This window comes from Balaenoptera musculus, chromosome X (genome assembly GCF_009873245.2).
Source record: "Balaenoptera musculus isolate JJ_BM4_2016_0621 chromosome X, mBalMus1.pri.v3, whole genome shotgun sequence".
Lineage (NCBI taxonomy): Eukaryota > Metazoa > Chordata > Mammalia > Artiodactyla > Balaenopteridae > Balaenoptera > Balaenoptera musculus.
The window spans coordinates 60,808,629-60,862,852 of record NC_045806.1 but is presented as its reverse complement, the minus strand read 5'-3'; the positions used below and the strand labels follow the sequence as shown (position 1 = coordinate 60,862,852).

The 54,224-nt window shown below is 37.6% G+C and overlaps 1 protein-coding gene across 2 annotated transcripts; it reads left to right on the top strand.

Moving 5' to 3' along the window:
- Positions 1-16,184: 16,184 nt before the first annotated feature.
- Positions 16,185-47,804, top strand: RLIM (ring finger protein, LIM domain interacting). 2 transcript variants are annotated; one of them, XM_036839795.1, is made up of 4 exons: positions 16,185-16,406; positions 38,332-38,524; positions 39,440-39,523; positions 40,829-47,804. In XM_036839795.1, the coding sequence occupies exons 2-4, from the start codon at positions 38,356-38,358 to the stop codon at positions 42,445-42,447; spliced, it is 1,872 nt and encodes a 623-aa protein (XP_036695690.1). In that variant the 5' UTR covers positions 16,185-16,406; positions 38,332-38,355; the 3' UTR covers positions 42,448-47,804. The 2 variants fall into 2 exon arrangements, with proteins under 2 accessions (XP_036695690.1, XP_036695691.1); XM_036839796.1 differs by lacking the exon at positions 16,185-16,406 and adding an exon at positions 18,080-18,302.
- Positions 47,805-54,224: the final 6,420 nt, after the last annotated feature.

Sequence of the window (54,224 nt, the reverse complement as noted above, 5' to 3'; positions counted from 1 at the left end):
ATATTAACAAACTGAAAGAGAAAAACCATATGATAATCTCAATAGATGCAGAGAAAGCTTTCGACAAAATTCAACACCCATTTATGATAAAAAAAAAAAAAACTCTCCAGAAAGTGCACATAGAGGGAACCTACCTCAACATAATAAAGGCCATATATGACAAACTCACAGCCAACGTCATTCTCAATGGTGAAAAACTGAGACCATTTCCTCTAACATCAGGAGCAAGACAAGGTTGCCCAATCTCACCACTATTATTCAACATAGTTTTGGAAGTTTTAGCCATGGCAATTAGAAGAAAAAGAAATAAAAGGAATCCAAATCGGAAAAGAAGAAGTAAAACTGTCACTGTTTGCAGATGACATGATAGTATACATAGAGAATCCTAAAGATGCTACTAGAAAACTACTAGACCTAATCAGTGAATTATGTAAAGTAGCTGGACACAAAATTAATGCACAGAAATCTCTTGCGTTCCTATACACTAACGACAAAAAATCTGAAAGAGAAGTTAAGGAAACACTCCCATTTACCACTGCAACAAAAAGAATAAAATACCTAGGAATAAACCTTCCAAAGGAGACAAAAGACCTGTATGCAGAAAACTATAAGACACTGATGAAAGAAATTAAAGATGATACAAATAGATGGAGAGATATACCATGTTCTTGGATTGGAAGAATCAACATTGTGAAAATGAATATACTACCCAAAGCAATCTACAGATTCAGTGCAATCCTTATCAAACTACCAATGGCATTTTTCACAGAACTGGAACAAAAAATTTTACAATTTGTAGGGAAACACAAAAGACTCCGAATAGCCAATGCAATCTTGAGAAAGAAAAAGAGTGGAGGAATCAAGCTCCCTGACTCCAGACTACACTGCAAAGCTACAGTAATCAAGACAGTATGGTACTGGCACAAAAACAGAAATATAGATCAATGGAACAGGATAGAAAGCCCAGAGGTAAACCCACGCACATATGGTCACCTTATCTTTGACAAAGGAGGCAAGAATATACAATGGAGAAAAGACAGCCTCTTCAATAAGTGGTGCTGGGAAAACTGGACAGCTACATGTAAAAGAATGAAATTAGAACACTCCCTAACACCATATACAAAAATAAGCTCAAAATGGATTAAAGACCTAAGTGGAAAGCCAGACACTATCAAACTCTTAGAGGAAAACATATGCAGGACACTCTATGACATAAATCACAGCAAGATCCTTTTTGACCCACTTCCTAGAGAAATGGAAATAAAAACCAAAATAAACAAATGGGACCTAATGAAACTTAAAAGCTTTTGCACAGCAAAGGAAACCATAAACAAGACAAAAAGACAACCCTCAGAATGGGAGAAAATATTTGCAAATGAAGCAACTGACAAAGGATTAATCTCCAAAATATACAAACAGCACATGCAGCTCAATATCAAAAAAACAGACAAACCCAATCCAAAAATGGGCAGAAGACCTAAACAGACATTTCTCCAAAGAAAATATACAGATTGCCAGCAAACACATGAAAGGATGCTCAACATCACTAATCATTAGAGAAATGCAAATCAAAACCACAATGAGATATCACCTCACACCAGTCAGAATGGCCATCATCAAAAAGCAATAAATGCTGGAGATGGTGTGAAGAAAAGGAAATCCTCCTGCACTGTTGGTGGGAATGTAAATTGATACAGCCGCTATGGAGAACAGTATGGAGGTTCCTTAAAAAACTAAAAATAGACTACCATATGGCCCAGCAATCCCACTTCTGGGCATACACCCTGAGAAAACCATAATTCAAAAATAGACATGTACCACAATGTTCATTGCAGCACTATTTACAATAGCCAGGACATGGAAGCAACCTAAGTGTCCATTGACAGATGAATAGATAAAGAAGATGTGGCACATATATACAATGAAATATTACTCAGTCATAAAAAGAAATGGAGTTCTTTGTAGTGAGGTGGATGGACCTATAGTCTGTCATACAGAGTGAAGTAAGTCAGAAAGAGAAAAACAATCACCATATGCTAACACATATATATGGAATCTAAGAAAAAAAAAAGGTTCTGATGAACCTAGGGGCAGGACAGGAATAAAGATGCAGACATAGTAAATGGACTTGAGGACACGGGGAGGGGGAATGGTAAGCTGGAACGAAGTGAGAGAGTGGCATGGACATATATATCCTACCAAATGTAAAATAGATAGCTAGTGGGAAGCAGCTGCATAGTAGAAGGAGATCAGCTCAGTGCTTTGTGGCCACCTAGAGGGGTGGGATGCGGGGGTGGGAGGGAGGCGCAAGAGGGAGGGGATATGGGGATATATGTATACTTATAACTCTGATTCACTTTTTTATACAGCAGAAACTGACACAACATTGTAAAGCAATTGTACTCCAATAAAGATGTTTAAAAAAATCAGCAACTTCACTAGAAAAATAGGCAAATGATATTTATAGGCAATTTACATAACAGCAAACCCAGAAGACTAATAAAGCATATGTAGAGATGCTGAAACTCATTCTTAATCAGAGAAATGTAAATTTAAAAAACAATGAAATATCTCTTCGTACCTATTAAATGATAAGAATTAGAAAGCAGGGTCAGGCCAAGTGCTGGTGGAGACTGGGGATGTAGGAACTCTCATGCAGTTAGGTTGTAGATTTGTAGTATCACTCTGAAGATCTAACATGAAGCAGTTAAATTTAATGCATGTCCTATGCCCCAGCAATCTTTTTCCTGAGCTGGTATCCCAAATTCTTACATGGGTTCAGGCAGGGCTATGTTCACTGCAGCATGGTTTGTGGTAGTGGGAAATTGAAGATGCTTGGAGAGTGAATGCAGCAGAAAAAAGCAGTGTGTTAGATGTGCACATAGCAACACGGATGGAGCTTTTAAATAGTGCTAAGGAAGTAGTAAGATATACAACATAATGCCATTAGCATCTATTGAAAAAAATATGCATATACACGTTTTGCAAGAATACCTATAAATGAAAAGATACCCACTAAACACTTTAGAATAGTTGTATATGGAGAGTGGGGAAGTGAAACGGGAGTCTCATATGAGGATGAAAAGGAATATATAAACAAGGAGCAGGCATTGGCCAGACTAATGACAATGTGGAAATAAAATACCAGAATATAAAATCATTCAGCCAGGAGGCAATAAAAGTAGCCAGTGTGCAGATTTCTACAAAGAGCTACAAAGGCCAGATTTCTGACTCTTCTAAAATCTGTAGGATAAGTAACAAAAAGGCAAATCGAGTGGCTCAGCCTAGAAGCTGAACTGCTAAAGAAAAATATCTAGAACTCATTCTCAGATGTCACTTTTAGACAACCTCTCTTTCCAAGGGTCCACTCCCTACAGTTGATCACACATTTTAAGATGGACTATATTTTGAAAGCTCACTTCTATGCGATTTAACACTAGCAGGCACTTTAAAAGTACCATTTCTCTAGATTCATTTATTTATTCATCTAACAAATATTTATTTAGCGCCTAGTATGCAAGGGTGAGACTGAGGATGTAGTCACTAGATTAGAAGCTGGGAGTATATACAATAAGGGTACAGACTTTGCCAGTGGTATAGAAGTTTCACAGGACAAGGGTTTGAGTGGGGCCATAAGCTCCTGGACTAGGAATGTATTGCTTAGAAACCTATAATTCTCACTGACTCCTGTGCCAGTTCCCATGTTTTCTTCATCACAAGGGTAATCCCTGCATCTCCCCACAAAATGCAAATTATAGGATTTTTAGCAGATATCATTCCCAGTGTAGGATCTGATGTGGTTGAGGGGCCTCAAAGTGGGTTAGAGTTTTAATTATTCACAAATGAACACTTCCAGGCTAATTTGAAAAAGGAGTACACCTGGGTCACATGAGACCTCACTAGTGCTCTCTGCTATTAAATCTTTACTGAGTGTAGGGATCCTGCTGCCAGGATTTGGGTGTGGGAGACTTATAGGGCTTGCTGATGAGCAGAAGGAATATTAAGCCAAGGCCTGCTGCATAGCACTTTGGATTTTCATAGTGACATTTATACCTTGACAGCCCAATAAATATGTAAGAAGACAGTGGCATTAGTGTGTCCCCCAGAATTTATACTGCCTCATTATCTTAACCCATTATAAATTCACAGTTGGTCAATCTGCCCATATTTCTAAACTCCCACCTCTACAGTCACCACTTCCCTGTGTAAAAACATACTACAGGAGATTTCAGAATCAATAATTCTCTATCAGAGGCTTTGAGGAAGCAAAAGTACTACCCAGTTACCTGCTGTGTCTCTGAGGGATGATTAGGCTCCAACCCATGTCCTCAGCTCAGCTGCAGCTATAATTAAGGATAAGCCATAATCTGCCTTTAAAATGTCCTCCACGTTCCATGCCTTCCTTGCACAGCCATAACTATTTTAAAAAATCAAATCATCAAGGGCTCAAATCTGGTCTTTATCCTGTCCTTCTATTTCTGAGATCAAATGTATAAATCCTTGAGCTCTGCTATCTGATTCTGAAGAGCTTGTTAGAAACCTTTTAAAATAATTTAGTGGTTTTAGGGGTTTTAACACTTATTCTCTCTTGGGCACCTGCTGATATCCTGAAGTACAAACTTTGTACTCTCATCTCAGTTTTGATGTGGAGTATGGAGTTCTGAAGATGAGAAATGAAATGTGACTAAAGATGTGTAAACCTGTCCTGCTTACCAGCCTCCCAAAAGCACAAAGCCCTTATCACTTCAGCTGATTTAACACTGGCTTATAACAAGGAGCCCAGAGTGGGTACAGATAGCCCATTTACCAGTTGCCCTGGTATGTGGATTTTTATTTAAATATTACCAATAAAATGCCCAGAGAAGCTAATTAGTAGAGTCATAGAAGATTGGGACTAGACCCAATATCATCCAAACAGAGATAGCACAAGAAAATAATTGCTTGGGCTAAAGTTGACAAGCTTGACTGGTATGCCCCCCAAATCTTTAATGGTCATTTGTACTCTTAGCCTTGGCAAGTACTTCCCTTTCCCAATATATGGCAAAAAGCCTGTAGAACTATAGCACTATTAAAAAAAGCCCTGTCACTTTTTTCTCATTACTGATGAGAAAGAAGTTGGCATATCTAAATATGCATGCCCACATAGGTACATAGGCTTATATGTATGCACATGCACGAATGCAGTTAGTCAACATTTATTGAATGCAGAACTCTATGTGGCAGGAAGTACCAGGGGAAATTTTTTAAAAATGCCTAATCTCTGCCCACATGATAGTTATAGTCTAATGGACAATTGAGATGCGCAGGAAGATGAGCAAAAATTGATTACTCTAGAGATAAAAACCACTTTCTCTTCCATAACATTTGCTTTTTTTTCCTTCTGAGTACAAAAGTAATACATGTTTCTTGCAAAAACTTTGGGAAATAATCACCTATAATGCCAGTACCCAGAAATATATGTATATATTTTAATACATATCCTTCCAGACTTGTTTTTCCTATGCTTATAAAATGTCTTTAAAGGCTACAAACGGTATGATTCGAACTATATTACATTCTAGAAAAGGAAAAACTGTGGAGATAATAACAGGATCGGTGGTTTCCAGAGGTTGAGGGAGAAGGATGGAGGGATGAATAGAGCACAGAGGAGTCAAAGAACAGAGAACTTTAGGGAGTGAAAACGCCTTGTATGATACTATAACAATGGATACATGTCATTATACATTTGTCCAAAACCACAGACTGTACAACATGAAGAGTGAACCCTAATGTAAACTATGGACTTTGGGTGATAATGATGTGTCAATGTCGGTTCATCAATTGTAATAACAAGGGTACCACTCTGGTGAGTGATGTTGATAGTGGGAAAGGCTAGCCATGTGTGCAGGCAGGGGGTAAAGGGGAAAGCTCTATATCTTCCTCTAATTTTGCTGTGAAACTAAAACTTCTCCAAAAAGCAAACTCTTTTTTAAAAAGTTGTTTTACAGAAACAGAATCACGGACATAGAGAACAGACTGGTGGTTGCCAAGGGGGAGAGGGTTGGGGGAGGGATGGAGGGGGAGTTTGGTGTTAGCAGATATAGGCTTTTATATATGGAATGGATAAGCAGCAAGGTCTTACTGTATGGCACAGAGAACTATGTTCAATATCCTATGATAAACCATAATGGAAAATATTTTTTTTAAAAGGAATGTATAGATATGTATAATTGAATCACTTTGCTGTACAGCAGTAATTAACACATTGTAAATCAACTATACTTCAATAAAAATATTGTTTTAAATGGCTTTAAAACAAAATTAGAATCATACTATGCATACAAAGTTATGAACTGTTTTTTCTTACCTGACAATATGCCACAAAGTTTTCCACATCAATAATATCTCATCATAAAGTATGCAATAATTTATTAACAAATATCATAATTCACAACAATGTGAATATACTTAACACTACTAAACTGTACACTTAAAAATGGTTAAGATGGTTAAAAATAACTTTCAAAACAAACCAAAAACTCCCTAATTATTGAAGAGAGGGTATTTTAATTTTTTGCTATTATAAATAATTCCATAATGAGGAATCTTTGAGTGTTATTTTTGTGCATGTGCATATCTCTGATACTTTCTATAGGTAAAATTCCTAGAATTGGGACTGCTAAGCTCCCAATTATGAGCAAGGGTATGAGCAAAAATAGAAATATCTTTACTGTTTTTCCTTATTTTAAAAATAATTTGTGCTTGTAAATTTTTTCAGAAAATGTCAAAAAAATGTAAAAGAAAATACAAAACGTACTTTTAACCCCACTATCCAGAGATTAAACACTATTAATATTTTGGTAACTATCCAGACTTTTTTTCTTATATACAAATATGTATATATTATTATACATATCTTAAAAGGAGCATACTGTATTTGGTAACCTGGAGTTTCATATCATAAATGTTTTTCCATACCAATAAATATAGGCAGGCATAATCATATTTCATTTCTTAAATACATTTCACTGAACAAGTGTACCGTAAGTTTTGTAAGCAATACCATATTTCTGAATATTTTGTTTCTAGTTTTGCATTATTAACAACATTTTCTGAGCACTTATGTGATTATTTCCTCAGGATAAATTTCTAAATGCAGAATTGCTAAGTAAAATATTTATAAGGTTTTTGGGATATAATGTCAAATTTTACTTCAGAAAGGATGGACCAATGTATACTTTCACTAATTACAGGAGTTTCATTTTTTTAGGAGTTTCATTTTTTATCTATAAAATGGTTTCATCCATACAGATGTTATTTTTGTACTTTTTTGTTCAAAGTTAATTAATTGTCTCAACGTCACTGATTAAAAAGTAATCTACCATTCAGTTGATTTGGAATTCCATCTTTATCAGATATTTACTTGGAATATTTGCATATCATTCAGGTTTTCTATTGCCCCCCTCCCAAAACTGGTATCTGGCACTACTTCTTTTAAATTCTCTTAAAATAATAATAATAATAATAATAATAATAATAAACGTCATTTGCTCCCAATTAAATTCTTCTTTAGGTACTCAAGTCTGCAGAATTAACCTTGTCTGTAGTAACTGCCTACAGTGTGGTTTAAAATGCCATCAAGCACTCCCACTTGAAAATATCTTCCCCACCAATCTGTTATGGCTCCCCCAAGAGACGTCTCTTTTGGTTATACCAAAGTTCCCAAACAGGTTGCACATTCAAATTACTTGGGGAGGTTTGTTTGTTTGTTTGTTTGTTTTTAAGTACAGATATCAGTCCTACTGGAATCAGACTCGCCAGGGCAGGCTCTGGCACCAGTGATTTCGAGGTTTGGCAATCATTGGATTCTAGCAAAAAGATAACAGTTATCTCAAGAAGGCAAGAGTTAAAACCCATATATATTATCTGGAGAGAATCTCTCCCAATCCTCCTCCTAAGCTGGAAATTGGTTTATTCAATTTGAGCTAATTATCACTTTGGAATAGGCCACCAAGGAGGCTTGAGCCCTAAGAGGAAAAGTACAGAACTGGCTTAATTTGGAAGGGAAGGAAGGAACATAATGCAGTAATAATATCTGGACAGCATTGGGTTCCAGGCTGGGAATACCAATCCATAAACAAAGTTTCTCTTCCTTATGTTTGTCAGCATGTTAAGTGTAATCAGCATGATCTTAGGTGATATTCAGGTGAACAGTCTCTATTTTACTAATTATGTATTGATTTTCCTCCATTTATGACAAGTGATACTGGTTTCCCATTTATAATAGTGATACAAAATATCCTTTTAAATAAACATATTTACGTTTTAAAAGGTGAGTCAATTTAAAGGAAAAAAAATCACTGATAGCAAGAGGATATAACAAACTTTTGAATATAATTAGAAATAACTGAAGTTGGCTAAACACTGACAATGAGATTCCTGGGGTAGATGCTTGGAAGTCTAGTTTGGGGAAGAATGCCAAAGGGACAACTAAAATGAGCTTTGTCTATCTGGCAGCTTTGCTCAGGGTTAGAGCTAATACCAACTACATTGGTGTCTCTTAGGTTCCTCACCTCATCTTGTGCTGTCTTTTACTACATTTATTCAACTGGCAGCATGAATCAGTCAAACTGTACAATTTCAACTTTACCCTAATGGAAAGTGACCTGTCCAGCTACACTGCTGCCTAAGTCTGATATTCCATTTAAGACTTTAGGCTTCTTGCTCAATCAAGTTCTGGACCAAAGAAGCAGGTGACCACTGCCCAGGCTTTCCGGAAGTCAGAGACTGCACCATTTCTGTAGGTATTTCCAAGGGCTTTTGTCCTGCCAAAACAAAACCAAAAACAAAAACAAAACAAGAAAACAAGGAATTAACCTAAGCCAAAGAAATAAGTCACTTTAGCTGATTTGCATAATGGGGGTGGGGGGGAGGGGAGAGAGAACTTTTATTTGAAAAGACCATGCCCATTCAAGATCTTTAGTATTGTAAGATATATAGAAATTTTGAGGAACAAAATTTCCAGCAAAGCCAGGTTTTCTATCTTTTCAATCATCTTTAAGAAAACATTTCTTAATGTATTATTCACTTGAGCCCTTGGTTTAGGAGCTTGGAGATCTGGATTGTTAGAAGCAGCATACAATTATAGTACAGGTCTCTCCATTATTTACTACTTGTGTGATCTCATGCAAAGTTTGGTTTTGCTGCTTTAAGCTTCATTTTCCTCGACTATAAAATGTTCATAACATCTCTCAAGGTTTTTTTGGTAAAAGTTAAATGAGATAATGTGCATTATGTTCTTGGCACATACTAGGGACACAATGGAGGGTAACTATTAGTATCGTTTTCTTTTAAATTTTATTTATTTATTTATTTTTAGCTGCGTTGGGTCTTCATTGCTGCGCGACAGCTTTTCTCTAGTTGCAGCGAGCGGGGGCTACTCTTCGTTGCAGTGCATGGGCTTCTCATTGCGGTGGCTTCTCTTGTTGCAGAGCACAGGCCCTAGGCGCATGGGCTTCAGTAGTTGTGGCACGTGGGCTCAGTAGTTGTGGCACGTGGGCTCAGTAGTTGTGGCTCACAGGCTCTAGAACACAGGCTCAGTAGTTGTGGCGCATGGGCTTAGTTGCTCCGCGGCGTGTGGGATCTTCCCGGACCAGGGCTCGAACCCCTGTCCCCTGAATTGGCAGGAGGATTCTTAACCACTGCGCCACCAGGGAAGCCCTATTAGTATCATTTTAACTAAAGTCCATCATCCAAACATTTCTCTGCAGATAACCCGCATCTGAATCTTGTAGAGAGTTTATTTAAAACGAATATTCCTGAGTTCTACCCTAAGATGTCTGAATCAGATTCTTAGGATGAAGCCTAGGAATCTATATTTTAAGTAAATGCCCCTCCCATCTCTCCTTCTGGGTTTGAGATATAAAGGCTTTGTGAGGAAAAAAGTCTGCACTTGGTTTTTTATTTCTCGGTGAGTCTGTGGGGAGAAGAGGTCTTTTGGAAGTTGGCACTTTTCAAAGTGCTGAGAAGGACAGACCTTTCTATGAAGAGACTAAGAAAGCAGAGGTGTGCGTTAGTATTGAGTGCGCAGTCCCAGAGGGCTCGATGGGAAGTGTTGAGAGAGTGCAAAACAGTGCAGATCATGACGGAAGTGGATTTACAGCTGACCTCTATGGAAATGAGAGTTTAGATGGGTGCGGGACCAGATGAGCTTGAAGCTTTCATGACAACTGAAGAGGATGGAGATAAGAAGCAGGGACAGAGTCATCCTCTCTCTAAACAGAAACTTGGTATAAAGTTGTTTGATGCCAGAGAAAGTGCATAGTCAACTGAATCTATTTTAAACATTTTATTATTCACAGTTTATATAAATGACAAAGTATTTATTAAAATAGATTAATAATTGGAGATAAGATGGGTGTTTCTTCTCTAAATCCAAGTCTTCTGTCTTCTCCTTGGTATACTGCACTTAATTTGTTACAGGAAGATCACTTTCTGGTTGTTTTTGGCGTGAGTTGAAAAACTGCCCTGTGCTTTCTAAACCAGAGCATCTGAAACCTTCATGTTTGGATACATAAGGTGCTTGATACTGCTTCCTTAAGCAGTCATTTTTATATCTCCCATATATCTCCCAAAAGCATAGAATGGAAAGAGAGATATTTCATTGCTGCTGTAATAGCTGGAAAAAAAGACATGACAGTGAATCTACTGAGTTCCCCTACTACTAATGTAATTAACCAGGCATCAGTACATACTTTATTTCTACTATGTTTGGATATTTGCAACATAATACTTCTTATTTCTAGAGTATATTTTACTGGAGGAGAACAACCCCAGTTAATTAACTTACAGGGCATTTGTGGGAGGAATGATATACATCACTATATACATTTTCAAAAAGATGAACTGAGTTCTAGAGCAACTAGGTCTTCAATAACAATGCTAGTATAAACATGGCATTGTGCTGCTAGGAATGAAAGCAATTGTAATCTTTTCTACTAATCTAAGGTAAATATACAAGATGTTCTTAAGGCTTTTAGGTTAAAAATATCTTCCACAGATGGTAAGGAATAAAAGGGATTTACTCTTATGCTTTGTGTGCTTCACTCCCTAATCTTTCATTTATTTTTTTTAGCACCTTTATTGGAGTATAATTGCTTTACAGTGTTGTGTTAGTTTCTGATGTATAACAAAGTGAATCAGTTATATGCATATGTATATCCTCCTTATCCCACCCCTCTAGGTGGTTGCAGATCACCGAGCTGATCTCCCTGTGCCATGCAGCTGTTTTCCACTAGCTATCTATTTTACATTTGGTAGTGTATATATGTCAGTGCTACTCTCTCACTTCGTCCCAGCTTACCCTTCCCCCTCTCCGTGTCCTCAAGTCCATTCTCTATGTCTGTGTCTTTATTCCTGTCCTGCCCCTAGGTTCATCAGAACCATTTTTTTTTAAGATTCCATATATACGTGTTAGCATACGGTATTTGTTTTTCTCTTTCTGACTTACTTCACTTTGTATGACAGACTCTAGGTCCATCCACCTCACTACGAATAACTAATTTCGTTTCTTTTTATGGCTGACCTCAAACATTTTATAAATATAAACTTGTGGCTGACTTCCTAAAAAGTGTTGCCTGGGCCCCTACAATGGAACCAACACATCAGCTTTAGCTTCCACATATCTCACAAAATGACTGTAGATGAAATTACATCCTCAGGATGCCTCCCTTCTAGACTGTGAACTTCCTCAGGACAGAGACTATATCTTTTATATCTGTAACCCCAAGACCTAGCACAGTGCCACGGTACACAATAAATATTGTTGAATGAATGACAACTGAATGAATAAAGGAATGAATGGATTACTGATTACCTTTCAGTTGTCTCTTCTCATCCTGCTATCCCCTTCCTCAGGGCAAACTGAAGAAAACATTTAAAATCCATTCATATCTTGAATATTATTATGAACTCCTAAAGGAATGACCTTAAACAAAATGGAAGTGCTAAGAGGCAGATACTGGTTTTCTAGTTAATTGATTTTGATCAGTAATTCTTATGTAAAAAATTTTAATAAAGACATTAGAGGCAGCATCTAGACTAAATAAATATATATTTGGGTGGTGTCACTTTTTAAAAACAAAACCAGTTTAATTTCTTAAAGATAAAGGAATTTGGACCCTTAAAATAGTAAATAAATCCACCATAAAGAAAATGCAGTCACAAACACATAGCAGCCATAAAGATCTTTAAAAAAACAAACAAACAAAACCTTCATCAGATCATTTTTAAATGATTCCTTTTTAAACCTCCCATTGCTTTTAGGATAAGATTCAAAATCTCTAATTTGAACTATAAGCTAACTCATTGATTCATTCCTGAAATATTGATGAGTGTCTATTAGTATTTTAGGCTTGGAAAATACAGTGGTGAAGCACGGGGGCAAAGCCTCACTTCCCACAAAACTTTACACTGGGAGCGGGCCAGTGGGAAGACTGACAGACTATAAACATAGAAATACAATCAATAGACATCGCAAACAAATAGACAAGATAAATTCCAATGTGATGAGTGCTATGAAGAAAATAAAATAGAATGATTTTCTAGAGAAAATGAGCTACTCTTTCAGTTTCCCAGGCTCCATTTTCTCACCCCAGGAAATCTGTGCAGGTTATTCCCTCAGGGCTCCTCCCTTATCTTCCTTCTTTCCCTAACCATCATTCTTCCTTCAGTTCAAGTCTCAGCTAAAAATGGCAACTCTATGGGTTAAATATTCCTTTTATATACCCGTCCCAATGTACCAATATGTTGTCTCCTTTGTAATATTCATTACATTTACGAGTATTTGGTCAATGTCTGTCTTGCCACAAGGGCAGGGTCTTCTTGTCTGTGGTCTACTGATCTATTCCCAGCCACCAGCTGGGAAATAAAGTAGATGATCAATCTACAGTAGATGATCATCATATAATAGGTGATCAATACATTTTGTTGAGTAAATGAACAGAAGGAAAATTAGAAAATTCTTTTATTATTTTCCTGTTAAGGAAGGGATAAAAATATGTGAACATCACACATATGTAAAAAGCACATGGGAGAGAAATGCAATTAGGCTGAGGAGAAACTCAATGAGAATTATTCAGTGGGTTGCTTCCCTGGGTTCTAGGGTGGCACTGAATGCCATCATGGGATAAACTGTTTTGAGAAGTCATATCCTAGGTGTTGGAAGTAAGCAGCCCCTTGGTTATAAAAGAGCATGGAAGAGTACATGGGAGGGAGAGAGAGAGAGAGAGAGAGAGAAGAAAGAAGGGAGGCAGAGGGGGAGGGAGGAAGGAAGGAAGGGAGGAAGGAAGAAGGAAGAGTAGACTTGTTGAAGCGTGGAAGGAATAAGCAGATGGGGAGATGCTCTTTCTTTTTATTTTCAGACTCAGACAGACTTTTCTTTTAAAATAAAAATGGCCCCTCCTCCCAATACCAAGAAATACATGCATATTGTAAATATTCAAGACAATACAGAAAGAGGTAAAGAATTAAAAATGACTAATAATCCTTTCACATTTTATTTGCATGTATATTCATTTAGACTTTTTTCCTATGTATATTTACACATATCTTTTTAATATAAAAATAGAATAATACATGCTATTTTATAAATTGTCTTTTTATTTAAAAACATATTTCCAGATCTAGCTACTCATTTCTAATGGCTATGTAGGAGTCCATTATGTGGATGCACTGTATTTAACTAATTATTGTTGAATGTTCTTTTTTCTGATTTTTCAGTATTTCAATATTATACACCTATGATTAACATCTTTGTACATTTATTACGTATATTTTTGAAAACTTGTCCATTTATTTTCCTTAAAATAAATTTGTTTGTGGACTTGTTGGTCAAACAATATGGATATTTAGGCTTTTGATACGTGTTGCCAAATTACCTAAAAAAGGTTATATCAGTTTGTACCAGTAGCATATAAGTGTGCCCATTTCATAGTATCTTCATCAACACTTAATATTATAAAACTTTTAATCTTTGACATTCTGATAGGAAAAAAAGAGATATCACTGTTTTTGTTTTTATTTCTCATTATGAGTGAGGTTGATTACTCTGATTAATATTATCATATACTTATCAGCCAAATATTTTCTCCTTCTTTGAATTGTCTATTCATGCCCCTTGCCCGTTTTTTAATTGGGGTATTTATCTTTAAAAAAAATTTATAATAGCACTTTATAGACTACAGATCTTCCTCAATTTACGATGGGGTTACATCCCAAGAAATCCATCTTAAGTTGAAAATATCCTAAGTGGAAAATGCATTTAATACACATAACATACCAAACATCATAGTTTAGCCTAGCCTACCTTAAACATGCTCAGAAGACTTAAATTAGCCTACAGTTGAGCAAAATCATCTAACACAAAGCCTATTTTATAATAAAGTGATGAATATCTCATGTAATTTATTGAATACTGTACTGAAATACAGAATGGTTGTGTGGGTACAGAATTGCTATCAGTGTCTGGGTTGTTTACCCTCATGATGTGGCAGTTGTATTTAACAGTAATTCCTTTTATGGACTTTGTGTCATGTTTAGAAAGTCCTTCCACCTCCCCAAGGCTATGGACATATTCACTTACATTTTCCACTTCTTTTATGATTTTATATTTTACATTAAGCCACGTTTGCCTCAAGAATATGTCAAGGAGTGGCTAATGTTATTGCCATAATCTCAATATCAGGCTTCATAGCAATTGCAGGCCACTGAAGAACTCATTTTACACATTCTAGGTAAAAGTTCTAGTATATGACATGTAATATAAGACAAAAGCTGAGTAGAGACACAATACCAAACTCATATTCCCATACTGTCAAAAATGACAATATCAAGCCTGTTGGAACGTTGAGCAGGGAAGTATGAAGGATATTGTTGTAACTGCTTGGAGTGAAATATATTTCTGGCTGATGAAATGGCCGTCATGCCGAGGCCGGCACTCTCTCAAAAAATATTTGAGGGCCTACTATGAGCTCGCTGCGGATATAACAGTGAACAAAACAAAAAGGTTTACTGTTCTTAAGGGGGTGGGGTAAACAAATAAATAATATATTTTCAGATGAAGTGCTCTAAAGAAAATTAAGCAGGTAAGGGGACGGGTAAATTGTTATTTCAGATAGGGTGGTTAGGGAAGTGTTCTCTGGGGAGGTGACATTGAGAAAAGGTAAAGTTGTAGAGGTGGGAACAAGTTTAGTTCGCTGGAATAATACTAAGAAAGCCAGTGTAGCTGGAGTGTTACCTGAAAACACAGAAAACAGAAAAATGGGGGGAAAAAAACAGGGACACACCCTAAAACCGTGGTTGTTTTTCTTTCACTGTGAAAACGGGAGTTGGATGCTGGGTAGCTCATTCTCTACCTTCCTTCACGCATTACCATCTAAGAAAGGCCTTCCTTAACCACCCTTAAATTCCAACCTTATCAGATTTTCCCACCGTTTTACAGTCACCGCCCTCTTCCAAGGATTTCAGAATTACCATCTCAGAGAGGCCACCTCTGACCACTCTTTTTAAAACTGCAATTCCCGTTTGCCCCCACCGGGCGTTCTCCCGCCCACCTCCCCCCGTTTTATTTTTCTCCCTAGCATTTATCATCAACTGTATATATGTTATACATATATATACACATATATATATAGTAATTATTGTCCCTCCCCCAAGTAGAATATAAAGACCCATGAGAACTGGGATTTTGGTCTGCTTTAATTTCCGCTGTATCCCCAACATCTATAATAGTGCTTGACACTACAGCTGGCGCTCGATAAATGTCGAATAAAGGTAGGATGCTGTATTAACCGGTCCGGACTAATTGTGTGAATCGACGTCAGGTTAGACTAGTATCGCATTTCTCACTCTGAAAAGGGCTTCCAGCAGTCAGACGGTGACGTCCTCCACCTTTCAAAACGGGAAAGCCAACGTTCCCACAATTCTCAGAACGCGAAATTTCTCGCCACAATTCAAAATGGCGGAGGAGGGTGGGGCCTGTCACATGGTGGGCGTCACAGCGGTTTTCCTTTTCCAGGCCGCGGCCCGCCTTGCCGCGTCGTCAGCCGGCAGCCTTCTCCTCCCACCGAGCCTTTTCGAGGAGTCGCCTGGGATTGGCTACTCGGCTGGGAGTCGGGCTGCGGGGCCCGGACGCGGCATCATCACTTCCTGTTGTGCGCAAGCGTTTCCTGTCGCTGCTTGGTAACAATGGGGAAGATAATGGCTGCCTGAGCAACGTCTGCGAGCAGGCGCTGGGCTAGAGGCGGGTCTCAACCAGCGACTCATCGGAGGCGGGCTTGAGAGCGGCGGTAGGGGAGGCGCGCAGGAGCCCCGGCGGCGGCGGCGGCGGCGGCCGGACCGACCGAGTCGGATCCCGACACTAAAACCGAGTAAGTGAAGCCTTGGGAATCCTCTGAGAAATGGATGGAGAGCGAGAGGAAGACAGCGGAGCCGCGGTTACTGCGTTCTCTCAAAATGGCCTGAGTGGCGCATCGTGGCGGAGGCTCAGCGCCGCCTCCGGACCCCAGGCGCAGGTTGCTGCGGGGGGCTCCGTGGCGTAGTCGCCGCTGCCATTTTAGTTGGCTGTATGGCCGACAGGCTCTTTGAAGAAGGGGAAGGAGGTGGAAAGTACTTCCTCTCCGTGGTCGCTCGAGCCGCGGCCGGGGCCCTCCAGAACCTTAAGAATTTTGGGGAGGCGATTTTCGAGTGTTGGCTTCAGGCGTGAGAATCTTTTATCGTCTCAGGTTTCTCTCTCCTCGGTTCTCTGGAGACTTCCCTCGCGTCCTCCTCCCCCCCTCCCTTTTACATGGCGGGCTTGGGTTTAGGAAATGGGGGAAAAATCAGGCTGCTCTAAGTTAGATGCTGAGAACTCGTGGGCCTTTATATTTCCCAGGATTTGCAAAACCCCATTTTGAGCCCTTCTGCAGGGCACTATCAATTAGGCGCCCCCTGGGGCCACGATGACATCTTCCCTGAGGATCTGAGGCAAATGTGGTTTACTCCCTTGCTCGAATAACCCTGGCATATCCTTTGGCAGATATCACTGCAAGGATCCCCCCAAAAGGGAGGGAAAGCCGTTGCGTGTTTGTTGTTTTTCCCTGGGTGAGGGTGGGAATTGGGCCAAATGATTTTGAAGTTAATTTCCGTTCAATCCGTGAGCAACCCAACCCCTCCCCCCTCAAAAAAATGCCTAAGGGTCTCGGCTTCTGCGGGCGGTACCTGCCACGTACGCCATAGCTTTAGTAACTAGTATTAACCGGTTGGGCTTCTGCTTCCTGAATACTCAGTCCCTTTTTCCCTTATGCTGATTAATTTCAAGATGGAGGAGACAGCCACGTTCCTTCCCTAGACAGTTTCACCATACTTATTCCACAGGTTAGTCCGGGATTCTGAGGACTAGCAGGCTTGTTATTTAGGTCATTCTTTAGTTTTGGGGCAAGAGGAAGCATTTATATCAGGTTGTCATCCACTGTTTGCAAGGCCCCAGAATAATTTTTTGCTGGAAATAAGGAACCCGCATTTCCTGAATCAGAATTAACTGCAGTGGCTTTGGATAATTGAAGGGAGGAAGAAATAGACATACTATTACTAATCATTTTTTTGATTCTTCTCCTTATTAAAGACAGAATACTTATATCACCTCGTCAGGTACATTATGTCCGTCCTGGATGATCTGAGAGCAGGCAGGCACGGTTATCACTCCCCCAAAATCGGTTTTCTAAGTTGTAAAGATAAAGTACCCAGGAAGACCAATCTAAATATTTTTTAGTTGGATTTTAGGATACTCTTACTGAAAAAATGTTTTTCTTTAGCCTAAGATGTCCTGATGATCTTTCATACTTTAGTTACTGCCTTAGGCTAGTGTAATGTGCCAAATAAGTTTTTTGGAAGTAACTGAGAATCTGAAAATAATTACTGGTCTGATGAGAAAAGGCCTATTTTAAGTAACTTTATATTAAAAGGTAGATTGGCTCTCGGCCTTTAAAGGCTATCTTATATACAACATATAAGATTCCTGGTTCCCTCTGACCTTCTCAGTCTCCCCAGATATCCTAATACTAATGTTGAGTTACGTTGGGTTGTGGTGAGTGTGTGTGTGTGTGTGTATGTGTGTGTATCTGTATCTAAAATATATAGGATATTATTTTTTTAGGATGTGTCTGATTCAAAGAAAATGTCTATCTTATAAAAGAGGAAGAATAATGGATTCTTTTTTTTCTAGAGCAGAGTGTGAAGAAAACTAAAATCCAGTTTATTGTATTACAATACTATGTCATAACAGTCAGGTAATTTATTTTTTGTTGCGTCTCCTGATGATTTATGTGTAGAATGCATGTTTAAAAATATTTATTCTGTTTTGCAGGCCCTGTAATTGGATGGGCTTATTTGATATGTTAGTTGGTCTTGGGCATTCTTAATGATCAGAATGGGTGTTTTTCACTGGGAATTCAAAAGGTAGTGTTCCTGAGTAGCTGGAACCTCATTAGTGCTGTATCTGTCAATTTTTTTCCTTTAAAAAATAACGTTTGAAATTTACCAGTACCTGTATGGAACAGAAAAAACAATACAGAAATTTGCTGCCTTAAATTACTGTTGGAATGAGATGGGTATAAATAAATAGTGTTTAAATGTTTATTGAATAACAAAATGAATTATCAGTAGACTGTATTACAGGAATATAATCTCATTATTTTGTGTGACATTCGATTTTTTTCCTTCAAGGTCCAAAAAGTCATAAATGATATATAATACTGTAATTGGTATTAACTCCTTTCATCATCATTGTTAAGGTAGCCACATAATTTATTGCCCTAGCCAGGATGCTTTTAAGAGCAAAAGGGACATTATTAATAATGCATCCAGGTGCAAACCTGCATTGTCCCAGGCAAACTGCGATGGGTAGTTAGCCTAAATTCATAACTAATTTGTATTGAATACTATGTGCTAGGTCCTGTGCTTCACATGCATCATTTTGTACTCCTTACAGCAAAGCTTCATGAGGATGTTACCTATTTTACAGAGGTAACTGAGACTCAAAGGAGAGATTAGGTAATTTGTCCTCAATTACATAGCTAGTAAGTGGTAGAGCCCCCATTTTAACTCAGGTCTGTCTGATGCCAAAGTCACTAAACTTTTATGTCTTTAGACTTAATTGCTATCTAATAAGATTGGAAATGCAAAGAAAATGAAAGATTGTAATTTTTAGAATCTATAGGTTATTTGCATCAAAAGCTTTTGTTAAAGGAAATTTGCTTTATGAAGCACGTGAGACTTATTTAGCAATTACACCCTCTTTTGGTCTGTCAAGGTTCCTGTTTCAGCTGTTACTGCTTGTGATAAAGTTTGATAAACTTAATTTAAAATCAGAAATGGCTTTAAGAAATAGCTTAATAATGAAGTCATATCTAGAAATGTAAGGCTGGTTGGATATATTCTTTCAGGTTAGTGAACATGTAGTGAGGCCTTAAATAATACAGTAGATCAAATGAGACCTCTGCATTTATGGAATTATAATGTGTATATTACTTTTCCCAAAGCTCTAGCGGATTGGGAAATAGAGTAAACCACTCACCAACCTCCTGTTCCCTTGATTTACCGTAAAGTAGATAACAAATTAGAAAGTAAAAAGTCCTCTGTCAAACCCAGACCAATCAGGTGCTAGAATTTTGGGCCACTGACTAGGACTGGGAGATGTTTTTTTTTTGTAAGTCTAATTCCTTAACATTTCTGTATAACACAGACATTTCCAAAACTTGTGGCCCATTGATTTTAAAAAGTATCCAGCTTACATGATCCTTTGACATTTTGATACCCAGTGTAAGAAAGCAATAACACTTCTGTGCCTATTTTTTCTTCGTTATTTTTTTTTCCAACCTGGAATGTGGAAGTTTCCCAGATAATCAGACAGTTCATTTTAGATGTAAAATTCTTGACAATCTTGAACAATTTGGGAATATATTTGTGAACTTGTGGTTTTGCTCTTGAAATATATACTTGATATTTTTGCTGTAGATATTCTTGTAGTTTAGTGCTTCAACCCAAGGTTTTAATTTCATTAGTCATAATATCACCGACATATGTGGGAGACAAATATCTGTAGACAGTGCACGGTATGTATGTAGATTTGTGGACCTCTTGCAATAATTTCACTACTACAGGTTGGGCTGCTATTACAGCGTTTGCATGGTGATGAACATGATACTTTCTGTGGGGGAGAGGAGATATTTGTGTTCAGTGTTTTCAGTTTTTTCTGGAATGAAAAATGGTCTCTTTCCTCCTGTTCTTCACTTGAGTGTATGAAGAAAGGATTTAACTCTTAATTACAATTTTCATTTTTTATTGACCAAAGTTCCTGTTAGTGTCAATTACATCTAAGGTGACCATATAATTTATCCAAACTGGGACGCTTAGGCGTGAATGAGGGCCATATTAATAATTGTTACAGGAAAACAGTTGTAGACTGCTACTCTTCTGGATAAACCGGGGATATATGGTCACCTTTGTCACCATTTCTGTGTAGGAGCACTGGTTCAGGGATCACAGTTGTCAGTGTGTTTGGTTCTGTAACACAATATTGTTTTCCTCAAACAATATAGCAGTCATTTGTATTTGTGTAGGTAATATTTTCTTTTTTGGTCAAGTGATTTTAATTTTAAAAATTGACTTCACTCTTTTAAATAGTTCATTTTTGGTGGAAAACTTATTTCTTAAAAAATAGTACTTTACCAATTAACACCAAAATTGCCAGTAATCAGTGACTTTTACATTAATAACTTAAAAATAAACACATGAATCTTTTGGGTTTTTGAGTCATTTTTTGACTTCTTGAAAATAATGAGAAGTCAGAATTGAGTTAGTGTGAATAAGACCAAATTCTAATTTAGTGGCATAGCTTGATAATGAAAGAGCATGAACTGGGTTGAACTGGGTAATTGAAGATTAAATTCACTGTCTAAAGTACTTGAGTGAATTGAAATGCCATTATAATGGTTTCTTTTTTTAACTAACTTGATCCTGTGAATTGGCAGCATTTGGCTTGGTCTCCATCCTTTGATTTGTTGACATTCTTAATATTCTTTCGGTTTAACTGTTTTAGAGGGTTGTTGTAAGTCAGAATTGTTGGTGAGCTGCAGACTTCCTGCCAAGAGATTAGACACATGCTGAATCCTTTTTTTCCTGCTGTCCTTTTCAAGTGGTAAGGATAGAAGACTATAAACCAGGCTAAGCTAACATTGCCATGCAGATATTTTATAAGCCCATTTTGCTCTAGTAGTATCAGCAGTGGTGGAGGCCTTAGTAGCATCCTCTGATAGGCCAGTAATGGAAATGATCAACAAATTGTTTGTGTGGTGAGAGGTACCGTGCAATAAGTAAAGGCAGTGAAACGTAAACCCTGCCCTGTTTTTTAAAGAGGAATGCTTTGTATTTCTTTAAAAAAAATAAGATAGTCATAAAAAGAGATAGAAGTGTATGAGTGAAATAGCAGTAAGAAAAGCACAGCTTCTAAGCTTACATCCTGGTTATTCATGTTGTTTCTTAAGCTTTATTTTTCTGACTTAGTATTGTAATGTGATGCAGGTTATATCTTATTCATAGTCACAGATTCATAGAATTGGAAAGGTATCTTGTAGATAGCTTAATCCAGTACTCTAATATTGATGGAGATCCTGAGACACAAAAGGTTAAATAAATTGGCCAAATTTACACAGTTAGTTACTGTTACAGCCAACACTAGAACCTAGTATCCTCTCTTTTTCCATTTTCACAGAGCTGAATTCCACCCTGCTACTCATAGAATAAAAAAGCTATCTGGTAATCAACCTTTGATTTGTCTGCTACAAATGCTGTAAAATTTTAATGAAACATTCTATATAGGAAGAATTCCCAACACTTTTGTATATAACTACATATACGATGGTATTTTATTTTCATGACCTCAAATTCAGCAGTTCTGTGTGATTTGACCTTTTTTTGTTTTTAACTATATTATTTTTCATTTTGGTGATGGTATTATTGAGCTGACATTTTTGTTATTCACAAGGCTTGCATGTCATTAATTCTCATCTACTCTATGAGGTTCTTAATGAAGAAGCTCTGTTGCAAACAGAATAATGTTTGCCCTTCTCTTTTCAGCATGACACATTTTTACATTGGTACATATGATTTTTTTTAATTGGCATGTTGTGCTTTAGAACACTATCGAGTTTTGGAGCTTGTATGAACACATCCAAAAGGTGACGATGCTCAAGGTATAATACTTTAGTAGTTGGTTGATATTAGGTTACCTTGATTCCTCCCTCCCACCATACCTTTTTGTTTTTAAAAAGAGGTTATTTCTTCCAGACTTAATAGATGTGGCTTATTTTAAAACTGATATTCACACAAGCATTTGAATTTCAGAATTCAGTTTTTTAAGTGTTGTTTTGTTGACCATATATTTTAGTGCCTTAAATCTTCTTAATTGATGCAGTATGTCCATTGAATATAGTATGCGTGTGCTTATACTTAGCACCAGGTCTTCTGACCCATTAGTACTGAACAGTATGTTTTAAGTAACTTTTTGCCTTAACATTATAACAAAATTACATTTTTTAAAGATAGGCGTACATGGATTAGGAGAATTAAATGAAATACTTTTAGCAGTGGTTAGAAACATAGTAATCTGCATAACTTATATTAATATATGATAATGCCTATAGGAGAATTGGAGATCTCTAAAAATGCTTTAAAATTCTCAAGGTGAATAAAATCTGCTTTAAACTCCCTAGTTACAGAATAAATCTCAGGTTTGGTTTTCTTGCTGGCTTTTCCTCCCCGGAATTAAATTTACCTGACACAGTCATACATTTATTGACCAAATGAGTAGTTTTTGAAATGACTGGGCAAATTTTCTAATTTGGCTGCTTGTGTTCCAGGAATGGATTTGGATATATTGGCACACAGTACTCTGAAAGAAATAAGGTTAATAAAATATGTTATTTATCTGAGGGGCAACTCTATTTAAAACAAAAATACTAAAAGTTGACTTATTTAAAAATAAGTCCTGCTGGGTTCAGACTGCTTATAAAAGGTGTTTTGTCATTTTGGAAGTTTTCATACCGGAAATGAACATGGTCTAAAAAGCTCATAGTGAGGTTGAATACATTGGGCATGCCTATTGGGACTGAAGGAATGTATTTATTTAAAGTATATAGTCTTGGCATATATTGGGAGGCAGTTGTCCATTTAGTGAAAAGTTGACTGGATTTGGAATCAGGAGGCCTGGATTTAATTACTGGCTCTTTCCACTTAGTAAGCACATGGCCTTTGGTAAATCACTTCCTCTGTGCTTCTGTTTTTTATCTGTAAAATAGATTTGGTGATTCCTGCTTCATAGGATTGTTGTAAGGCTTCAATGAAATATAGGTGAAAGGGCTGTATGAATAGGGTGGTAGGTATTGCTTATAACTAGGAAAAGACCTAAGTGATTTAAGAACAATTACACATTTGTTCTCTTAATTGTTTTATTGGTAAGCTTTCCCTAGAAATATTTAAGTTTAAAAATGGCTGTGGCTTCCCTGGTGGCGCAGTGGTTGAGAATCTGCCTGCCAATGCAGGGGACACGGGTTTGAGCCCTGGTCTGGGAAGATCCCACATGCCGTGGAGCAACTAGGCCCGTGAGCCACAATTACTGAGCCTGCGCGTCTGGAGCCTGTGCTCCGCAACAAGAGAGTCCGCAATAGTGAGAGGCCCGCGCACCGCGATGAAGAGTGGACTTGCCGCAACTAGAGAAAACCCTGGCACAGAAATGAAGACCCAACACAGCCATAAATAAATAAATAAATAATTTTTTAAAAAAATGGGTGATGCTAACTGTATACTCAATCCAAAATTTCTGACTTGTGCACATGAATATTATAACTGAGTATAAGGTAACTAAATAAAAAGATTTAAAATCTTCTCTTTTATGATGATAGAAGGAGCTTGAGGGAGGGGGACGGTGGGGATTCTTTTTTTCTCTTACGTAAGTTAAACTGGAAGTGTACCACAATGTTTTTCACCACAGAGTAGAGTCTAGAGACCCATTTTATTAACATAATTCTTCACTGATCTTTTCACACCAGAATGGAGAGAGATCTGTATTTCATCATTTGGACTGCAGTCTCCTGACATCTTTGGCACACTTTAACCTTTAAAATGTTAGTTTTCACTTACCAAACAATAGTGACATTACATCTGTCAGGGGCTGAACTGAACTTGTGGTTTAGAATTATTACATTTTTTTCATTTTTATACCACTTAGGTAGTGAAGGGACTGCTTAAAATGAGACCAGGTTCATTTGGGTGTATGTTAGTAAGATGATTTTACAAGGCATTTGAGGGCATTGCTTACATTCAGGATTTCCTTTTCTTTGAAGATGTATTGATAATTACTTCTAGTCCAGGGGACCTCGGCAGGTGTTACAGCCGTAACTCACCACTTAAATGTCCATACAGGGTAGAGATGTCTTGCCAGTGCTGGAATCTCTTGACCACCACTCCCAACCTAGGGGAAATGCAGAATGAGGCAGAAAGAATGAAGGCTTTGGGCAAAAGGGGAGCAAATTGGCTTTTTCTCTCCCTGTGCCCTAATCAACTACAAGAAACAAACTGCATTTTAAATGGAAACCTTTACCTTAGCAAAAACATTGTGTTCTGTTTAATGAAGCCTTGCCAGTTTGGTTGCAGTTTTGAAATAAATGAGTGCGTTGCAGGGATGCCATGTGGGAAAAATATTTTCCTTTATTTTCTCTGGTGTAGGCAGGGGGAAAGGAGAGCAGCGTGTTATTATGGAAGTAATAGTAATTTGGATTTGTTCACGTGTTGCTTTGTGAGTGTCTCGTTGTTAAAATTTCGAATTAAAAAGTGAAACCAAAGTAAAAATCCCTCTTGAATAGAATAAAGCAACCTTTAAACTCATCAGGTGGGAGCTATTTAGGATTTAACAGTCTCTAAAATCACAGTGTTGGGAGGGTTTTGAATGGAGGTATGATTTTTTTGTCTCTAGTTTCCATGTAGGAAATGTTAGAAATTCTAGAATGTCAAGAGTGAACTTGAAGATTGGTGAGTGTAGGAAAGAATCATCTATCCCATGTGTTTTTGTAGAGTATTCATTATTATTTTTGAAAAATGTAAAGGAGATGCATAAATAGTGGGTTTATAGAGCATAAACTATACATTGAGAACACTTTAAAGCTCTTTCCATATGTGGGGTTTCTCTGTCTTACAAACAGATTCTTTAAAGCTGCACTGCCCAATATGGTAACCTCTAAGCACATGTGGCTACTGGACACTTGAAATGTCACTAATTAACTGGAACTGAACTTTTAAGTTGCTTTAATTTTAATTAAGCTAAATAAAAAACTGAAGCAGTGTAAAATTTTTCCATTAAACACAACTTTGTTGTTTCATTAGGACTACATTTCACTTTAATGAAGATTTAGCATCCAACTTGAGATGTGCTGTAAGTGTAAATTACACACCAGATTTCTGAGACTTAGAATTTAAGAAAAGAATATAAAACATCTCACTAATTTTTATATTGATAACATGTTGAAATGATGATATTTTGGTTATGTTGGGTAAATAAGATATTAATAAAATTAATATTTCAAAAATATAAAAGACCATGTAAGGCAGGAAGTGACACTAGTGGTACAGACAAATGCTGTGTGCAGAGATGGATGAAAAAATTGATAGCTGAGATAGTAATAGCTTCTTAGGTGGTAAGATTTCATTAAACCTTGAGGCGTGAGGGAAATGGGGAAAGACTAAGCGGGGGCTGAAGGAACAGCATTAGTAGAAGTGTGAAGGTAGTAAAGCACAAAGTGTGTTGGAGGGAGGGGATGGGGCAATATAAGTGGATTGGTCTTACCAAGAAAATGTTATAACAAAATTGTGCCACTGGGAATATGTGGCTTAGTATGACCCTAGGCCCAGAATAGAAAACCAAGGGACTATCCATCCTTAATGACATTTTAGTCCAAAGGGTCTTTTGAAATCAGTCTGTTCAAACTCCCACCTAATAAGGACAAACTCCCACCTAATATCTAGCCTCTGCTTGAATATTTCCAGAGATTGGTAATAGCTTGCTTCAAGAGACTGGTTACATCTCCACTTTTAGACAATCTTATTTGTTAGACTATTAAAAGACAGAATTATCTGCTTCCATATTTCTTCAATTCTTGGCCCTAGTTTGACCCTATGGTTCTGCTTTCTTTCATGTTATAACTCCAAATATTTGAAGATGGTAATCATATCCATTTTTAGTCTTGTCTTCAGGCTAGACATCTCCAAGTAATTCAACCATTTCTTTTTTTTTTTTTTTAAGAAAGTACTTGAACTGCGGTTTTTTTTTTGTTTTTTAAATTTATTTTCATTTATTTATTTATGGCTGTGTTGGGTCTTCGTTTCTGTGCGAGGGCTTTCTCTAGTTGCGGCACGCGGGGGCCAATCTTCATCGCGGTGCACGGGCCTCTCACCATCGTGGCCTCTCTTGTTGCGGAGCACAGGCTCCAGACGCGCAGGCTCAGTAGTTGTGGCTGACGGGCCCAGTTGCTCCGCAGCATGTGGGATCTTCCCAGACCAGGGCTCGAACCCGTGTCCCCTGCATTAGCAGGCAGATTCTCAACCACTGCGCCACCAGGGAAGCCCTCTTTTCTTTTCTTTCTTTTTTTTTTTAATTTATTTTCTTTGGCTGCGTCAGGTCTTAGTTGCAGCATGCAGGGTCTTCATCACAGCGTGCAGGATCTTCCTTGTGGTGCGGGCTCTTCGTTGTGGTATGCGGGTTCCAGAGCACGTGGGCTTTGTAGTTTGCAGCACGTGGGCTCTCTTGCTGAGGCACGCGAGCTCAGTAGTCGTGGCATGTGGGCTTAGTTGCCCTGCGGCATGTGGGATCTTAGTTCCCTGGCCAGGGATTGAACCCACTTTCCCTGCATTGGAAGGCGGATTCTTTACCACTGGACCACCAGGGAAGTCCCTCAACCGTTTCTTTTATGGTATTCCCTGGCTTCTCACCATCTTGGTCACTCTAGATACTTTCTTGTGTTTGTCAATGTCCTTTTGGAGGTATTTTAAATGTTTCAAATACTCCACATATAGTCTGAAGAGCAAGTTGCATTGGCACTGTTACCTACTTTTATCTGAACACTATGGCCTGGGAAAACAACATGTGACTCTTAGGTTTCTTAGTAGCCAGGTCAAGCGGTCTTTTTATTGAGCTTTTGTTAACTAAAAACTTCAGGTCTTCATGTGAACTCACCAAGACAGGTTTTTTTCCCCTATTCTGTACTCTTTTTTTTTTTTTTTAAATTTATTTATTTTTGGCTGTGTTGGGTCTTCGTTGCTGCATGCAGTCTTTCTCTAGTTGTGGCGAACGGGGCAGGGGGCTACTCTTCGTTGCGGTGCGCGGGCTTCTCATTGTGGTGGCTTCTCTTGTTGTGGAGCATGGGCTGTAGGTGCACGGGCTTCAGTAGTTGCATCACGTGGGCTCGGTAGTTGTGGCACACGGGCTTAGTTGCCCTGCAGCATGTGGGATCTTCCCGGACCAGGGATTGAACCTGTGTCCCCTGCATTGGCAGGCGGATTCTTAACCACTGCGCCACCAGGGAAGCCCCCCCTATTCTGTACTCTTACTATGGATTACTTCAGCTTGCTAACCCTTAAAGTGTTTAAGGTAGCACATTTATCATCATTTTGTTGATTTCAGCTCATCTTCACAGCCCAGAGAATTCAGAACATTTTTTATTATATACATCTTCATTACTAACTCCCAGCTTTGAGTTGTCTGTAGATTTGTTTAGCATTTCGACATGGTTCTTTTAGAAATGCTAAGGACAGGGCTGTTTGCAGGTTAACGTTGCTCCATAATCTTTGAGAGTGGTATTTAACAACTGTGAATCTGTTAAATTATTGTCATCAAGCTCCTTGCTACTCAGACTGATCAGCAGCATCAGCATCACTTGGAGGCTTATTTAAAATGCACGCTCTCAGGCCTCACCCCCAACCTACTGAATCAGAATCTGTATTTTTACAAGATTTCCATATGATTTGTTTGTATGCTGAAATTTGAGAAGCACTGATCTAGTCCACATTTCTCCATAACGATAGGATGCAAAACCTTTTCAGACTCTGTACAGAAACCAAGCTAGACTAATCGGCAGTATTATCCTGATGCCCCTATCAAAGAGTTTCTCAACCCTGACTGCACAATGGAATTACCTGTGGAATTTTTAAAATATCACTGTCTGGTTCGCCCCAGAGAAAGCTCCCCAGGTGATTTTAATGTGAGAATCTTGTAAAGCAAGTTGTATGTGAAAGAAAACTATGTAAAGCAAATGAGGTTAATTTGGCAGTGAATTCCACTTCTGGTGAACATATTTCTTCTACGTGTTTGCAATATATCTGATAGTCTATTGCAGAATTTCCCCCTAGGTTTCTCGTCAGATTTTGCTGTGCTATAGCTTATAGACGTCACTTTCTTTGAAGATTACATCATCTAGCATCTCTCCTGTTCTCTGTGATTTCTCAGAGATTATCATTGGAAATATTGCAGTTTTGGCTCTTGATTCTCTCTGAGAAATTTGGTTTTTTCCACTACTTCCAGTTGGAAGATGATTCTCCGTGTTGAATAAAATAGAAGTTGAGTGCCTCTACCTACCATCTTCTGTTAATATACCAACCCCCTCACATGCTTAGTACAAGACTCCATTCTCCTTTCAGATTTTGTTTTTCAAAGCCATTTTAAAAAATCTTTCCCATACTTTTGAAAGTTTCTGTTCCTGGTGGGCTTTAGCCTCCCTGGCACTATTCTTAAGACTTTGTGCCATTCTTGTAACAGTCCTTGGTATGTGAGTTTTCTGTTATCTTTGGTTCATGTCCTTCAAATGTCAGAACTTACCAGATGTTTCTGCCTTCTTTGAAAGCTTTACATTTTTAAAGCCTTTCAGCCCTACTGAGTTGTATTTTTTTTGAATTTTATTTTTTTATACAGCAGGTTCTTATTAGTTATCCATTTTATACATATTACTGTATATATATCAATCCCAATCTCCCAGTTCATCACACCACCACCACCCCACGCCACTTTCCCCCCTTGGTGTCCATACGTTTGTTCTCTGCATCTGTGTCTCTATTTCTGCCCTGCAAACCGGTTCATCCTGTACCATTTTTCTAGGTTCCACATATATGCATTAATATACGATATTTGTTTTTCTCTTTCTGATTTCGCTCTGTGTGACAGTCTCCAGATCCATTCACGTCTCTACAAATGACCCAGTTTCGTTCCTTTTTAGGGCTGAGTAATGTTGCATTGTATATATGTATATATGTACCACATTTTCTTTATCCATTCGTCTGTCGATGGGCATTTAGGTTGCTTCCATGACCTGGCTATTGTAAATAGTGCTGCAGTGAACATTGGGGTGCATGTATCTTTTAGAATTATGGTTTTTGCTGGGTATATGCCCAATAGTGGGATTGTTGGGTCATATGGTAATACTATTTTTAGCTTTTTAAGGAACCTCCATACTGTTCTCCATAGTGGCTGTATCAATTTACATTCCCACCAACAGTGCAAGAGGGTTCCCTTTTCTCCACACCCTCTCCAACATTTGTTGTTTGTAGATTTTCTGATGATGCCCATTCTAACTGGTGTGAGGTGATACCTCATTGTAGTTTTGGCTTGCATTTCTCTAATAACTAGTGATGTTGAGCACCTTTTCATGTGCTTCTTGGCCATCTGTATATCTTCCTTGGAGAAATGTCTATTTAGGTCTTCTCCCCTTTTTTTATAATCTTTTTTTTTTTGGCTGTGTTTTGGGTCTTTGTTTCTGTGCGAGGGCTTTCTCCCGTTGCAGCGAGCAGGGGCCACTCTTCATCGCGGTGCGCGGGCCTCTCACTGTCGTGGCCTCTCGTTGTGGAGCACGGGCTCCAGACGTGCAGGCTCAGTAGTAGTTGTGGCTCAGGGAGCCAGTTGCTCCGCGGCATGTGGGATCTTCCCAGACCAGGGCTCGAGCCCATGTCCCCTCCATTGGCAGGCAGACTCTCAACCACTGTGCCACCAGGGAAGCCCCTCTCCCCTTTTTTTGATTGGGTTGTTTGTTTCTTTAATATTGAGCTGCATGAGCTGTTTATGTATTTTGGAGATTAACCCTTTGTCCGTTGATTTGTTGGCAAATATTTTCCCCTATTCTGAGGGTTGTCTTTTCATCTTGTTTGTAGTTTGCTGTGCAAAAGGTTTTAAGTTTCATTAGGTCCCATTTGGTTGTTTTTGTTTTTATGTCCATTACTCTAGGAGGTGGGTCAATAAAGATCTTGCTGTGATTTATGTCAGAGTGTTCTTCCTGTTTTCCTCTTAAGAGTTTTATAGTGTCCGGTCTTACACTTAGGTCTCTAATCCATTTTGAGTTTATTTTTGTGTATGGTGTTAAGGAGTGTTCTAATATCATTCTTTTACATGTAGCTGTCCAGTTTTCCCAGCACCACTTATTGAAGAGGCTGTCTTTTCTCCATTGTATATCCTTGCCTCCTTTGTCATAGATTAGTTGATCATAGGTGCGTGGGTTTTTCTCTGGTCTTTCTATCCTGTTCCATTGATCCATATTTCTGTTTTTGTGCCAGTACCATATTGTCTTGATTACTGAAGCTTTGTAGTATAGTGTGAAGTCAGGGAGTCTGATTCCCCCAGCTCCGTTTTTTTCCCTCAAGACTGCTTTGGTTATTCAGGGTCTCTTGTGTCTGCATACAAATTTTAAGATTTTTTGTTCTAGTTCTGTGAAAAATGCCATGGGTAGTTTGAAAGGGATTGCATTGAATCTGTAGATTGCTTTGGGTAGTATATTCATTTTCACAATGTTGTTTCTTTCAATCCAAGAACATGGTATATCTCTCCATCTGTTTGTATCATCTTTAATTTCTTTCATCAGTGTCTTATAGTTTTCTGCATTCAGGTCTTTTGTCTCCTTAGGTAGGTTTATTCCTAGGTATTTTGTTCTTTTTCTTGCAGTGGTAAATGGGGATGTTTCCTTAATTTCTCTTTCAGATTTTTCATTATCAGTGTACAGGAATGCAAGAGATTTCTGTGCATTAATTTTGTATCCTGCCACTTTACCAAATTCATTGATTAGCTCTAGTAGTTTTCTGGTAGCATCTTGAGGATTCTCTATGTATTGTATCACGTCATCTGCAAACAGTGACAGTTTTACTTCTTCTTTTCCAATTTGTATTCCTTTTATTTCTTTTTCTTCTCTGATTGCGGTTGCTCAGACTTCCAAAACTATGTTGAATAATAGCGGTGAGAGTGGACATCCTTGTCTTGTTCCTGACCTTAGAGGAAATGCTTTCAGTTTTTCATCATTGAGAATGATGTTTGCTGTGGGTTTGTCATATATGGCCTTTATTTTGTTGAGGTAGGTTCCCTCTATGCCCACTTTCTGGAGAGTTTTTATCATAAATGGGTGTTGAATTTTGTCAAAAGCTTTTTCTGCATCTATTGAGATGATCATATGGTTTTTATTCTTCAGTTTGTTAATATGGTGTATCACATTGATTGATTTGCATATATTGAAGAATCCTTGCATCCCTGTGATAAATCCCACTTGATCCTGGTGTATGATCCTTTTATTGTGTTGTTGGATTCTGTTTGCTAGTATTTTGTTGAGGATTTTTGCATCTATATTCATCAGTGATATTGGTCTGTAATTTTCCTTTTTTGTAGTATCTGTGTCTGGTTTTGGTATCAGGGTGATGGTGGCCCCATAGAATGAGTTTGGGAGTGTTCCTTCCTCTGCAATTTTTTGCAAGAGTTTGAGAAGGATGGATGTTAGCTGTTCTCTAAATGTTTGATAGAATTCACCTGTGAAGCCATCTGGTCCTGGACTTTTGTTTGTTGGAAGGTTTTTAATCACAGTTTCAATTTCATTACTTGTGATTGGTCTGTTCATATTTTCTATTTCTTCCTGGTTCAGTCTTGGAAGGTTATATCTTTCTAAGAACTTGTTCATTTCTTCCAGGTTGTCCATTTTATTGGCATAGAGTTGCTTGTAGTAGTCTCTTAGGTTGCTTTGTATTTCTGTGGTGTCTGTTGTAACTTCTCCTTTTTCATTTCTAATTTTATTGATTTGAGTCCTCTCCCTCTTTTTCTTGATGAGTCTGGCTAATGGTTTATCAATTTTGTTTATCTTCTCAAAGAACCAGCTTTTAGTTCTGTTGACCTTTGCTGTTGTTTCCTTCATTTCTTTTTCATTTATTTCTGAACTGATCTTTATGATTTCTTTCCTTCTGCTAATTTTGGGTTTTGTTTGTTCTTCTTCCTCTAGTTCCTTTAGGTGTAAGGTTAGATTGTTTATTTGAGATTTTTCTTGTTTCTTGAGGTAGGCTTGTATTGCTATAAACTTCCCTCTTAGAATTGCTTTTGCTGCATCCCATAGGTTTTGGATCATCGTGTTTTCATTGTCATTTGTCTCTAGGTATTTTTTGATTTCCTCTTTGGTAGCTTCAGTGAGCTCTTGGTTATTTAGTAACGTATTGTTTAGCCTCCATGTATTTGTGTTTTTTACGTTTTTTTCCCTGTAATTGATTTCTAATCTTACAGCATTGTGGTCAGAAAAGATGCTTGATATGATTTCAGTTTTCTTAAATTTACTGAGGCTTGATTTATGACCCTAGATGTGGTCTATCCTGGGGAATGTTCCATGTGCACTTGAGAAGAAAGTGTTGTAATCTCCTGTTTTTGGATGGAATGTCCTATAAATGTTAATTTAATCTATCTCGTCTGTTGTGTCATTTAGACCTTGTGTTTCCTTATTTATTTTCATTTTGGATGATCTGTCCATTGGTGTAAGTGAGGTGTTAAAGTCCCCCACTATTTTTGTGTTACTGTCGATTTCCTCTTTTAGAGCTGTTAGCAGTTGCCTTATGTATTGAGGTGCTCCTTTGTTGGGTGCATATATATTTATAATTGTTATATCTTCTTCTTGAATTGATCCCTTGATCATTATGTAGTGTCCTTCCTTGTCTCTTGTAACATTCTTTATTTTAAAGTCTATTTTATCTGATACGAGTATTGCTACTCCAGCTTTCTTTTGATTTCCAGTTGCATGGGATATCTTTTTCCCTCCCCTCACTTTCAGTCTGTATATGTCCCAGGTCTGAAGTGGGTCTCTTGTAGACAGCATATATATGGGTCTTGTTTTTGTATCCATTCAGCCAGTCCGTGTCTTTTGGTGGGAGCATTTAATCCATTCACATTTAAGGTAATTATCGATATGTTATCCCTCCCTTCCCTCCCTCCTCTTTTTTCACTGACTTGAGTCTTTCCTTGACCTCCCAGGCTAAGCTTATAGCTTCTTTCTCTGTTTAGGAGGTTGGACTAGACTTCTAATGACCCTTCCTACCCAGAGATGCTATGCTCTTTAGTGTCTTTTGTGTGTGTGTGCTGAAAACAGCTTCATTGACTCAGGCATCCTTAATCACTGTGCTCCTGGGATCTGGCTCCATTTTCTTAATTGTTATGGGTTTGTTTTTGTAGGTCCTTTTCTTCTCATGTGTTTCCCACTTAGAGAAGTTCCTTTAGCATTTGTCATAGAGCTGGTTTGGTGGTGCTGAATTCTCTTAGCTTTTGTTTGTCTGTAAAACTTTTGATTTCTCCATCGAATCTGAATGAGATCCTTGCTGGGTAGAGTAATCTTGGTTGTAGGTTCTTCCCTTTCATCACATTAAATATATCATGCCACTCCCTTGTGGCTTGTAGAGTTTCTGCTGAGAAAGCAGCTGTTAACCTTGTGGAAGTTTCCTTGTATGTTTTTTGTCATTTTTCCTTTGTTGCTTTTAATAATTTTTCTTTGTCTTTAATTTTTGTCAGTTTGATTACTATGTGTCTCGGCATGTTTCTCCTTGGGTTTATCCTGCCTGGGACTCTTTGCGGTTCCTGGACTTGGGTGGCTATTTCCTGTCCCATGTTAGGGAAGTTTTCAACTGTAATCTCTTTAAATATTTTCTCAGGTCCTTTCTCTCTCTCTTCTCCTTCTGGGACCCCTATAATGCGAATGTTCTTGTGTTTAATGTTGTCCCAAAGGTCTGTTAGGCTGTCTTCATTTCTTTTCATTCTTTTTTCTTTATTCTGTTCCGCACCAGTGAATTCCACCATTCTGTCTTCCAGGTCACTTATCCATTCTTTGGCCTCAGTTATTCTGCTATTGATTCCTTCTAGTGTATTTTTCATTTCAGTTATTGTATTGTTCATCTCTGTTTGTTTGTTCTTTAATTCTTCTAGGTGTTTGTTCTTTAATTCTTCTGGGTCTTTTTAAAGCATTTCTTGCATCTTCTCGTTCTTTGCCTCCATTCTTTTTCTGAGGTCCTGGATCATCTTCACTGTCAGTATTCTGAATTCTTTTTCTGGAAGGTTATCTATGTCCACTTCTTTTAATTGTTTTTCTGGGGTTTTATCTTGTTCCTTCATCTGGTACATAGCCCTCTGCCTTTTCATCCTGTCTATCTTTCTGTGAATGTGTTTTTTGTTCCACAGGCTGCAGGACTGTAGTTCTTTTTGCTTCTGCTCCTGAGTTGTATTTTTTATAAATTATTTTCAGGACTATTTATTGATCCTTCACAAGTGGACTTTGTCATGTTGTTAGTGTTCAGAATATTAACTGCTTAATATTAGCCAAATGTGGTTTTCTTTGGTTTGAGAAATTATGGCTGAACTTTTTCCTTTGTGCTTTTCTGTATTTTTAAAAATTAGCTGTGTGCTATTACCAATACTAAGTTGTTACTTAGGTATGTATGGGACATTTTGGCTTCCTTTTGTTTGTTTCTTTGATTGCCTGGCCCATATAACTTTTATGAGTGTTTTATTTAAGCTCTTGACTTCTAGTCTTCTTAAAGTTTCAAGTTATTATGAAAACAGTATCTTTCAGAAATTTATATAGTTTATTCTTACCAAAAGTAAGGAATCTTAGTTATGAGGTTAGGAAACTCCAAAAATATTGCATCTCCCTCTCCTTCTTTGACATATTTATCTTATTTGTTTAAACAATGATAGAGTAGTTCTAAAAATAATGATCTAAGAGAGACAATGGGGAGAGCTAGGTGTGCCCATGTACAGCCTAAAATTTGTTTAGACTCATTAGATAGGTAGAGAGGCTTCTTTGTTTTTATATCTGAAAGATGGTTTGTTTTTATTTTTCTCTAGTATTGACTTGTAAACATCCAGATACTTCATGTGTTGTGTGTGGGATTAAATCCTAGTACCAATATAGATTACCTCTTTTCTACAGATCAGATTTTCATATGTTTATGGAATTAACTTTTATTTTGTCAATGTGAACTTCAATAAGGTCAATCTGAGGTTGGAAGGAAAGGAATTAGAGAATGAAATTTTTTGTTTGGATTCTTCTCTTAGTTTAGTTTTCAGATATATGTTCTTTCTTTTTAATTTTGTTTTCAGTTTTAGAAATTTCTATTGACATATCCTCATACTCACTGATTATTTCCTCAGCCATGTCCAGTCTACTACTGAGCTCATCAAATATATTGTTTTTTTCTTTTAAGTGGGAAGCAGCCGCATAGCACAGGGAGATCAGCTCGGTGCTTTGTGACCACCTAGAGGGGTGGGATAGGGAGGGTGGGAGGGAGACGCAAGAGGGAGGGGATATGGGGATATATGTATACATATAGCTGATTCACTTTGTTATACAGCAGAAACTAACACACCATTGTATAACAATTATACTCCAATAAAGATGTTTAAAAAAAAAAAAGTGTTGGCTAGTTTCATGTACTATCCCAGAGCGGGGGTTGGCAAACTTTCTGTAGAAGTCCAGATAGTAAATTTTTTTCACTTTGCTAATCAAAATTGAGCATATTACATAGTTATTTATTTAAAAACAGAGAAACCAAATTTCCACAAAGTTTTTCTTGATAAAACTCACAATGTAATAATAATTGAGTACAGTGTTTTGTAATATAGGTCTACTAATGAGAAGAATGGTATTCTTTTGCTGGCGGAGGGGTAACATTTTGCTTAATTGGTTCTAAACGTACTCCTTTTCAAAATCATTTGCAGATGTTCCTTTAGTGTTTTCTGACTTGAAGTGAGATTTTACATATTTCATCTTTGAAAATGTCTATTCACACATATAGGTAGGTCTTGCTCTCTAATCAGTACACAAGCATAGAATTTTAATGAAGTATATTCACCCCTTTAGAAGGTGTTTATCGAATTTTTCATTAGATTCTTCTCTAGATATTTACTTTTTAGCAAGCATATCATTAGACTGCAGAGTCATCACTTTCAGTTGAAGGCTAGGTGGAAGCTCCTCAGTTACACAGTTAAGTGGATTTTGAAACAAGGAAATTTCCTTTGTACTTGCATTGAGGTCCAAAAAACACTTCTGGAATTGTAGTTTGTGCTTAGAAAATATATCTGCTACAATTTCTATAGGAATGGAGCTCTCATTTCTTCGATAGCACAAGAAGTGCATAAAGCAGCTTGACATTGTGATTCCAGTGTTAGTTATTGTTGAAATGACTTTACTGTAGTATAAGATTTACATATTATCTAAGCACTGTAATTTTAGGTTGAGTTCATTCAGAAACATTATGAAGTCTTCAGAAAAAGCTAATTTCCCAAGCCATTCCTTGTTTGGTAATAGTAACTGAGAGTAGTTCCTTTCATTCAGAAACAAATCTAATCTTGGACCTGGGTACAACAAATCACAGTAAAACTTTACCAGTGCTAAGCCATCAAAATGAGCACCTGGTAGAGCAAGTCAGGATATTCAGCTTCTATTTCTGACAAAAATTCATGGAACTCACTATGTTTAAGTCCACTGTAGTGAAGTTCACCGTTGACATTACTGGTTCAATAATGATAGATACAAATATTTTTTACAAACTACCTATAACTGCTATATAATGAATAACCATAGACTTTAAACACCTTACATTTTCATAGGCATTGTAAATTTGTCCAAGTAGGTCTACACTTTTTTTTTAACCACTGTTTCAGTTGTAACACATCTTAGCAGATTCCACTTCATGTTGTGCTGAATTAGTGTTTCTCAGCTTCTTTGAAAATATTATCACCTGTAGTTGTTCCATGCAAACTCTTCATAGAGGCCACTTCTGTAGTTACTTCAAACTCCTCAAATAATCAATGCTTGACTCCTTGAATAAACAGCTGAATAGTATCAGTTATATTTGTCAGCTCATCAAGAACCAAGGAAAACCACTGGAAATCATTTGCTCCCTTGTTTTTCACTTGATTATTGACATATCCCAGTATCCTCAACTTTCTGAGCAACTGTTCTCATCAAAAGGCTAATAATCTTAAACAAGTTTATTTTCTGTGGACACGTTTCTTTAGCTTCTGCAGTCAAACACAGTTTAACTAACACATCATTGACAAATGGCTTTGCTTGCTTAGCCAACAAATGAGCCACTTGGAAACTTACTTTGGTTGAAGCCTCATTTTTTATTTTTGTGAGGAAATATTTTGTGATGAGATACTTTGTTTTAAATTTTTTAATTTTTCAGGCTGTAGCTTTCCTGTGAATTGGGAATATTGTGATGAGTGCTTAGTCTGATAATATTAATGTATATTTTATTTTAGCACAGTTTTAGCGCTGTTGCATTATAAATATTACCTTTGCCATCTAATAACAAAATAATCCATATTCCACTGCACCTTTAGGCATTTGAAGTCCATTTTCTCTTCATTTAATATGATGAGTGTGCATTGGTAATTTAAAAAATGTCACAGTGTGGTGATAAGCATGGCACTTGAAATGCTGTCAAGTTATAGTTGCATCGCTGCAACTTACAGTGCACAGATCGCCAGTGCAAAGTAGTGAGAGTGCCACATACAGTCTTGGTCACAACTACTCAGCTCTGCCATTATAGCATGAAGCAGCCATAGAAAATATGTAAGTGAATGTGTATGGCTGTATTCCAATCAAATTGAACACTGAAATTTGGATTTCATATAATTTTCACACATCACAGAATATTCTCTTAAAAAAACATTTAAAGGTGTAAAAATCATTCTTAGATCTCAAGGAGAAAAAAATAGGTACCAGGGCTAAATTTGGCCCATGGGCCATAGTTTGCCAACCCCTGACCTAGTCTTTTCGTAGTATAACAGTGCTTTTCAGGAGTTTTTCTGTTATGAAATTTCATTCATATGAGGTCTTAAAATCCACGTCTGGACCTGCATTCTGGATTTTCGCATAACTAAAACTGTTCTATAGAATACATACTGACTTCTGTTTTCAAGATTGATCTCCTTTCTCCTTTTAGATAATTTTCCACTTGTTCATCAAGATGGAAAGCTCAGATTCTAACGATAAAGGAAGCGGTGATCAGTCTGCAGCACAGCGCAGAAGTCAGATGGACCGATTGGATCGGGAAGAAGCTTTCTATCAATTTGTAAATAACCTCAGTGAAGAAGATTATAGGCTTATGAGGGATAACAATTTGCTAGGCACCCCAGGTATGCAATGTGTAGTTTAAGGATTTATATATGTAAATTGCTGGTCTTAAAAAAAAAAAAGGAAACCTGTATTTTAAAAAAATGTTTCTTTAGCCATTATGAAGTATGATTTTAATACAAGGGATGTAGAGTGACATTAACTGCTGTACTTATTACATGATTTTGTTCACTCATATTTGGAATTATCCTATGTCAGGTTTTTTAGTTAGGAATTATATTATGAATTTATAATGAGCTAAATTCAAGAGAGTGGACCTGAACAATCTTTTTGTTATTTCTCTTTATATAACTTACTAGACATTAGTAGTCTTGAGGAGCTAATGGGAACTTCAGTTCTTAGGACAGACTTACTCTGTCATAATCAACCAGAGCTAGCCTTGGGTAAAATAGTCAATTATTCAGAACTTTGTGCTTGGTTATTCTCCTTTGCTTGATTAGGTCCCATTTGATTCTAGTTAAATTTCATTATCTCCCTTCCTCCTTGTTTCTCCTTAATTCTATTAACCTTTGAGTGATTCCTTAAATTTTAAAAGGTAAGGTGTTAGTTAGCATGGCTCTTATAAGAGGGAGTGCATTTTGAGACAACAGTACCAGATTTGAGTCAGAATGCCAAAGTTGGCATTCTCGCCCTGCCATATATTAATTAACACGTCAGTCTCTCACTCAGTCTGAGTTTCATTGTTTTAAAATGCAGATAACATCTGCCTCCCAGAGTTGCAGTTTTAAACGATGAGATACTGTATGCAAAAGCATTTTGTAAACTGGAAAGAAATGTGAATAAATATAAGTTGTAATATCATGCTCTCAAATAGTTGAATTTTACCCAGGTTTCCTACTTACTCTCTGGTTGTCATCTCAGATGGATAAGTCATTGTTTTTTATTCATAATTTGGCAAACATTTTAAACTATTTTAGGTGAAAGTACTGAGGAAGAGTTGCTGAGAAGACTACAACAAATTAAAGAGGGCCCACCACCACAAAACTCAGATGAAAATAGAGGTAAATTTTGGTGGGGGGAGGGGTGGAGGATGGAATGGATAAGGAGCTTCCTAATGATAAATGTCAGCCAAAGATAATCTAGCAATGGCACAAATTAATTTGGTGCTAAGTAACTGCTCATAAAAACAACTGGCATTTTCTTGATATTTGGTGAGAATGTTAACTTTTTTTTTCTGCTTCACCTTTGGGTTTTTTGTGTTAATTGGAACATAGTGAGGAATGGCCTATTTTAAATGTGATTTTTTTTTTCTTGATTTTCCACCTCCATTGAAATTTCCCCCTACCTACTGTATTATTCCTTCCTTATAAACATGAGTTCCTCACCAGCAGAAAGACATGTTGCATTCTCTAATCTGATGGTTCTCAGTGGGGTATAATTTTGCCCCCTAGGGGACATTGGCAATGCCTGGAGACATTTTTGGTTGTCATGACTGGGGGTTTGCTATTGGTATCTAGTGGGTGGAGGTCAGGGATGCTGCTAAACATCCTAAAATGCACAGCACAGCCCCCACAACAAAGACTTATCTGGCTCAAAATATAAATAGTCCCACTGTTGAGAAATCTTGCTCTTACCTCGGGTCTGGTGTTTCTCCCTCAATGTGAAATAGGGAATTTGACTAACATAAGAAGCCATGATAACAGTTAGGTTCTCGAATGTGCCATTATATGTACTGTGCTAGCTTCAGACTATTTACTTGGTCTGATCTCCAATTTCATGTTAATTTAAAATCTTGGTAACGTGAAGAAGTATTCAAATACTTTTAAACCTGTAAATCTTGTTTATATTTTTGCAGTGACTAAAGCAGTCTTGTATTTTTAAATGTCCCATATTATCAAAGGCACTTAAGTCAAGAGCCTAAAGAAATGTAGACTAATGAAAATTTGACAAAAAAATGTAATTTGAACTAAAATATTAGCCCTGTACCTTAACTGGTGTTTACCTTGGTTGATTACATTAGTGTTGACAGTGGACTGAAAAAATGTTGTCATCTGACAGCCCACAGTGGTATGTTAGGCTCTGTATATGATGAAGTGCTAAAAATAGAGTTCTTCCCAATTCCCTTTTTTTAAAAAAAAATTCCCTAAATTTCTCTACGATTAGCTTGCTCTTTTAAAATGGAATTGAAACTTTCCTGCTTTTACTGCAAATCAATGCAGTATGGTTTACAAAAATCTGTAAATGTGAAATCTGTTCAGAATCTTTGTTCTTTTTTTCTAATATGAAGTTTCTGAGTACTCTTACATGATTTCCTAATTTTAATAGTTCCTTTTTCTTCCTCTGTTCCCTCCCTTTTTTAAAAACAGGTGGAGACTCTTCAGATGATGTGTCTAATGGTGACTCTATAATAGACTGGCTTAACTCCGTCAGACAAACTGGAAATACGACAAGAAGTGGGCAAAGAGGAAACCAATCTTGGAGAGCAGTGAGCCGGACTAATCCAAACAGCGGTGATTTCAGATTCAGTTTAGAGATCAATGTTAACCGTAATAATGGGAGCCAAAATCCAGAGAATGAAAATGAGCTATCTGCAAGACGTTCTAGTGGAGAAAGTATGGACAACAACAGCCAAAGGCAAGTGGAAAATCCACGATCTGAATCAACATCTGCAAGGCCACCCAGATCAGAACGAAATTCAACTGAATCATTAACAGGAGAAGCCCCACCTACCAGAGGTCAGAGAAGGGCAAGAAGTAGGAGCCCAGACCATCGGAGAACCCGAGCAAGAGCTGAAAGAAGTAGATCACCTCTGCATCCAATGAGTGAAATTCCACGAAGGTCTCATCATAGTATCTCATCTCAGACTTTTGAGCATCCTTTGGTAAATGAGACTGAGGGAAGTTCTAGAACCCGGCACCACGTGACATTGAGACAGCAAATAAGTGGACCTGACTTGCTAAGTAGAGGTCTCTTTGCAGCTTCTGGAACCAGAAATGCCTCACAAGGAGCAGGGTCTTCAGATACAACTGGCAATGGTGAATCTACAGGATCAGGCCAGAGACCTCCAACCATAGTCCTTGATCTTCAAGTAAGAAGAGTTCGTCCTGGAGAATATCGGCAGAGAGATAGCATAGCTAGCAGAACTCGGTCAAGGTCTCAGACGCCAAACAACACCGTCACTTACGAAAGTGAACGAGGAGGTTTTAGGCGTACGTTTTCACGTTCTGAGCGAGCAGGTGTGAGAACCTATGTCAGTACCATCAGAATTCCAATTCGTAGAATCTTAAATACTGGTTTAAGTGAGACTACATCTGTTGCAATTCAGACCATGTTAAGGCAGATAATGACAGGTTTTGGTGAGTTAAGCTACTTTATGTACAGTGATAGTGATTCAGAGCCTAGTGGCTCAGTCTCGAGTCGAAATATGGAAAGGTCAGAATCACGGAATGGAAGAGGGGGTTCTGGTGGTAGTAGCAGTTCTGGTTCAAGTTCCAGTTCAAGTTCCAGTTCAAGTTCCAGTTCTAGTTCCAGTTCCAGTCCTAGTTCCAGTTCCAGTGGTGAAAGTTCAGAGACTAGCTCAGAGGTATTTGAAGGCAGTAATGAAGGAAGCTCATCATCAGGCTCATCAGGTGCCAGGCGAGAGGGTCGACACAGGGCCCCAGTAACATTTGATGAAAGTGGCTCTTTGCCCTTCCTTAGTCTGGCTCAGTTTTTCCTCTTAAATGAGGATGATGATGACCAACCTAGAGGACTCACCAAAGAACAGATTGACAACTTGGCAATGAGAAGTTTTGGTGAAAACGATGCATTAAAAACCTGTAGTGTTTGCATTACAGAATACACAGAAGGCAACAAACTTCGTAAACTACCTTGTTCCCATGAGTACCATGTCCACTGCATCGATCGCTGGTTATCTGAGAATTCTACTTGTCCTATATGTCGCAGAGCAGTCTTAGCTTCAGGCAACAGAGAAAGCGTTGTGTGATTAAGGTCTGAACTCTCAGCTATGTAGCTGGTATAGTGATGGGCAAACAGGAATCACTTGCTTTATGTCCACTTTTTGAGTGGTGCTTAAATGTAAAGTAGCAACCTGAATTGAGTCATTGCTTTCTGAATGAATTATTGTCCTTTCTCTAATTTCTGTTCCAGAATAAAAGGAAATATTTAAAAAGCAACGTTTTAGGACATAAAAATCTGATTTCAGTATCAGTAATTGTTATTACTGATGATTTATCATATATAGTTGTCAGTTTCTCCTTTGTTATCTTAAAAGATCTGCCTTAGCAATGGCTTTTATCTGTTTCATGTTGATCTTTAAAGTTTCCTATGCCATAGGAAAGAGGGGCGAAGGAAATTCCCAGTTTAGACTAAGTTACAGTACATGTTTCCTAAGTGATTGCTTAAAGCTATACTGTTCCCAGTTATTAGTTGGCACAAATTCACCTACATTCTGAATATCATTTGTTCACCTTTCAGACAAGGTGATATTGGACATGTCAGTGTAAATAACACTAAGGTTAGGATCTTCTAAGTGTATAACTGTCTCCTAAGCCCATCACTGTGGCACACTGTAGAGTGAGCTTATAGTTTAATTGAGATATTTATCTTGTGGAAATATTAAAAAAAAAAGCCTATGCTTGTGTAAGTGAAAAAAAATCACATTCATTTGTTTAAAAATGTAAAGCTATTTTGTAGAGGCTCAGTACTTTTCCAATGCACTGTTGTATTAATGCGTTAAAAATTGTAAAGTACCATGCTTAGAAATGAAAAAACTGCTTTTTGTGAGCCAACATAGTAAAAAACACACCAAACAAAGTACAAAGCTGCTTTTGTAAGTGTGTAGATGTAAGAGCAGAACATATCTATGATATTTAATGTATGTGAACAGCTACTGTGACATGCAAAGGAAAGGACAGAGTGCAGAATTGAACTGCATTGAAGATCAGTGGAAATTGTTTATTTTAACTTGGATTTAGGCAGGAAATGAAAGACAGGAGGAGTAAAGAAAACTGCTTGGAAGAACTTAAACTTTTCATGAAGACAGTAGTCATACAGATGTGAGTGAACTGGTTTCATATGGTGAGATCCTGGACACAGTATTCTACTTGAGCAGATGACGCAAATTTGGCAGAGCTTTGGTTTAAGGAAAACAAACCACTAGCCCTTAGCACAAGTTACACTGATGTTTTTTACAAGACTGCTCCTCAAAAAAAAAAAAAAACCCAAAAAGCAAAAGATGGAGGAAAGAGACTATAAACCACTTTTAGCATAGGAATTGAAGTTGGTGCAGATGTATGTACTAATAGGAAAGTCTCAAATTTGCATTGTTTTCGAGATTTGTCATTCAAGGTACCGGTGCCCACTTGTTTAATGTTTTGTTACTCTCTCTCTAACACAGACCTAACATCTCACATTTAAAGACAAGGTGAAGAATTAAGGGATTTTTATTCTTTGTGGAAAGTGAGTCGTGTTGGGTTATTTGAAATTGAAATTTTAAATGTGCTGCCCATATTTGAAGTTGAGAATGCTGACTCACAAATCTATGGGATATGCACTTTATGTTGTTTCCTTAGTAAGCTTTGTGAAGAACCCCAGTACTCTTGCCAACTTTCTCTTGAGGCTCGTTGGGGTTAGGATTAGTCTGACTGTGGAGGACTGTCTTTGTTTTTCTGGGAAAAGCTAATGGGCCCAAAGAGGGATTGAACACATCCTTGGCCTTTAACAAAGTGAGCTAATTACCCAGGCCTAGTCAGATACTCTACAAAATAAACAAGTCTGCTTTAGAAATTATCTGGCCACCTTAACTGTTATCAACTCAGCTGTAAAGATTATTTCAAAGCTCATTCTTTCATATTTTCCTCTGGCTTTCAATCCTACCTAAGTATCAAGGAAATTGTAAATATGGTAGTTGTTTACTAAGGATATGTACTGCTCTTGCAAGGAAATAATGTCCAAACAAAGCTTCACTTATTTTTTTTTAATATAAGCAGATTTCACTGTTTATGGCGCTTATGTAATACATTTTATCTTTTTAAAAAAATTGTCCATGTAAAAGTCAGGATTCCTTTATATTTGTGAGCCATGTCTCCTTTCCTAAGGGTGTATTCTTTGGTTTTCAGATCTGCAGGGTATTCCTGATTGGCTAAAAACAAACCCAGTTTCCTGTTGGTATAAAATGTCCCATTCTTATATAGGGGTGTTCATTTTAAATAGTTTAAAAACAACTGCATCACATTCTAAGCATAAAAGAAAGTTATTAACAGGTACCTTCCTAACCTCCCAAGATGTATTTTACTCATTTGTGAAGTATTAAAGAGGTAACTCATGCAGAATGCTGGTTATGAATGTAGATATTGAAGCTATTCATAAACACTGGAAATAGAATTTTAAGTTTTTAGCCTTCAGTAGGATGCACATATTGGACATGTGCATGTGGAAACCTTTTTCAGTAGCACTCATTAATTTCCATTGGATTGTGTAGAATGGATGCAAATATTTTAGTGGAATTTGCTACTTGATTTTTTTTTTTTTTGCAAGGTCCATGACCAATATGTACTTACTAGTATGGACATTGAAGACAAGGTCATTTGTAGGTGTCAGATGTACATTGGAGAACAAAAATCTTTTTTCCCACCAGCATCCAAACACCTGTTCTCTTGAGGAAGCATTTTCTTGCAAAAGACTTTACATTTCATTTTGTATCTTTGCACTTTTTCTTTATTACAGGAAGGTTCTGTCTTGAGGACCTAGTTTGAACTTCATGCAGTAATAGGAACAAGAAAATCAATGTTGGGATTACATTGTTCAAGGCATAGGGAAAAGTACTAAAAATGGAATTTCCTTGAATATTTCAGATTATTTTTTAAAATTCACTTACTAGTCTGAAACATTTGAGGTGTTATGTTTAACTCCAAGCAGTTGACATGATTGAGATTAGTACTAAAAACAAAATTGAACAAGTTAGCTTTAAAGTTTGCAGACTTTATCTGTAGCAACACTAGAAGATGAGCCATATTCTTAATTTGGAATATTTGCTCTAAAAAGAACACATTAGTTATACCTCAGTGGTGTTGATGGAGGTGGGGATTGAGAAAAGTGTTCACATTAGTGTTGGAGTATAGGTAATCAGTTGTACAGTTAACAATGACAAAAAACGTTTAGCACCAGGATTTTATATATATATGTATGTGTGTGTATATATATATATGTATAAAATCTCTAAAAACATGATTGTTGGAGTTCATCCAAACTTTAAGATTAGGAAACTATTATCTATAAGTGTTACCTCAAGTAATTTTTTTTCCCTGGGAAAACATGTTCATTCCGTGCCAAGTATTCTCTCCTAGTGTCCGTGTCTCAGATTATATTTATGAAGGGTTATCACTTAATATACTTTGTATTTAATCACCTGCTTCCCAGATGTCCATGACATAAAATGGGTCAAGCATCAGCCATAACTTTTGGCAGTTCGCAAAATACCCATGTGATAAGGAGGTGAATGGCCATTTTTACAGCTTGCTAGAATACAGTGGCACCTTGTGGTTGTTGTTGATACTTTTAAAGATGGAGGATATTTTTATTCCTCCCTTTACTCCACCCCATTTCTTTGTTGTTTTGTGAACGAAAAATACTTGTAATCTGCCTTATTTGAGTTTTTAAGTTTTACCTTACTGGCTTCCCTGTCAAATGTATTACCAATATTAAATACATAGAAGCCACGTTTGCAGGGCACTTTTATTGTCTTATAAGACTATGCTGATTGCTACTTTCTAAAGTATTCTGTACCTTAGTAATGCAAGAGACTGATAAGGCACATGTTAAAGTGTCAGGCGTTTTTTCCCCCTTAGTATAATTCTTCAGTATGTGTAATACTCAGTAACAGTGTTGTAATTCATTGAGTTAACGAGTAAATTGTGCGCTTTTGAAAAAACATTTGAAAATGTAAGTCAACTTATAACATGCTTCATTTGGAAAATTAAAGTGCAAGGTCCAAGTAACTAGTATTTCAGTTATTTTTAAATCAGATTTTTAATAAGCAACTAAGAAATAGCTGTGAGTTACGTACCTGCCCTTTACAATTTTTAGCATTCTGAAATGAGTTCTTAACTGGAACATTTCTAAAATACTAATATTCCCAACAAGTAAACAATCTCACTTGATTTAAGTAACTCCATTTTGTATCTAAAATACAGTATAGAATTGAGCTGTTACTGAGCTGTTGGACTCTCAAGGAATAACAAGTTTGTATCAGTTTTACAATTTTCATGTCTACATAGGTATTTTAATTCAAATTTGAAGAAAATAGGCACACCCTTCAACACTCAGAGATACTTATTTTTGATTAGGATTTGTTTACTAAAGACCCCCAAGCTGCTTTATAGTTACTTAGATTGAGTGATATCTTAAAGACATGCAGTGAAAGTGAACCCCATCATACCACTGTGCCTAGTTATTTCAGGGTTCCTCTATCAGTTCCTCATCTTGCAGATTTATCCTAATACCAAGGTATGGCTGAACCAGCTGTCCAGCCTTAACTCTTGAGTGCCCCTTTGCTAACGTTCTTTTAACTGAGTGATTTGTGTTTTAACTGTCCAATGTTTGGATTTTACCTCTTGATGGCTCCATTTGTCCCTGGTGCTGCTTTTAAAGATGTAGGGCCATGTGATCAGGTATCAAGTTGAGTAGGTACGCAATTGGCCTGGTTATGTATCTGTGCCTGTTTTATCTTCTCCCAGGAAGAGCTGCTTTGGTATAGATGTTTACTTAGATTCAGATAAAGAACTGGGCAGCGATTTTGGAAAGCTTTCTGAAGCCTATAAGAACCTGAGGGGATTTGGAGGGGGAACAGTAACAAAGGCTGCCTTTATGTCTTTGAACATGAAGCACATAAATGTATGTTCTGTAAAGACTAAAGTGATTGTTATACCAGGGCTTCCTGACCTCTGGGAGAGACTTTCAAAAAAGCAGAAAGGAGCACAAAGTGAAGTGAATTTGGTTGGTTTGCTTTATCTGGTTTCTCATTTTCTTTCAATTTAAACCTGAACACAACACCCTTCTCCAGTATCTATCCAGCAGACTCCTGGTTGGGAAGCCCTGTGTTAAATTTTGAGAATGTACCCAGTTTCCTTTTTTTTTTTTTTTTTTTTGTACAGTGCTTTACATCTGCTAAAAGTTAACTTGTTTAATGCAAAACAAGACCTTGAAGGGTCAGTCATACTAAAGCTGGTTTGATTATTAATAGTTATCTTTTAGGAAGAAGCTTTTTCCCTATGTAAGATGTCATACTGCAGATTTAAAATATAGACTATCAATAAAATGCATGAAGTGATCATTTGTGCTTGATCATCTCTCCTTGGGTTTTTCTTTTAAAAGGGAAATCTGATAAAGGTTCTGTTGCTCACACCAATGTCAGATGTGGTTTTTAGAATCAAGTAGAATTACAGTGCAACCTTGATTTTGATTCCCCTCAGTGTGGGCAGGTACTGGTTTATGGAATATAACTTCCGTATCATGTAATTTAATGGCTTAATCTTTCAGTGGTTAAAAGATTAAACTCTATTCCTATATAAGAATCCGGGAAAGATTTATGTAAACGACATTTTAAGTAGGTGCATCTTTGCTGTTTCTTGTATTCTCCCCATTGCCCTGCCCACTCCCTTGCTTGATCTCTGTAAATACAAAAACTTGTCTAGGTGTGCATGTGTGCTCACACAGCTTTTGTCTTCCATCCCTACTTCCAATCTCTTAAACATGTTGCCTAAACCACTAAGAGTCTTTGTTTCTAAGTAGGTCATCACATTCTGATACCTGGATGTGACTTCCCCTTGGTACTGGTATTCATTTAGCTGATGGTGAATTTTATTACCATTTCATTTCCTCTAGTGCCTACAGAGCCCTATCATTGGCATAGGAACACAGTTCCTCGGGATTTTTGGTGTGGTCAGCTCTTCTTTTCCCCATGACCTTCCCAGGGTTTTACTTTTAGTGTCGTTCATGATTCTATTCTTTGAAACTCAAGAACACCAACACCACTGAATAGTTCACATTCTAGACAACAAAGTAAGCCAATACACAGGCATCATGTTGAGGGAAATTTAGAAAAGGACCATTACCTAGAACAATTTGGTAAATCAGAGTGGATTATAGCTATACTCTTAATGGTCGTTTAAAAAACAGGAAATGAAAGCTAGGGTCCAGTTTCTTTGAATTCAGGCAATATTTAAATTTAAGACCTTGCAAATGGATTACTAATGGCTATATTAAAAACAGCTAATTTTTTTCTGGTTGCTGTCAGGTGTTTTATTAAGTATTATAAGTTAATCCTCAGTTATTCTGAGGTTTATTATTACCACCCTGTTTTATAAATGTTGTGACTGAGATACTGGCATTTGGTAATTTGCCCAAGGTCACGTAATGAGTGGCAGAGTATTTCCAAGTCTGATCTCTGATTCCAGAGCTTATTTTCATTGTGCTCTTAATCCTGCTGCCATAATATGGGCCCTAATTTGTTTTTTTAAATATTTATCTCAAGTCCTAGAGTAATTAATTACTTATGAGGTATGATTTCTTAGAATAAACATTGGTTTTGGGTAGTTTGCCAAGGAAAACTCAAAGGGCAAGTCTGAGAAGGATGAAAGATCATATATTGTAAATTCTGTAAGTCACTTTGGGCATTACTAAATACACCTTAGCGTTATGTGTATCAAGGTGTTTCACTTCCAAAAATTTGGAAGGAGGCTGGAATGTGTTGTAGAAATCTTTAATGTTAATGGTCATCTCAGCCTCATTAAATGTGCTCTTGGCCCCAGTTATGACTTGATTTGAAATATGAAATGACTAGAAAAAAATTGTAGCTTTTTTTCTTAGAATGCCAGCCAGTTTTATTGGCATCCAAGTTAATGCCCTTTAAAGTTGCCTTGGGCAACCATAGGCATTCCAAGAATGTCATGCTTGCTCAGAAGATACTTGGAACTTGTGAGCAACTGAGAGAAGCAGCCCTCTTCAGTTTGTTCATGTGGTCATCCTTGAGATGAGTCTTGACTGTTTCAAAGAATTATCTTTTTCTCAGTGGATGGAGATTGCCACCCTTAAGCATATTCAGAAAAATACTGTGTGTTCTGAAAGCAATCACAAACAAGGCAGTTCAAGTAATAGATTTAGGAAAAGTAAATGGCTGCCTAGGTGAGTGCTTTAAAAAGATTATCACGCCTCATTCAACATTTAAACACAGGGAGAAATAGAACCCCTACTCACAAGGAGCAGGCGTTTCAGTGGGGAGACATGTAAAGTATTACAAAAACCTTAGAAGATACACATAGTGTAATTATCCATCCCCATGCAAATGATATTTGACGGGAGCAGTGAGGAGGAACGGAGTGAACAAGGGCTCATCTGAATTTAGAGTTTGTTTCCTCAGCTAATAAGAGGTAAATACGTATTGTGCTTGCACTATGTACTAGGCATTGTGGTGGTCCGAGGTTTCTCTTCCCCTTGTTTTTGGCAGGATGGGGACCCGAAGCCTCTGAAAATATTGCTGAATTTCTCAGTGGACAGTGTTGCTGACTGTGATGTACCTACTTTTAAAAAAATTCACAATTTCCCCTATCTGTACCAGATGTTCTAGAATAGTGCTGTCCAGTGGGAATATAATGCAAGTCACGTGTAATTTAAAAATCTCTAGCAGCTACATTACAAAAGGAATAAAGATAAGAGTTGCAATTAATGTTTATTTAACCCAATAAAGTAAAAATCTTTTAACGTGATCAATATAAAAATTATTAGATATTTACATTGTTTTTTTTTTCATATTGAGTCTTCAAAATCTATTTTACACGTATACTATGTCTCATTTTGGACACCAAATGCTCAGTAGCAACAAGTGGCTAGTGGCTACCATATTGAACAGTACAGTTCTAGAACAATATGGGAGAGAGTGATTAAAGTAGGTGGGATGCAAATGGTGATATGTTTTAAAAGTTCACCTGTAGATATGCATACCTTATCTGCTCACACTGCCCTAGAACTAAATAGGCATCATGCTTTTACTTGCGTGTCAAAGCTGTGGCTTAGAGTGTCTATCCAAGCTTACAAAACTACCATCTTTCTCCTCCCCTTTTGAGGTTAAAAGAATACACTCCCTACCAAAGCTTGAAGTCTAACCATTAACAATAGCAAAAAACCTTACTTAGCTGGTTGAGGGCTCTTATGATTTAAAGGTTAGGGAAGCCCATCACAACTCCACCATTATGTAGCAGCTAATAAATAGCAGTTGTTACATTTACTTATTGCAGGAACAAGCACCCAAAGTTTAATGTGGATTCTCTTAGTTCAGTTATGTTAAAATAATACAAATAATTTCCAAGCAGTTGCTATATAATCTGAAATTGCTGCGTTTGAATACTCCTGGCATAGGTTAGAAACTGCTAACCTGGATTTACAATCTGTTTCTACTTTGTAGCGATAATATATATGTTTAAATGAGTTTCTTGGAATGGAAGGGGGAAGTTAACATGAGAATAGAGGCTACCAGATCAAACTTCAGCCTCAGTGAAAGTATTTCCCAACACCAAGTCTCTCTGATGCCATTGCTGAAAGTTTGTTTTGTTTTGTTTGGCAACATGAAGTGAAATATTAACTCCTGTGAAGAAAGAGCTTTTGGAGTTGAGGTTTTAGAAAAAGCTGATTCATTTGGCTTGGCTTTACTTATATTTTCTGTGTGAATATAATGTAATATTTTCTGTGGCCTTTTTATTTAAGAATCTGAAAACCCACTTAGTAGTACAGGATGGATGTTGGTTTCTAGCATGGGTGACAAACCTATCTCTAGCATGTGAATCAGATTGCTTACTTGGAAGAAGCCAGAGGAGCACATCACCCAGCTTCTTTCAGAATCTTGGGTGTAGCCCCTCTAGATTAAAGGTGAAAATTACAGAAGAGTCATTCTGTTTTGTCTTGGCCCTGCCCTTTCCTGGGAGAAGGAAAAGAATGGAACAGTGTCTGAGGCTCTGTTAACACGAAGATACAGGATTGTTCCTAAGGAGAGACCAACTTGGCAGCTAAGCCCAAATTCTGCCCTATTGCTCAAATTAAAAAGAACACTTCCCTAATAATACTATCTTCTCTGGCATCCAAGGTAATCCCTTTTCTCCACATGTGCGGACCAGTAACATCTACATTTTTAAATAGGAAAATCATTCAGCCTAATCTACTAAATAGAAATATATTCCAAACTTCATTTTAGTGATGTTATCTAACAGCCCTTGTACAGATATGGGCACTGACTGGGCCCTTTCTCCGTTATTTATTTTTTTAAGTCTGAAGTCAAAATCACTTGGAAAAAAAAAAAGCTGGAGAAGCCATTCTTTTTTTTTTTTTTTAACATCTTTATTGGAGTATAATTGCTTTACAATGGTGTGTTAGTTTCTGCTTTATAACAAAGTGAATCAGCTATACGTATACATATATCCCCATATTCCCTCCCTCTTGCGTCTCCCTCCCACCCTCCCTATCCCACCCCTCTAGGTGGACACAAAGCACAGAGCTGATCTGCCTGTGCTACGTGTCTGCTTCCCACTAGCTAGCTATTTTACATTTGGTAGTGTATATATGTCCATGCCACTCTCTCACTTCGTCCCAGCTTACCCTTCCCCCTCCCCGTGTCCTCAAGTCCATTCTCTACATCTGTGTCTTTATTCCTGTCCTGCCCCTAGGTTCTTCACAACCATTTTTTTTTTAAGATTCCATATATATGTGTTAGCATACGGTATTTTTTTATAACATCTTTGCTGGAGTATAATTGCTTTACAATGGTGTGTTAGTTTCTGCTTTATAACAAAGTGAATCAGTTATACATATACATATGTTCCCATATATCTTCCCTCTTGCATCTCCCTCCCTCCCACCCTCCCCATCCCACCCCTCCAGGTGGTCACAAAGCACCGAGCTGATCTCCCTGTGCTATGCGACTGCTTCCCAGTAGCTATCTATTTTACATTTGGTAGTGTATATATGTCCATATATACACTACCACTCTCTTTGTCCCAGCTTACCCTTCCCCCTCCCCGTGTCCTCAAGTCCATTCTTTATGTCTGCGCCTTTATTCCTGTCCTGCCCCTAGGTACATCAGAACCTTTTTTCTTTGTTTTACATTCCATATATATGTGTTAGCATACAGTATTTGTTTTTCTCTTTCTGACTTACTTCACTCTGTGTGACAGACTCTAGGTCCATCCACCACACTACAAATAACTCAATTTCGTTTCTTTTTATGGCTGAGTAATATTCCATTGTATATATGTGCCACATCTTCTTTATCCATTCATCTGTCAGCGGACACTTAGGTTGCTTCCATGTCCTGGCTATTGTAAATAGAGCTGCAATGAACATTGTGGTACATGTCTCTTTTTTTTTTTAATTTATTTTATTATTTATTTTTGGCTTCATTGGGTCTTCGTTGCTGCGCGTGGTTTTCTCTAGTTGCGGCGAGTGGGCGCTACTCTTCGCTGCGGTGCACGGGCTTCTCTTGTTGCGGTGGCTTCTCTTTTTGTGGTGGCTTCTCTTGTTACAGAGCACGGGCTCTAGGCATGTGGGCTTCAGTAGTTGTGGCTCGTGGGCTCTAGAGCACAGACTCAGTAGTTGTGGCACATGGGCTTAGTTGCTCTGTGGCATGTGGGATCTTCCTGGACCAGGGCTCGAACCCGGGTCCCCTGCATTGGCAGGCGGATTCTTAACCACTGCGCCACCAGGGAAGTCCCTATGTCTCTCTCTTTTTTTTTTTTTGTCTCTTTTTGAAGTATGGTTTTCTCAGGGTATATGCCCAGTAGTGGGATTGCTGGGTCGTATGGTAGTTCTATTTTAGTTTTTTAAGGAACCTCCATACTGTTCTCCATAGTGGCTGTATCAATTTACATTCCCACCAGCAGTGCAAGAGGGTTCCCTTTTCTCCACACCCTCTCCAGCATTTATTGTTTGTAGATTTTTTGATGATGGCCATTCTGACCAGTGTGAGGTGATACGACATTGTATCACATTGTTGTGATTTGCATTTCTCTAATGATAAGTGATGTTGAGCATCCTTTCATGTGTTTGTTGGCAATCTGTATATCTTCTTTGGAGAAATGTCTATTTAGGTCTTCTGCCCATTTTTGGATTGGGTTGTTTGTTTTTCTGATATTGAGCTACATGAACTGCTTGTGTATTTTGGAGATTAATTCTTTGTCAGTTGCTTCATTTGCAAATATTTTCTCCCATTCTGAGGGTTGTCTTTTCATCTTGTTTATGGTTTCCTTTGCTGTGCAAAAGCTTTTACATTTCATTAGGTCCCATTTGTTTATTTTTGTTTTTATTTCCATTTCTCTAGGAGGTGGATCAAAAAGGATCTCGCTGTGATTTATGTCATAGAGTGTTGTGCCTATGTTTTCCTCTAAGAGTTTTATAGTGTCTGGCCTTACATTTAGGTCTTTAATCCATTTTGAGTTTATTTTTGTGTATGGTGTTAGGGAGTGTTCTAATTTCATTCTTTTACATGTAGCTGTCCAGTTTTCCCAGCACCACTTACTGAAGAGGCTGTCATTTGCAGAAGCCATTCTTGTTCTTTCCCCCACCCCACCCCAAAGTGTTCCCTTCAGTTCACGCTATTGGTACATTTGATTTTGAATTCCTTATAAGTTAACTGTCCAGTATATATTAACTATGCCTGGCTTAGGCCTTATTTTCTGTTTAAAATGCCAGTTTATAAATCAGCCTAGAAACTCGTGTGGGCAA

Coding starts and splice junctions, on each gene's coding strand:
- RLIM (XM_036839795.1), top strand. CDS start 38,356: ATGGAAAGCTCAGATTCTAACGATAAAGGAAGCGGTGATCAGTCTGCA. Junction 38,525..39,439: donor CAATTTGCTAGGCACCCCAG/GTATGCAATGTG, acceptor AAACTATTTTAG/GTGAAAGTACTGAGGAAGAG. Junction 39,524..40,828: donor AAACTCAGATGAAAATAGAG/GTAAATTTTGGT, acceptor TTTTAAAAACAG/GTGGAGACTCTTCAGATGAT.